Genomic DNA, 72089 nt, shown 5'->3' with positions numbered 1-72089 from the left:
AGAAACGATAACATCTAACTTCAAAATTTTCATTTTACTGTGTAGTAAAATTGTAGATTCCAAATTGTGTTGAGTCGTTGAATCCAAATATAATCTATTTCTATCTAAACTTGCAACTGTTAAAGTATCATTTCGAAAACTTGTGTATCTGCATCATCCGTAGTTAGATTATCGAAATCTAAAATTTTATTTAAGTAAAATGAATATTTCATAAAAATATTTCATCTTCTCCAATCTTCTTATTCCAATGCTTATACTATTTTATCTTGTTCATCTTGTTACGTGATACATTAATGTTCTTTTGATACGTTTAAATAATTTTCATCTAAATTAATATTCACAACTAAATTCTTCTGACAATCTTGTATCTTATTTTGAAAATGCACAAATGAAATGTTAAAAGCATGATAATGTACCATAGCGTACGAATCGCTTGTTGTAGAGTAACCAGCTAAAATTGAGCATAAAGATCAACGTTTCCCGCTTGTAAAGAACGAAGAGAACTATATTTGTCTCCTTTATCTTCAGAGATATAATCGTTTTAATAATACACTATTCATAAAATTTTAAAATTTTTCTTCTTTATATGATCGTAATGTATGAACTGTTTGTAGAGGAGTAGACAGTCAAAATTGGGTAAAGGATTCTCACGATAAGGAATGTCGAACGTTATGATCGTATAAAGATGAAGAAATTTTTGAATTTCTTTAGAATTCGGTAATCTCTTTCGTTATATATGTATTGTATCGTTTTTATATTTACTACATATTTATTCAATATATGTATGGTTCTTTCGTATATTTGTGCATTGCTATTATTATGCGTATGTACTATGTTTATATTGCGTTATGTTATATTTATTATGTTATTAGATATATATATATATATCTTTGAAATATATCGGAATATATGTATTTAAACTTGAATACTTAACGATGATTTAATGAAAGTGTTCTTCTTCTTATTTGTATGTATATACATCTTTTCTGTATGCTTTGTGTATAAATATGTATATATACGTATGTGATTATTGTTCGAATGTATATCGCTATTATTAAATATCCGCTATATTTATGTTACAATATATTTATTATATATATTTTATATTTTCGGAGTATGAAGGAAGATACATTTCTTTTTAGTTTAGGTATATATCGTTTCTGTGTGTGTTTGTACATATATATATGATTTTTACATGTGTGTGTAAATCGTTATTATTATATACCTACTATATTTATATCGTGTTATACTATGTTATGTTCCTATTATATTTGTACATATATATCGTTTTAATTGCGTGTGTTTATATATATACCATTTTATCTGTCCATATATGTGTGTTTCTTAACACCACCACTCTTGTACATAAGAACTTTTAAAACTTTTTTCAAGATATCGTTTTTATATGTCTATTATATATATATTATTCGAATAATGTATGTGTATGTATATCTTAAACGAACGTATGTGTGTATATATTATTTTTGTGCGTTTGTATAGCGCTGTATCGTTTACTTACTATATTTATATTACGTTGTATATGCGATATATTTTCGGAGATACAACGGTTTTAATTATGAAATTTTTTCTTTTTATCTAAATATAATACGTAAATCCAGAGATGTAAAGTAACGAATGAAAATACGTTTTCTTTTATCTTATATATGTAGTTTCTGTATATAATCTGTATATATATTATTTCTTGTGTGTATGAATTTATATATGTACTTATACGATTTATGTATGGATAGCTATATAGCTATAATGTAGCTCTAATATAATAAAATAGCTATAGTACATATATATGATTTATGTATTATATTATTATTATATCCAGAGATAAAGTGGTTTTAACATTACCTAATTCTAAAAATTTCAAAATTTCCTATTCGTTATACGATCATAATGTAGAATAACCAGCCAAAATTGAATGTAATGAGTTCTCTCGACAATGGGTTTCATGCTCGTATGAAGAAATTTTGGAATCCTTAGAATTCGGTAATCTTAAAATAGGTGAATTACTGAAGATAATAGACATATATATATTTTGTTATAATTGCAACCAGAAAACATTGTCATTTACACTAAATTTTCCCTAGTTATTCTATGACAATCGCTTCAAATCTATTATCGAATAAAGTTGGAATTAAACTATTTAGCTAAATAATAATTAAAATTTATTAAATTAATATTTTTAATAATTTTATTATTTTTATATTTACATTATACTATAATCTAAATTTTCTAAGATTTTTAATTTTAACAGAATTTTTGGTTATTATAGTTTTATTTTATATTATTGATAATGAATATAATACATGATTATTTTTAATTTTTTTAATATTTTCTGTTTGTGAATTAGTTTTGGGTATATCATTATTAGCAAGAATAAATTATGAATTATGTCATCGAAAATTAAGAATATTAGATTTAATTTATTAACTTAGGATTATTATAATTTTATTAATATTTGTATATTTATTTATATTATTTATTAAAAAATAATTTAAATTTAATTATAATATTATTAATAAATTTACTTAATAAATTTACTTACTTTTAATTGAATTGAATGAATTTTTATTTTTGTAATTTTAGTTTCAATAATATTTCTTACTATTTAATAATATTAACTTTATGAGTTTTTTGATTAATTTTTTTATAATTAAATAATAATAGAATAAATTGTTTGTTTATAAATTTATTATTAATAATTTCATTATTATTAGTTTTTATATCAATAAACTTATTGGTATTTTATTTATTTTATGAATTAGATTTATTTTATTGATTTTTTATTTAATTGCCAAATGACGATGATTAAGAAAATCCTTAATTATCAAATTTAATTAATATTTTATACAATAATTTTTCATTAATTATATTATATATTATTTATTATATTTATTGAATTGTAGATTAAATTAATTGTAGATTAAATTTAATATTAATTGAAAAATTAAATTTAAATTTAAATTTAATATTATTTATGTATTTATTAATATCATTTTCAGTTAAAATTCCAATTTATTTACTTCATGGTTGATTATTAAAGACTCATGTTGAAGCATGATGGTTATTATGAATCAATAATTTTAGCTTCAATTATATTGAAATTAGGAGGATATGGAATATTATGATTAATAAAAATTTTTAAGAATCAATTTATTTTTATACAAAAATTTTAATTGTAATTAATTCATTTGGAATTTTAATTTTAAGATTAATATGTTTATCTCAGTATGATATAAAATCTATTATTGCAATTTCATCAATTGTATATATAGGATTAATAATTATAAGAATATTAACTTTTTTAAAATAAGAATAAATGGTGGTTATTTAATAATAATTTCTCGTGGTCTTAAATTTTCAGGATTATATTTCTTAGTAAATATAATTTATAAACAAACTAGACGTTTAATATTTGTTAATAAAGATATAATTAACTTTATATCTACAATATTTTTATTTTGATTTGTAATATGTTCATCTATATTTATCTATATAATCTATATAATATAGGATCACCTGTTTCATTAAATTTAGTAAGTGAAATTATATTAATACTTATGGTTTAGTATCATGATTAAAATTTATAATTATTATTTTAAAAATATATCGTTTATTTAGATTTATTTATTTATATTAACTAATCATGGAAAAACTTATATAAGATTTAAAATTAATAATTTTATTTATTGGTTGAATATTTTATTTTAATAATACACTATTTTAATAATTGAATTCCATTAAATTTAATGTTTTCAAAATTATATTTTATTTAATATTTATTTAAATAGTTTAATAAAAATATTGATTTGTGAAATTATATAAATATAAATTTATTTTAAATTATCATAAAAATATAATTAATTGGAATTTTGTTATTTAAATTTAGATTATTTATTATATTATTAAGATTTTTATATTTAAGTAAAATTGTTATTTTAAATAAAATATTTATACATTTAATTCTATAAAATTTAATTTTTAATAATAATTGATTATAAATCATTAATACTCATTTTTTTAGTAAGGATTTTTCTATAATTATTTATTTATTGAATTAGATATATAAATTTAAGAGAATTAAAAATAAATCGGTTTTTATATTTAATAATTTTATTTTTAATTTCTATATATATATTAATTTCAAGACCAAATATATTATCAATTATTTTAGGTTGAGATAAGTTAGAATTAATTTTTTATTTTTAGTAATTTATCACATAAAAATAAAATCATTTACTTCAGGTAACTTTAACTATTACATATAGTTTATTTTAAAACGTGATATTGGATTATTATTACTTATTAATTATATGTTTAATAATTTATTATGGAAGATGAAATTTATCTTTTTATAAAATAAATAAATTTATAATGATTCTTTTATTGTTAATAGCTTTCACTAAAAGAGCTCAAATTCCTTTTTCAATTTGATTATCAATGGCAATGAAAGATCCAACATCTGTTTCATTTTTAATTCATTCTTCAATATTGATAACAGCTGGAATTTATTTATCAATTCGTTATGTAGATTTATTAGAGCGTAAATATAAAAATATTATTTTATTAATTTCAAAATTAACAATATTATTTGCTGAATTTCAGCAAATTTTGAATTAGATTTAAAAAAAAATTGTTGCTTATTCAACATTAAGACAATTAGGTTTTATAATAAGAATATTATCTAGGATTTACTGAATTAGTATTTTTATTTATTTTATTTATTTATTCATGCAAAATTTAAGTCATTAATATTTATTTATTAATGTGTTGGAAGATATATACATTTTATAAATTGAAATCAAGATATTCAATTATATTATGCTTCAAATATATTATGCTTATCCATTAAAAAGGATAATTATTATTTGTTCAATTTTAAGATTATATTTTTAGTTGGTTATTATTCTAAAGATTTAATTATTGAATGTTTTTTCTCTAGAAAAATATATTATTTTTCAACAGTAAATTTAATTATTGGAACAATTTTAACTGTTTCGTGTTCTTTTTGAATAATTTTAGTAATAACAAATAAATATTTAATAATTAATGTTGTATTTAAAAAAGAAGATGAAATTATGGAAATTTCTATAATAATAATAATTTTAAGATTAATTTATTATGAATTTATGAATTAATAATATTTAAAATAATAATTATAAGAATAACTATAGGACATAATTTTTATAAATTTGTTTTATTAAGTAATAATTGGTTTATTGCAAATATTATTTATATTTATAAATATAATTTATAAAAGAATTTATAAAAAAAATTAATTTTATCAATATTTAATTATAAAGTATTCATTGAAAAATCAATTATTAAAATATTATCAAGTAAATTTTTATTTTTAACATTAAATTTACATAGTTTTAAAATTACTAATATTATATTAAAATTAATGTATTTTTAACTAGTATAATTTATGTAATTTATTTTTTAATTAACATAATTAATTTTATTAATTAATTAATTAAATTATTTATTTAAATAGCTTATATATAGAGTGTAATATTAATGAAAATATTAATGAAAATTTTTAAATTTTTTAAATAGATAATAATATATAATTTAGTTAGAATAATATAATATCTAAATAATTTATTAACAATAAATTGCTAAATAATTAGCTTTAATTAATTTAAAATTTATTAAAATTTATTTATTATAACAATATATAAGAAGTAATAATTTACATTTAATTTCGACTTAAAGATTGATTCAATTAATTAAATCCTTATATTATTTTAGTTATTGTAATTATTATAATCTAATTAAAATATTCAATTTAAATAATTGTTTATTCCCTCAAATGATAAAATTAATAAAATTAAAAAATATGAAATTAATGTTCTATAAGATTTTAAAGAATAAATAACAGGTAAAAATAAAATAATTTCAACATCAAAAATTAAGAATATTATTGTTATTAAAAAAAAAAAAGGAAGTGAAAAGGATAAATTAGATTTTGTAATAGGGCTAAATCCACATTCAAAAGGAGATCTTTTTCAAAATCTTTTTTTTATTGAAATAAATTTATTAAAAGGATTAATGAAATTAAAGTGATTAATAAAAACATAAAAAGATATATATATATATAATTATATTAAATTTAATTAATTTTCTTAATTGAAAATTAAACGTATTTATTTATACAATATATATATATATATATATAAATAATTGAAATTTAATTTTTAAATTTAAATCAATAAATAAACAAAATATAAATAAATAAAAATAATCAAATTACATCAATAAAATGTCAATATCAAATGGCTAATTCAAAATTTATATTATGTTTATTTCAAAAATGAATTTTTAACAGTCGATATGGAGATACTAAAAGAAAAATGATCCAATTAGTACATGTAAACCATGAAATCTAATAGCTATAAAAAAAATTGAATAAAAAAAAGAAATAGAATCATAAATTTTATCATTAAAGCAAAAAAAAAAAAAAAAGAATTTAAATATTCAATTGTTTATAAAATAGTAAAATAAATCCCTAATAAAATTGTTTGTGTTATATAAAATTTTCTATATTTTAATTTATTAATAATTAAATAATAATGACTTAATGTTACTGTAAATCTTACCTGGAGAAATTAAAGTAAATGAATTTAATAATGGAATTTCTATTGAATTAAAAATTTAATATTTTTTGGTGGTCATAATATATCAATTCCAATTTCATATTTGGGAAGATTGATGTATGAAAAAAAGTCAAAAAAAAAAAAAAAGAAAAAAAATACAAAATATATTAATTCTAAAATAAGTAAAATTATTCTAAATTTTTAAAAATTAATAATAAAAATGTATGTAATCCTTTATAATAAAATATTCTATCTCGAATAATATCACAAAATCAAAATATTATAATTAAAGTGGTATTAATTATATTTAAAATTATAAGTAAAAAAATTGTTCTTGTTAATTCAAATAATCTAAAAGATAAAATAATTGGTCATGGGCAATTTATGATTACATTAAATGAAAAGTTTTTCTTCATTATTTATTAATTAAAATTCATTTGATTCTGAAAAATATAAAATTAAGAAAATTGAAAATACATATCATTGAATAATTGATATAAAAATTTCTAAAGTTAATAATGTATTTTGAATTAATAAATTAATTGGAATTATTGCAATAAAATTTCTAATAAAAATACCTAATAATGTTAAAATTAAATGTCCTGAAATTAAATTTGCTGATAATCAAATTGATAAAGTTCATTGATAAAGTCAAATAATTAATTTAACTAATTCAATAATAACTATAAAATTAATTAAAAATATTGGAGAGTCTTTATTGGAAAGCATTTTTTTTATCATATATTTCATATCAATCTTCTTACCAATACTTACTATTTTATCTCGTTCATCTTGTTACATGATACATTGATATTAATGTTCTTTTGATATACTTAAATCATTTTCATCTAAATTAATATTCACAACTAAATTCTTCTTCTTGTATCTTATTTGGAAAATGCACAAATGAAACATAAAAAGCATAAAAATGTACATAAATATAAATTCACAGAATATCTATTGGAAATAATTAATATGTTTGTAATTAAATATTAAATTATAAAGATTATAATCATAGAAGAATAACAAAAATAACAATGTTTGATTCTGTTTGTTTTAATTTTCTAATGAAAAAAGAAAATGAATATTTTAACCTGATGGACATTTAATCCAAGCTTAGTATTTTATTGCCATTATATTTTCAGATATATGTTTTACCGAAGGACCAAAAGTATTCCTATATCTAATCCAATCAAATTTCTTGTTCCGTTTCATTACTTACATTTAAAAATGATAGAATAGAATAGCTGTAAAGTCATGCTTCTGCATAACATTTTAAGGCTGCCTGTGTATTCTGACAGTGTGCAGTGTCAGACAGGCATATTGGATGAATTTTTTCCTTATAAAAAAACAAAAATATTTATATATTTATTACATAAAAGTCAGATGTTAACATTTGACTTATTCCAATAATATATATAGAGGTTAATTTTTAATTTTATGATTTTATGAAAACTTACACGACATTTAAGAACACTAGAGTCAAAACTTTCTTCACCACTTTTACAAGAAAATACAATGCATTCTATGGATTCTATGGATTCAATGCATGCAATGGATTCTAATGAAACACGAGATGACATTACATTACAAATTTTTGCATTTATTAATGACAATTGAACAAATCCACGGATCTTTCGACCTTTATCTCGATTTTATCTTCTACAGAAAAAATTAAGGCAATCGTGTCCGTAATAAGGTTACGTGTGCTTCGGAATTGATGAATTTTCTTTATCCACATGATTCTTTAAACACTGCGTCATAGAATTTGTTTTTACAAGACAAATCACGAGATTAGACCATTATAAATTCCACATTGTCGATTTCCACGTAATATAGTTAAATAACATTAATATAGACAATTAAATCTTATTTTAGAACAAGATATATTTAAAATGGATTATTATTATTATTATTATTACGAATGTTTATCAATATATTTAAACACCAAAATTATTATGAATTTAAATATTTCTGCATTATTATAATTCTTCGTATTCTAATTATATCGTATAATTTTAAAAAGTATAATCTTCAAAATAACAAAACTATGAAAATTAATATGGAGAGAAACTATATGTGAGATTTATATTTACGTATGTTCTAAAATTCTACTATATAAACAATTGTTAATTTTATAATACAAATTGGTAAAAATATTCCAGAATTGATAAAAATTTCCAGAAAAATAGTTGAATTATTTACATTTCCACACTTTCAAATTAAATAAATAAAGAAAACTAAAGAAAACTAAAACACTTCACTAAGCACTTATTTAATATTTATGTATTAAGCATTTATTAAAATATTATTATTTCATACCATTGATTTTCTTTTTTTATTTCTTTTTACTGTCAAATTTTCAACTTTCATAACTTTCATTTTATAATCGTTAAGGTTACGTGTTATTTCGCATTATTCGTAGCAATCTTTTAAAATTATGCATTAAATTTGTTTATATATTTATAATTTACATTTTACATCGTATTTTTAAATATATTATTAATATATGTTTATGTATATGTATATGATTTACAAAATATAAATTCACAGAATATCTATTGGAAAATAATTAAACGTGACGACAAAAACGATATTTAAATATCCTAAACGTATCTTAGCTCTTTTATAGCAGCATTCGATTTAAATTGTTATATATAAATATATATATATATATATTTACAATATAACAATTACATTGTTATAAATTAATAATGTACCACACCTGTTCACAATATTATTTTAATTATTTTAATTATCATAATTTTGATATATATTTAGTTATAAAAATTAATTAACAAATATATGATATCACAAATTTATTTATCGAATAAATAACACTAATATTATCAGACGATATATATGACGTTTTTCATAAAAATATAAACTATTTATATTATCAAAAATCTTTATCTTTCTTTAATTTTCACCTTTATAAAAGGATACAATATATGCGTATATATATGTACATTTGTATTGTATACATACACACACATTTATACATATATAAACACATAAAATACGATCAATCTTTAATTTTTTTTAAATTAATTTAGATAATATGTTTGAACGAAGTACTTTTTTTAATGTAAATATGTAAATCCACTTTGTGTAAAATTTATTTATTTTTTAATTATTAACTTGTTAATAAGAATTTTATATGTACAGTTAGTCGCAGAAGTTTTCATACACTTTACACATATTCAATTAAATTCGTGTTATCGAAATCAACGATAATTTTGTTTTATATGAAATATTGCGAGTATAATAATATGAAACCATTTTTTTTTATTATGGAACATCATTTCAAAGCAGTGAAATTAATTTTTCAAATTTCAACATTATTTTTCTTTATATATAATTTCATTACGTAATGTTTCAAGATAAAATAAAATTTTAAATTACAAGATATTTAATTCTAAATCTATCATCGGAGATAAAAAGAAGTATATTTTCAGCAAAAATTGTATCCAAAATATGAAAAATGAAAGTTGATTTCACATACTCAAAAAAATTTTTTGTCCAAAAATAAATTATTCTATACATAACACTTTAATATATTGCTATATATAAGTTTTCATCGAAATCAAATCTTTCATAATAATTCAATTTCTTTACAAGATACTATAAAAAAATTTGCATGCCTATATATTAAATTACAAATAAAACCTCGAATAATCAAACTAACGGTAGTAATATCAGTAGTCTAAGAGCGTAATATAATTTTTTAGATAATTCAATAATTTATATTATTCATGAAATATGATAGTTTTACTGTATATTACCTGTTTATATATATACGTATACATATATATATGCATGCTTGTATATATATATATATATATCAGTTTTTCCAGCTTTTTCATCTTTTTTCCTTCTTATCTATCAAATTATTTTCCAAATTACTATTATCGCATTTCCTTCTTTTTCTTTCTTTTTCAATGCTTCTGAATACGTAAGAATACCGTTAACGAAGATATTAAATTTATACTTATTTTTACTCATAAATTTATCTTCAATTTTTTTTTATGACTCATTCGTTCAATTACGTATCGCTTATTATATCATTTTCAAACTTCTAATTTCATCATGCCAATCATTATCATTGCCTACCATAGAATATATGTTAAATATATAAAAATATATTAGATAGATATCATATTATCCTCTAATAAGAAACGATAACATCTAACTTCAAAATTTTCATTTTACTGTGTAGTAAAATTGTAGATTCCAAATTGTGTTGAGTCGTTGAATCCAAATATAATCTATTTCTATCTAAACTTGCAACTGTTAAAGTATCATTTCGAAAACTTGTGTATCTGCATCATCCGTAGTTAGATTATCGAAATCTAAAATTTTATTTAAGTAAAATGAATATTTCATAAAAATATTTCATCTTCTCCAATCTTCTTATTCCAATGCTTATACTATTTTATCTTGTTCATCTTGTTACGTGATACATTAATGTTCTTTTGATACGTTTAAATAATTTTCATCTAAATTAATATTCACAACTAAATTCTTCTGACAATCTTGTATCTTATTTTGAAAATGCACAAATGAAATGTTAAAAGCATGATAATGTACCATAGCGTACGAATCGCTTGTTGTAGAGTAACCAGCTAAAATTGAGCATAAAGATCAACGTTTCCCGCTTGTAAAGAACGAAGAGAACTATATTTGTCTCCTTTATCTTCAGAGATATAATCGTTTTAATAATACACTATTCATAAAATTTTAAAATTTTTCTTCTTTATATGATCGTAATGTATGAACTGTTTGTAGAGGAGTAGACAGTCAAAATTGGGTAAAGGATTCTCACGATAAGGAATGTCGAACGTTATGATCGTATAAAGATGAAGAAATTTTTGAATTTCTTTAGAATTCGGTAATCTCTTTCGTTATATATGTATTGTATCGTTTTTATATTTACTACATATTTATTCAATATATGTATGGTTCTTTCGTATATTTGTGCATTGCTATTATTATGCGTATGTACTATGTTTATATTGCGTTATGTTATATTTATTATGTTATTAGATATATATATATATATCTTTGAAATATATCGGAATATATGTATTTAAACTTGAATACTTAACGATGATTTAATGAAAGTGTTCTTCTTCTTATTTGTATGTATATACATCTTTTCTGTATGCTTTGTGTATAAATATGTATATATACGTATGTGATTATTGTTCGAATGTATATCGCTATTATTAAATATCCGCTATATTTATGTTACAATATATTTATTATATATATTTTATATTTTCGGAGTATGAAGGAAGATACATTTCTTTTAGTTTAGGTATATATCGTTTCTGTGTGTGTTTGTACATATATATATGATTTTTACATGTGTGTGTAAATCGTTATTATTATATACCTACTATATTTATATCGTGTTATACTATGTTATGTTCCTATTATATTTGTACATATATATCGTTTTAATTGCGTGTGTTTATATATATACCATTTTATCTGTCCATATATGTGTGTTTCTTAACACCACCACTCTTGTACATAAGAACTTTTAAAACTTTTTTCAAGATATCGTTTTTATATGTCTATTATATATATATTATTCGAATAATGTATGTGTATGTATATCTTAAACGAACGTATGTGTGTATATATTATTTTTGTGCGTTTGTATAGCGCTGTATCGTTTACTTACTATATTTATATTACGTTGTATATGCGATATATTTTCGGAGATACAACGGTTTTAATTATGAAATTTTTTCTTTTTATCTAAATATAATACGTAAATCCAGAGATGTAAAGTAACGAATGAAAATACGTTTTCTTTTTATCTTATATATGTAGTTTCTGTATATAATCTGTATATATATTATTTCTTGTGTGTATGAATTTATATATGTACTTATACGATTTATGTATGGATAGCTATATAGCTATAATGTAGCTCTAATATAATAAAATAGCTATAGTACATATATATGATTTATGTATTATATTATTATTATATCCAGAGATAAAGTGGTTTTAACATTACCTAATTCTAAAAATTTCAAAATTTCCTATTCGTTATACGATCATAATGTAGAATAACCAGCCAAAATTGAATGTAATGAGTTCTCTCGACAATGGGTTTCATGCTCGTATGAAGAAATTTTGGAATCCTTAGAATTCGGTAATCTTAAAATAGGTGAATTACTGAAGATAATAGACATATATATATTTTGTTATAATTGCAACCAGAAAACATTGTCATTTACACTAAATTTTCCCTAGTTATTCTATGACAATCGCTTCAAATCTATTATCGAATTAAACTATTTAGCTAAATAATAATTAAAATTTATTAAATTAATATTTTTAATAATTTTATTATTTTTTATATTTACATTATACTATAATCTAAATTTTCTAAGATTTTTAATTTTAACAGAATTTTTGGTTATTATAGTTTTATTTTATATTATTGATAATGAATATAATACATGATTATTTTTAATTTTTTTAATATTTTCTGTTTGTGAATTAGTTTTGGGTATATCATTATTAGCAAGAATAAATTATGAATTATGTCATCGAAAATTAAGAATATTAGATTTAATTTATTAACTTAGGATTATTATAATTTTATTAATATTTGTATATTTATTTATATTATTTATTAAAAAAATAATTTAAATTTAATTATAATATTATTAATAAATTTACTTAATAAATTTACTTATTTTTAATTGAATTGAATGAATTTTTATTTTTTGTAATTTTAGTTTCAATAATATTTCTTACTATTTAATAATATTAACTTTATGAGTTTTTTGATTAATTTTTTTATAATTAAATAATAATAGAATAAATTGTTTGTTTATAAATTTATTATTAATAATTTCATTATTATTAGTTTTTATATCAATAAACTTATTGGTATTTTATTTATTTTATGAATTAGATTTATTTTATTGATTTTTTATTTAATTGCCAAATGACGATGATTAAGAAAATCCTTAATTATCAAATTTAATTAATATTTTATACAATAATTTTTTCATTAATTATATTATATATTATTTATTATATTTATTGAATTGTAGATTAAATTAATTGTAGATTAAATTTAATATTAATTGAAAAATTAAATTTAAATTTAAATTTAATATTATTTATGTATTTATTAATATCATTTTCAGTTAAAATTCCAATTTATTTACTTCATGGTTGATTATTAAAGACTCATGTTGAAGCATGATGGTTATTATGAATCAATAATTTTAGCTTCAATTATATTGAAATTAGAGGATATGGAATATTATGATTAATAAAAATTTTTAAGAATCAATTTATTTTTATACAAAAATTTTAATTGTAATTAATTCATTTGGAATTTTAATTTTAAGATTAATATGTTTATCTCAGTATGATATAAAATCTATTATTGCAATTTCATCAATTGTATATATAGGATTAATAATTATAAGAATATTAACTTTTTTTAAAATAAGAATAAATGGTGGTTATTTAATAATAATTTCTCGTGGTCTTAAATTTTCAGGATTATTTTTCTTAGTAAATATAATTTATAAACAAACTAGACGTTTAATATTTGTTAATAAAGATATAATTAACTTTATATCTACAATATTTTTATTTTGATTTGTAATATGTTCATCTATATTTATCTATATAATCTATATAATATAGGATCACCTGTTTCATTAAATTTAGTAAGTGAAATTATATTAATACTTATGGTTTAGTATCATGATTAAAATTTATAATTATTATTTTAAAAATATATCGTTTATTTAGATTTATTTATTTATATTAACTAATCATGGAAAAACTTATATAAGATTTAAAATTAATAATTTTATTTATTGGTTGAATATTTTATTTTAATAATACACTATTTTAATAATTGAATTCCATTAAATTTAATGTTTTCAAAATTATATTTTATTTAATATTTATTTAAATAGTTTAATAAAAATATTGATTTGTGAAATTATATAAATATAAATTTATTTTAAATTATCATAAAAATATAATTAATTGGAATTTTGTTATTTAAATTTAGATTATTTATTATATTATTAAGATTTTTATATTTAAGTAAAATTGTTATTTTAAATAAAATATTTATACATTTAATTCTATAAAATTTAATTTTTTAATAATAATTGATTATAAATCATTAATACTCATTTTTTTAGTAAGGATTTTTCTATAATTATTTATTTATTGAATTAGATATATAAATTTAAGAGAATTAAAAATAAATCGGTTTTTATATTTAATAATTTTATTTTTAATTTCTATATATATATTAATTTCAAGACCAAATATATTATCAATTATTTTAGGTTGAGATAAGTTAGAATTAATTTTTTATTTTTTAGTAATTTATCACATAAAAATAAAATCATTTACTTCAGGTAACTTTAACTATTACATATAGTTTATTTTAAAACGTGATATTGGATTATTATTAATTATTAATTATATGTTTAATAATTTAATTATGGAAGATGAAATTTATCTTTTTATAAAATAAATAAATTTATAATGATTTTTTTATTGTTAATAGCTTTCACTAAAAGAGCTCAAATTCCTTTTTCAATTTGATTATCAATGGCAATGAAAGATCCAACATCTGTTTCATTTTTAATTCATTCTTCAATATTGATAACAGCTGGAATTTATTTATCAATTCGTTATGTAGATTTATTAGAGCGTAAATATAAAAATATTATTTTATTAATTTCAAAATTAACAATATTATTTGCTGAATTTCAGCAAATTTTGAATTAGATTTAAAAAAAAATTGTTGCTTATTCAACATTAAGACAATTAGGTTATATAATGTATTTTTCAATAGGATAACAATAGAGTGAAAACTTTTATAGATAAAAAGATAACTAGCTTCTTGCATAGTAGATGATTTCTTGAAAAAACATTGATTTTCTCTTATATCAAGAAAAAGAAAAAAAAGATATTTAAAATAAAAAATAAAAATAAGAAACTATTAACATGTGCATTTATGTTAAGTAATTGATAAATAAGCATTGACTCTAATTTTGCATATAATTATCATAATTAAATTTATTTAGAACTAACTTATTATGCACTAAAAACAAAAATACTATTATGAGACAAACATTGACTCTACTGACCACATTGCTCATTGAATACAAACATCTTTTAAGAATAAAATGCAGGAGAAGCTGTCTCTTGAAAGCTGTTATAAAATGTAAAATAATTTTTTTCTTAAAAATAGTATTTATTGAAGTTTTGGAATAATAAAAATGAAATTATATTCAATAAGAAACTTAAACTTCAATAAGAAAATAAAGAATTGAATTTTTCTAATAATTCTAATAATAATAAACATTGAAATTCTATTCAAAAACATTGAATACAAAAGATTGAAATTTAGATTGATTTTTTTTATTGAAATTTTCTTTGCATCATCAATAATTATTTATTCTAATTATCTATTATCTTAAGAGAAAGACTGATTCTATTTTTCACACACCGAATATAATAAAATGTTATATTCTATATAATATATGTATGTATAAAATATAATGTTATATTCTGTAATAATATTTTATTTATGCCATATAATATGTCATATAATATAATATTTATGTCATATTATAGAAATATTTGAAAATGTTTACAAGTTTACAAGAAAATTTACAAGAAAAATAACAAATTATAGATCATTTCAAAATCTTTCCTATTATCTTCAAATTTTCAATTATTAATGTAAGTAATCAAATTATGAATTATATAAAAATGATATCTATATATTATGTAACTTAATAATTAATAATTTAATAAAAAAATGCAGAAGTGCTTACCATTTTTACAATAAAAATATTTATTTATTTATATTATTTATATTTTAAATATTTATTTATATTTTTTTTTTCTTTATGTAAAATATATCATGACATCCATATTGAAAATTTTTTCCAACCTAAAATAAAATAAAATAAAATAAAATAAAATAAAATCTCAACAATCAATTATTATGCATAAAAATTGAATCTTTAAAATAAATATATACACAAATATACAAATATATACATATATATATATATATAGATATATACATATATGTGTAATGAAAGAATAATATGTATGCAAAAAATTAAGCTAATTGTATTGAAATAATCTAGTTCTATTTTCATAAAAATTCATAATACAAATTAATATACTGATCAAATAAACTAATCAAATAAACAAATAACAGAAAATAAATTCATCAGAGAATTATCAATAATATTCCATAAATAATTGAATAAACATGTATTTATAAAACAATAGTATAAAAAGTAAAAGAAAATAAATATTAAATAAATATTACCAAATAGATAAAGCACACTTGAAGAAATTCTAATCGTCACGAATGTCAACAGTAGAATGAAATTTAGCGTAACTAATTCGATGTATCGAATTTCAAAACAGAAAGAGAATATGCTCAACAACAATTCGACAAATTGAACATACAGAATATAATACAATAACGAACCACCAATTTTCTGAAAGATTGAATTATAAGAAATGTTTTCAGTTTTGAAACTGATCATAAAATCAAAAGAAACAAATAATATTATATTAATTAATATAATAATATTATAAATAATATTATAGCAATAGTATCGGAAAAAATACATACATGAAAACATATATATATATTTAAAATATATATGTACACGTAAAATATATATATATATAAAATATATATATACGTAAAATTTATATATGTATACACAAAATATACATATACGTAAAATATATATATACGAAGATACGTGAAATATTATATTGATTGTAATCTAACAATTTTATGTCAATAAAAAGAAATTTATAATTATATTTCTTTAAAATAAATCTCATCATATTTGTGAAAAATGGATTACATCTTCACTTACATTTTTCAAGCCATCTTGTCTTCGAAGTTCCAATGAAATGATAATTGATCTTTATATCTTTATATTACCTTCGTCATCTTCATCAAAAATCTTCAATTCTGCTATAATAATGATTAAACAAATGCATATTATACAAAACTTATTAAAACTTATTGTTAAATATAAATAATAATTATAATATCATATCCTATCGGTAAGAATTTTAAGTATTTCGCACTTCAGAACAAAACGTGACCAGCCGTTACCACGATTTTCAACTATGAACTACTGCCATGCGCATTATGATGCGCACTATGATGCGCACTGACTCGTTTCGTTACTGGGCCTTTTTGATTAGTTGAAGCGATGTGGTTTACTTCAATTTATTTTTATTCATTTTAATTTTACGCGCGAAAATCGAATATATATATTATAAATATTCATTATTTAATTATAAATACATCATAATCTTACAAACATATGTCAATTGAAAATATAATAAAAATAAATTATTTAATTTAATTTATTATAAAATTATCCATTTGTAAAATTAAACATTTAAAGTAAAAATTGAAAATTTGAAAAAATATATTATGAAACAGAAGTTAATGTAAAGTATATCTAAATTACAAAGTATAACAGAAAAAGAATAAAGAGAATTCTTGTACATAATAGAAGATAAATGTTAAATTAAAAGATGCCGAAAAATAAATTAAAAATTTTATATAAATATTAATATAATTTAATATTAATATAAAAATTATATAAAATAAATAAAATATACAATAAAGTATATAAATTTTTATATTAATTTCAATTTTTTATTCTTATACCATACATAGATCATTTTAAAAAATCACCCATATCATTTACATTAAAAATAAAGTTAAGTTTCACATCATTCAACATTACTCAATCATAAAATTTTTAAATATTTTAGTCTAGATCTTAATACAAAAATCTAAAATCTAAAAAAATACGAAATTAAAATCTAAAATAAAGAAAAAAAAAATCTAAAAATACGAAAATAATTAAGGTTTTGAATTTCTAAAATATGAAAAAGGATTTTCATATATCACGTCTATTATGTACTTCGTGTAAATATAAAAACTATATAAAAATTAAAATCATAATTAAATTAAATTAAGAAAGAATGATCATAAGTTATATTTTATAATAGATTATATAAATATTGTATTATATATGCAAATGTGATTGTGAATGCATATCTGATACTCACGCTGAAGTCTGAAGAAAATTGAATTCTTATTCCCTTTATGATTGTTTGTCATCGTTGATTGTTTGCCTTGTCTCAAAGAAGACACACTGTATTCATGCATATAGCCAATATCTTTTCTTCTATATGTGGTCAGACTCTTCTTCGACTCATCCGTGCTCTAACATCCTCTTTCTATTCCTCATTCTTTTCCTTTTATATCATCTAAAATTGAATCGATAAGAACATCGATGTGTAAACTTTCTTTTATTTATCTTTCGAAGACATAAATTAATTCGTCGTAAGATTAATAAAATAAATTTTATTTTACCGAATGAAATAACATATATATACACAAATAAATATATACAAAAAATATGTATATATAGATACGTACAATATAAAGAAAATATGCAAAAATATGTAAAATATGCAAAATATGCAACATAAAAAATATTTTTGGAATTATTTAATCATGACAAATTTCTGTCTAAATGGTTTATCTATTTTTTATAAAAAATATGCACTTATATAAATATCAGCAGTTTAATAAGATAATAATATGACAATTATCTTATTATCTTAATAATAAGATAAAGTGATAATAAAAATAATAATAAAATCTTTAAATAAAAAAAAATTAAATTTGAAAATATTTAAAAGTTGGAATTTTATAATATATATAATGTATTTTTCAATAGGATAACAATAGAGTGAAAACTTTTATAGATAAAAAGATAACTAGCTTCTTGCATAGTAGATGATTTCTTGAAAAAACATTGATTTTCTCTTATATCAAGAAAAAGAAAAAAAGATATTTAAAATAAAAAAATAAAAATAAGAAACTATTAACATGTGCATTTATGTTAAGTAATTGATAAATAAGCATTGACTCTAATTTTGCATATAATTATCATAATTAAATTTATTTAGAACTAACTTATTATGCACTAAAAAACAAAAAATACTATTATGAGACAAACATTGACTCTACTGACCACATTGCTCATTGAATACAAACATCTTTTAAGAATAAAATGCAGGAGAAGCTGTCTCTTGAAAGCTGTTATAAAATGTAAAATAATTTTTTTCTTAAAAATAGTATTTATTGAAGTTTTGGAATAATAGAAAATGAAATTATATTCAATAAGAAACTTAAACTTCAATAAGAAAATAAAGAATTGAATTTTTCTAATAATTCTAATAATAATAAACATTGAAATTCTATTCAAAAACATTGAATACAAAAGATTGAAATTTAGATTGATTTTTTTTATTGAAATTTTCTTTGCATCATCAATAATTATTTATTCTAATTATCTATTATCTTAAGAGAAAGACTGATTCTATTTTTCACACACCGAATATAATAAAATGTTATATTCTATATAATATATGTATGTATAAAATATAATGTTATATTCTGTAATAATATTTTATTTATGCCATATAATATGTCATATAATATAATATTTATGTCATATTATAGAAATATTTGAAAATGTTTACAAGTTTACAAGAAAATTTACAAGAAAAATAACAAATTATAGATCATTTCAAAATCTTTCCTATTATCTTCAAATTTTCAATTATTAATGTAAGTAATCAAATTATGAATTATATAAAAATGATATCTATATATTATGTAACTTAATAATTAATAATTTAATAAAAAAATGCAGAAGTGCTTACCATTTTTACAATAAAAATATTTATTTATTTATATTATTTATATTTTAAATATTTATTTATATTTTTTTTTTCTTTATGTAAAATATATCATGACATCCATATTGAAAATTTTTTCCAACCTAAAATAAAATAAAATAAAATAAAATAAAATAAAATCTCAACAATCAATTATTATGCATAAAAATTGAATCTTTAAAATAAATATATACACAAATATACAAATATATACATATATATATATATATAGATATATACATATATGTGTAATGAAAGAATAATATGTATGCAAAAAATTAAGCTAATTGTATTGAAATAATCTAGTTCTATTTTCATAAAAATTCATAATACAAATTAATATACTGATCAAATAAACTAATCAAATAAACAAATAAAAAAAAATAAATTCATCAGAGAATTATCAATAATATTCCATAAATAATTGAATAAACATGTATTTATAAAACAATAGTATAAAAAGTAAAAGAAAATAAATATTAAATAAATATTACCAAATAGATAAAGCACACTTGAAGAAATTCTAATCGTCACGAATGTCAACAGTAGAATGAAATTTAGCGTAACTAATTCGATGTATCGAATTTCAAAACAGAAAGAGAATATGCTCAACAACAATTCGACAAATTGAACATACAGAATATAATACAATAACGAACCACCAATTTTCTGAAAGATTGAATTATAAGAAATGTTTTCAGTTTTGAAACTGATCATAAAATCAAAAGAAACAAATAATATTATATTAATTAATATAATAATATTATAAATAATATTATAGCAATAGTATCGGAAAAAATACATACATGAAAACATATATATATATTTAAAATATATATGTACACGTAAAATATATATATATATAAAATATATATATACGTAAAATTTATATATGTATACACAAAATATACATATACGTAAAATATATATATACGAAGATACGTGAAATATTATATTGATTGTAATCTAACAATTTTATGTCAATAAAAAGAAATTTATAATTATATTTCTTTAAAATAAATCTCATCATATTTGTGAAAAATGGATTACATCTTCACTTACATTTTTCAAGCCATCTTGTCTTCGAAGTTCCAATGAAATGATAATTGATCTTTATATCTTTATATTACCTTCGTCATCTTCATCAAAAATCTTCAATTCTGCTATAATAATGATTAAACAAATGCATATTATACAAAACTTATTAAAACTTATTGTTAAATATAAATAATAATTATAATATCATATCCTATCGGTAAGAATTTTAAGTATTTCGCACTTCAGAACAAAACGTGACCAGCCGTTACCACGATTTTCAACTATGAACTACTGCCATGCGCATTATGATGCGCACTATGATGCGCACTGACTCGTTTCGTTACTGGGCCTTTTTGATTAGTTGAAGCGATGTGGTTTACTTCAATTTATTTTTATTCATTTTAATTTTACGCGCGAAAATCGAATATATATATTATAAATATTCATTATTTAATTATAAATACATCATAATCTTACAAACATATGTCAATTGAAAATATAATAAAAATAAATTATTTAATTTAATTTATTATAAAAATTATCCATTTGTAAAATTAAACATTTAAAGTAAAAATTGAAAATTTGAAAAAAATATATTATGAAACAGAAGTTAATGTAAAGTATATCTAAATTACAAAGTATAACAGAAAAAGAATAAAGAGAATTCTTGTACATAATAGAAGATAAATGTTAAATTAAAAAAGATGCCGAAAAATAAATTAAAAAATTTTATATAAATATTAATATAATTTAATATTAATATAAAAATTATATAAAATAAATAAAATATACAATAAAGTATATAAATTTTTATATTAATTTCAATTTTTATTCTTATACCATACATAGATCATTTTAAAAAATCACCCATATCATTTACATTAAAAATAAAGTTAAGTTTCACATCATTCAACATTACTCAATCATAAAATTTTTAAATATTTTAGTCTAGATCTTAATACAAAAATCTAAAATCTAAAAAATACGAAATTAAAATCTAAAATAAAGAAAAAAAAAATCTAAAAATACGAAAATAATTAAGGTTTTGAATTTCTAAAATATGAAAAAGGATTTTCATATATCACGTCTATTATGTACTTCGTGTAAATATAAAAACTATATAAAAATTAAAATCATAATTAAATTAAATTAAGAAAGAATGATCATAAGTTATATTTTATAATAGATTATATAAATATTGTATTATATATGCAAATGTGATTGTGAATGCATATCTGATACTCACGCTGAAGTCTGAAGAAAATTGAATTCTTATTCCCTTTATGATTGTTTGTCATCGTTGATTGTTTGCCTTGTCTCAAAGAAGACACACTGTATTCATGCATATAGCCAATATCTTTTCTTCTATATGTGGTCAGACTCTTCTTCGACTCATCCGTGCTCTAACATCCTCTTTCTATTCCTCATTCTTTTCCTTTTATATCATCTAAAATTGAATCGATAAGAACATCGATGTGTAAACTTTCTTTTATTTATCTTTCGAAGACATAAATTAATTCGTCGTAAGATTAATAAAATAAATTTTATTTTACCGAATGAAATAACATATATATACACAAATAAATATATACAAAAAATATGTATATATAGATACGTACAATATAAAGAAAATATGCAAAAATATGTAAAATATGCAAAATATGCAACATAAAAAATATTTTGGAATTATTTAATCATGACAAATTTCTGTCTAAATGGTTTATCTATTTTTATAAAAATATGCACTTATATAAATATCAGCAGTTTAATAAGATAATAATATGACAATTATCTTATTATCTTAATAATAAGATAAAGTGATAATAAAAATAATAATAAAATCTTTAAATAAAAAAAAATTAAATTTGAAAATATTTAAAAGTTGGAATTTTATAATATATATAATGTATTTTTCAATAGGATAACAATAGAGTGAAAACTTTTATAGATAAAAAGATAACTAGCTTCTTGCATAGTAGATGATTTCTTGAAAAAAACATTGATTTTCTCTTATATCAAGAAAAAAGAAAAAAAGATATTTAAAATAAAAAAATAAAAATAAGAAACTATTAACATGTGCATTTATGTTAAGTAATTGATAAATAAGCATTGACTCTAATTTTGCATATAATTATCATAATTAAATTTATTTAGAACTAACTTATTATGCACTAAAAACAAAAATACTATTATGAGACAAACATTGACTCTACTGACCACATTGCTCATTGAATACAAACATCTTTTAAGAATAAAATGCAGGAGAAGCTGTCTCTTGAAAGCTGTTATAAAATGTAAAATAATTTTTTTCTTAAAAATAGTATTTATTGAAGTTTTGGAATAATAAAAATGAAATTATATTCAATAAGAAACTTAAACTTCAATAAGAAAATAAAGAATTGAATTTTTCTAATAATTCTAATAATAATAAACATTGAAATTCTATTCAAAAACATTGAATACAAAAGATTGAAATTTAGATTGATTTTTTTTATTGAAATTTTCTTTGCATCATCAATAATTATTTATTCTAATTATCTATTATCTTAAGAGAAAGACTGATTCTATTTTTCACACACCGAATATAATAAAATGTTATATTCTATATAATATATGTATGTATAAAATATAATGTTATATTCTGTAATAATATTTTATTTATGCCATATAATATGTCATATAATATAATATTTATGTCATATTATAGAAATATTTGAAAATGTTTACAAGTTTACAAGAAAATTTACAAGAAAAATAACAAATTATAGATCATTTCAAAATCTTTCCTATTATCTTCAAATTTTCAATTATTAATGTAAGTAATCAAATTATGAATTATATAAAAAATGATATCTATATATTATGTAACTTAATAATTAATAATTTAATAAAAAAAATGCAGAAGTGCTTACCATTTTTACAATAAAAATATTTATTTATTTATATTATTTATATTTTAAATATTTATTTATATTTTTTTTTTCTTTATGTAAAATATATCATGACATCCATATTGAAAATTTTTTCCAACCTAAAATAAAATAAAATAAAATAAAATAAAATAAAATAAAATAAAATCTCAACAATCAATTATTATGCATAAAAATTGAATCTTTAAAATAAATATATACACAAATATACAAATATATATATATATGTATATATATATATATATATAGATATATACATATATGTGTAATGAAAGAATAATATGTATGCAAAAAATTAAGCTAATTGTATTGAAATAATCTAGTTCTATTTTCATAAAAATTCATAATACAAATTAATATACTGATCAAATAAACTAATCAAATAAACAAATAAAAAAAAAATAAATTCATCAGAGAATTATCAATAATATTCCATAAATAATTGAATAAACATGTATTTATAAAACAATAGTATAAAAAGTAAAAGAAAATAAATATTAAATAAATATTACCAAATAGATAAAGCACACTTGAAGAAATTCTAATCGTCACGAATGTCAACAGTAGAATGAAATTTAGCGTAACTAATTCGATGTATCGAATTTCAAAACAGAAAGAGAATATGCTCAACAACAATTCGACAAATTGAACATACAGAATATAATACAATAACGAACCACCAATTTTCTGAAAGATTGAATTATAAGAAATGTTTTCAGTTTTGAAACTGATCATAAAATCAAAAGAAACAAATAATATTATATTAATTAATATAATAATATTATAAATAATATTATAGCAATAGTATCGGAAAAAATACATACATGAAAACATATATATATATTTAAAATATATATGTACACGTAAAATATATATATATATAAAATATATATATACGTAAAATTTATATATGTATACACAAAATATACATATACGTAAAATATATATATACGAAGATACGTGAAATATTATATTGATTGTAATCTAACAATTTTATGTCAATAAAAAGAAATTTATAATTATATTTCTTTAAAATAAATCTCATCATATTTGTGAAAAATGGATTACATCTTCACTTACATTTTTCAAGCCATCTTGTCTTCGAAGTTCCAATGAAATGATAATTGATCTTTATATCTTTATATTACCTTCGTCATCTTCATCAAAAATCTTCAATTCTGCTATAATAATGATTAAACAAATGCATATTATACAAAACTTATTAAAACTTATTGTTAAATATAAATAATAATTATAATATCATATCCTATCGGTAAGAATTTTAAGTATTTCGCACTTCAGAACAAAACGTGACCAGCCGTTACCACGATTTTCAACTATGAACTACTGCCATGCGCATTATGATGCGCACTATGATGCGCACTGACTCGTTTCGTTACTGGGCCTTTTTGATTAGTTGAAGCGATGTGGTTTACTTCAATTTATTTTTATTCATTTTAATTTTACGCGCGAAAATCGAATATATATATTATAAATATTCATTATTTAATTATAAATACATCATAATCTTACAAACATATGTCAATTGAAAATATAATAAAAATAAATTATTTAATTTAATTTATTATAAAAATTATCCATTTGTAAAATTAAACATTTAAAGTAAAAATTGAAAATTTGAAAAAAATATATTATGAAACAGAAGTTAATGTAAAGTATATCTAAATTACAAAGTATAACAGAAAAAGAATAAAGAGAATTCTTGTACATAATAGAAGATAAATGTTAAATTAAAAAGATGCCGAAAAATAAATTAAAAAATTTTATATAAATATTAATATAATTTAATATTAATATAAAAATTATATAAAATAAATAAAATATACAATAAAGTATATAAATTTTTATATTAATTTCAATTTTTTATTCTTATACCATACATAGATCATTTTAAAAAAATCACCCATATCATTTACATTAAAAAATAAAGTTAAGTTTCACATCATTCAACATTACTCAATCATAAAATTTTTAAATATTTTAGTCTAGATCTTAATACAAAAATCTAAAATCTAAAAAAATACGAAATTAAAATCTAAAATAAAGAAAAAAAAAATCTAAAAATACGAAAATAATTAAGGTTTTGAATTTCTAAAATATGAAAAAGGATTTTCATATATCACGTCTATTATGTACTTCGTGTAAATATAAAAACTATATAAAAATTAAAATCATAATTAAATTAAATTAAGAAAGAATGATCATAAGTTATATTTTATAATAGATTATATAAATATTGTATTATATATGCAAATGTGATTGTGAATGCATATCTGATACTCACGCTGAAGTCTGAAGAAAATTGAATTCTTATTCCCTTTATGATTGTTTGTCATCGTTGATTGTTTGCCTTGTCTCAAAGAAGACACACTGTATTCATGCATATAGCCAATATCTTTTCTTCTATATGTGGTCAGACTCTTCTTCGACTCATCCGTGCTCTAACATCCTCTTTCTATTCCTCATTCTTTTCCTTTTATATCATCTAAAATTGAATCGATAAGAACATCGATGTGTAAACTTTCTTTTATTTATCTTTCGAAGACATAAATTAATTCGTCGTAAGATTAATAAAATAAATTTTATTTTACCGAATGAAATAACATATATATACACAAATAAATATATACAAAAAATATGTATATATAGATACGTACAATATAAAGAAAATATGCAAAAATATGTAAAATATGCAAAATATGCAACATAAAAATATTTTTGGAATTATTTAATCATGACAAATTTCTGTCTAAATGGTTTATCTATTTTTATAAAAATATGCACTTATATAAATATCAGCAGTTTAATAAGATAATAATATGACAATTATCTTATTATCTTAATAATAAGATAAAGTGATAATAAAAATAATAATAAAATCTTTAAATAAAAAAAAATTAAATTTGAAAATATTTAAAAGTTGGAATTTTATAATATATATAATGTATTTTTCAATAGGATAACAATAGAGTGAAAACTTTTATAGATAAAAAGATAACTAGCTTCTTGCATAGTAGATGATTTCTTGAAAAAAACATTGATTTTCTCTTATATCAAGAAAAAAGAAAAAAAGATATTTAAAATAAAAAAATAAAAATAAGAAACTATTAACATGTGCATTTATGTTAAGTAATTGATAAATAAGCATTGACTCTAATTTTGCATATAATTATCATAATTAAATTTATTTAGAACTAACTTATTATGCACTAAAACAAAAAATACTATTATGAGACAAACATTGACTCTACTGACCACATTGCTCATTGAATACAAACATCTTTTAAGAATAAAATGCAGGAGAAGCTGTCTCTTGAAAGCTGTTATAAAATGTAAAATAATTTTTTTCTTAAAAATAGTATTTATTGAAGTTTTGGAATAATAAAAAATGAAATTATATTCAATAAGAAACTTAAACTTCAATAAGAAAATAAAGAATTGAATTTTTCTAATAATTCTAATAATAATAAACATTGAAATTCTATTCAAAAACATTGAATACAAAAGATTGAAATTTAGATTGATTTTTTTTATTGAAATTTTCTTTGCATCATCAATAATTATTTATTCTAATTATCTATTATCTTAAGAGAAAGACTGATTCTATTTTTCACACACCGAATATAATAAAATGTTATATTCTATATAATATATGTATGTATAAAATATAATGTTATATTCTGTAATAATATTTTATTTATGCCATATAATATGTCATATAATATAATATTTATGTCATATTATAGAAATATTTGAAAATGTTTACAAGTTTACAAGAAAATTTACAAGAAAAATAACAAATTATAGATCATTTCAAAATCTTTCCTATTATCTTCAAATTTTCAATTATTAATGTAAGTAATCAAATTATGAATTATATAAAAATGATATCTATATATTATGTAACTTAATAATTAATAATTTAATAAAAAAAATGCAGAAGTGCTTACCATTTTTACAATAAAAATATTTATTTATTTATATTATTTATATTTTAAATATTTATTTATATTTTTTTCTTTATGTAAAATATATCATGACATCCATATTGAAAATTTTTTCCAACCTAAAATAAAATAAAATAAAATAAAATAAAATAAAATAAAATAAAATAAAATCTCAACAATCAATTATTATGCATAAAAATTGAATCTTTAAAATAAATATATACACAAATATACAAATATATACATATATATATATATATAGATATATACATATGTATATATATAGATATATGTGTAATGAAAGAATAATATGTATGCAAAAAATTAAGCTAATTGTATTGAAATAATCTAGTTCTATTTTCATAAAAATTCATAATACAAATTAATATACTGATCAAATAAACTAATCAAATAAACAAATAAAAAAAAAATAAATTCATCAGAGAATTATCAATAATATTCCATAAATAATTGAATAAACATGTATTTATAAAACAATAGTATAAAAAGTAAAAGAAAATAAATATTAAATAAATATTACCAAATAGATAAAGCACACTTGAAGAAATTCTAATCGTCACGAATGTCAACAGTAGAATGAAATTTAGCGTAACTAATTCGATGTATCGAATTTCAAAACAGAAAGAGAATATGCTCAACAACAATTCGACAAATTGAACATACAGAATATAATACAATAACGAACCACCAATTTTCTGAAAGATTGAATTATAAGAAATGTTTTCAGTTTTGAAACTGATCATAAAATCAAAAGAAACAAATAATATTATATTAATTAATATAATAATATTATAAATAATATTATAGCAATAGTATCGGAAAAAATACATACATGAAAACATATATATATATTTAAAATATATATGTACACGTAAAATATATATATATATAAAATATATATATACGTAAAATTTATATATGTATACACAAAATATACATATACGTAAAATATATATATACGAAGATACGTGAAATATTATATTGATTGTAATCTAACAATTTTATGTCAATAAAAAGAAATTTATAATTATATTTCTTTAAAATAAATCTCATCATATTTGTGAAAAATGGATTACATCTTCACTTACATTTTTCAAGCCATCTTGTCTTCGAAGTTCCAATGAAATGATAATTGATCTTTATATCTTTATATTACCTTCGTCATCTTCATCAAAAATCTTCAATTCTGCTATAATAATGATTAAACAAATGCATATTATACAAAACTTATTAAAACTTATTGTTAAATATAAATAATAATTATAATATCATATCCTATCGGTAAGAATTTTAAGTATTTCGCACTTCAGAACAAAACGTGACCAGCCGTTACCACGATTTTCAACTATGAACTACTGCCATGCGCATTATGATGCGCACTATGATGCGCACTGACTCGTTTCGTTACTGGGCCTTTTTGATTAGTTGAAGCGATGTGGTTTACTTCAATTTATTTTTATTCATTTTAATTTTACGCGCGAAAATCGAATATATATATTATAAATATTCATTATTTAATTATAAATACATCATAATCTTACAAACATATGTCAATTGAAAATATAATAAAAATAAATTATTTAATTTAATTTATTATAAAAATTATCCATTTGTAAAATTAAACATTTAAAGTAAAAATTGAAAATTTGAAAAAAATATATTATGAAACAGAAGTTAATGTAAAGTATATCTAAATTACAAAGTATAACAGAAAAAGAATAAAGAGAATTCTTGTACATAATAGAAGATAAATGTTAAATTAAAAAAGATGCCGAAAAATAAATTAAAAAATTTTATATAAATATTAATATAATTTAATATTAATATAAAAATTATATAAAATAAATAAAATATACAATAAAGTATATAAATTTTTATATTAATTTCAATTTTTATTCTTATACCATACATAGATCATTTTAAAAAATCACCCATATCATTTACATTAAAAAATAAAGTTAAGTTTCACATCATTCAACATTACTCAATCATAAAATTTTTAAATATTTTAGTCTAGATCTTAATACAAAAATCTAAAATCTAAAAAAATACGAAATTAAAATCTAAAATAAAGAAAAAAAAAATCTAAAAATACGAAAATAATTAAGGTTTTGAATTTCTAAAATATGAAAAAGGATTTTCATATATCACGTCTATTATGTACTTCGTGTAAATATAAAAACTATATAAAAATTAAAATCATAATTAAATTAAATTAAGAAAGAATGATCATAAGTTATATTTTATAATAGATTATATAAATATTGTATTATATATGCAAATGTGATTGTGAATGCATATCTGATACTCACGCTGAAGTCTGAAGAAAATTGAATTCTTATTCCCTTTATGATTGTTTGTCATCGTTGATTGTTTGCCTTGTCTCAAAGAAGACACACTGTATTCATGCATATAGCCAATATCTTTTCTTCTATATGTGGTCAGACTCTTCTTCGACTCATCCGTGCTCTAACATCCTCTTTCTATTCCTCATTCTTTTCCTTTTATATCATCTAAAATTGAATCGATAAGAACATCGATGTGTAAACTTTCTTTTATTTATCTTTCGAAGACATAAATTAATTCGTCGTAAGATTAATAAAATAAATTTTATTTTACCGAATGAAATAACATATATATACACAAATAAATATATACAAAAAATATGTATATATAGATACGTACAATATAAAGAAAATATGCAAAATATGTAAAATATGCAAAATATGCAACATAAAAATATTTTTGGAATTATTTAATCATGACAAATTTCTGTCTAAATGGTTTATCTATTTTTATAAAAATATGCACTTATATAAATATCAGCAGTTTAATAAGATAATAATATGACAATTATCTTATTATCTTAATAATAAGATAAAGTGATAATAAAAATAATAATAAAATCTTTAAATAAAAAAAAATTAAATTTGAAAATATTTAAAAGTTGGAATTTTATAATATATATAATGTATTTTTCAATAGGATAACAATAGAGTGAAAACTTTTATAGATAAAAAGATAACTAGCTTCTTGCATAGTAGATGATTTCTTGAAAAAAACATTGATTTTCTCTTATATCAAGAAAAAAGAAAAAAAGATATTTAAAATAAAAAAATAAAAATAAGAAACTATTAACATGTGCATTTATGTTAAGTAATTGATAAATAAGCATTGACTCTAATTTTGCATATAATTATCATAATTAAATTTATTTAGAACTAACTTATTATGCACTAAAAAACAAAAATACTATTATGAGACAAACATTGACTCTACTGACCACATTGCTCATTGAATACAAACATCTTTTAAGAATAAAATGCAGGAGAAGCTGTCTCTTGAAAGCTGTTATAAAATGTAAAATAATTTTTTTCTTAAAAATAGTATTTATTGAAGTTTTGGAATAATAAAAAATGAAATTATATTCAATAAGAAACTTAAACTTCAATAAGAAAATAAAGAATTGAATTTTTCTAATAATTCTAATAATAATAAACATTGAAATTCTATTCAAAAACATTGAATACAAAAGATTGAAATTTAGATTGATTTTTTTTATTGAAATTTTCTTTGCATCATCAATAATTATTTATTCTAATTATCTATTATCTTAAGAGAAAGACTGATTCTATTTTTCACACACCGAATATAATAAAATGTTATATTCTATATAATATATGTATGTATAAAATATAATGTTATATTCTGTAATAATATTTTATTTATGCCATATAATATGTCATATAATATAATATTTATGTCATATTATAGAAATATTTGAAAATGTTTACAAGTTTACAAGAAAATTTACAAGAAAAATAACAAATTATAGATCATTTCAAAATCTTTCCTATTATCTTCAAATTTTCAATTATTAATGTAAGTAATCAAATTATGAATTATATAAAAAATGATATCTATATATTATGTAACTTAATAATTAATAATTTAATAAAAAAAATGCAGAAGTGCTTACCATTTTTACAATAAAAATATTTATTTATTTATATTATTTATATTTTAAATATTTATTTATATTTTTTTTTTCTTTATGTAAAATATATCATGACATCCATATTGAAAATTTTTTCCAACCTAAAATAAAATAAAATAAAATAAAATAAAATAAAATAAAATAAAATCTCAACAATCAATTATTATGCATAAAAATTGAATCTTTAAAATAAATATATACACAAATATACAAATATATACATATATATATATATAGATATATACATATGTATATATATAGATATATGTGTAATGAAAGAATAATATGTATGCAAAAAATTAAGCTAATTGTATTGAAATAATCTAGTTCTATTTTCATAAAAATTCATAATACAAATTAATATACTGATCAAATAAACTAATCAAATAAACAAATAAAAAAAAAATAAATTCATCAGAGAATTATCAATAATATTCCATAAATAATTGAATAAACATGTATTTATAAAACAATAGTATAAAAAGTAAAAGAAAATAAATATTAAATAAATATTACCAAATAGATAAAGCACACTTGAAGAAATTCTAATCGTCACGAATGTCAACAGTAGAATGAAATTTAGCGTAACTAATTCGATGTATCGAATTTCAAAACAGAAAGAGAATATGCTCAACAACAATTCGACAAATTGAACATACAGAATATAATACAATAACGAACCACCAATTTTCTGAAAGATTGAATTATAAGAAATGTTTTCAGTTTTGAAACTGATCATAAAATCAAAAGAAACAAATAATATTATATTAATTAATATAATAATATTATAAATAATATTATAGCAATAGTATCGGAAAAAATACATACATGAAAACATATATATATATTTAAAATATATATGTACACGTAAAATATATATATATATAAAATATATATATACGTAAAATTTATATATGTATACACAAAATATACATATACGTAAAATATATATATACGAAGATACGTGAAATATTATATTGATTGTAATCTAACAATTTTATGTCAATAAAAAGAAATTTATAATTATATTTCTTTAAAATAAATCTCATCATATTTGTGAAAAATGGATTACATCTTCACTTACATTTTTCAAGCCATCTTGTCTTCGAAGTTCCAATGAAATGATAATTGATCTTTATATCTTTATATTACCTTCGTCATCTTCATCAAAAATCTTCAATTCTGCTATAATAATGATTAAACAAATGCATATTATACAAAACTTATTAAAACTTATTGTTAAATATAAATAATAATTATAATATCATATCCTATCGGTAAGAATTTTAAGTATTTCGCACTTCAGAACAAAACGTGACCAGCCGTTACCACGATTTTCAACTATGAACTACTGCCATGCGCATTATGATGCGCACTATGATGCGCACTGACTCGTTTCGTTACTGGGCCTTTTTGATTAGTTGAAGCGATGTGGTTTACTTCAATTTATTTTTATTCATTTTAATTTTACGCGCGAAAATCGAATATATATATTATAAATATTCATTATTTAATTATAAATACATCATAATCTTACAAACATATGTCAATTGAAAATATAATAAAAATAAATTATTTAATTTAATTTATTATAAAAATTATCCATTTGTAAAATTAAACATTTAAAGTAAAAATTGAAAATTTGAAAAAAATATATTATGAAACAGAAGTTAATGTAAAGTATATCTAAATTACAAAGTATAACAGAAAAAGAATAAAGAGAATTCTTGTACATAATAGAAGATAAATGTTAAATTAAAAAAGATGCCGAAAAATAAATTAAAAAATTTTATATAAATATTAATATAATTTAATATTAATATAAAAATTATATAAAATAAATAAAATATACAATAAAGTATATAAATTTTTATATTAATTTCAATTTTTTATTCTTATACCATACATAGATCATTTTAAAAAATCACCCATATCATTTACATTAAAAATAAAGTTAAGTTTCACATCATTCAACATTACTCAATCATAAAATTTTTAAATATTTTAGTCTAGATCTTAATACAAAAATCTAAAATCTAAAAAAATACGAAATTAAAATCTAAAATAAAGAAAAAAAAAATCTAAAAATACGAAAATAATTAAGGTTTTGAATTTCTAAAATATGAAAAAGGATTTTCATATATCACGTCTATTATGTACTTCGTGTAAATATAAAAACTATATAAAAATTAAAATCATAATTAAATTAAATTAAGAAAGAATGATCATAAGTTATATTTTATAATAGATTATATAAATATTGTATTATATATGCAAATGTGATTGTGAATGCATATCTGATACTCACGCTGAAGTCTGAAGAAAATTGAATTCTTATTCCCTTTATGATTGTTTGTCATCGTTGATTGTTTGCCTTGTCTCAAAGAAGACACACTGTATTCATGCATATAGCCAATATCTTTTCTTCTATATGTGGTCAGACTCTTCTTCGACTCATCCGTGCTCTAACATCCTCTTTCTATTCCTCATTCTTTTCCTTTTATATCATCTAAAATTGAATCGATAAGAACATCGATGTGTAAACTTTCTTTTATTTATCTTTCGAAGACATAAATTAATTCGTCGTAAGATTAATAAAATAAATTTTATTTTACCGAATGAAATAACATATATATACACAAATAAATATATACAAAAAATATGTATATATAGATACGTACAATATAAAGAAAATATGCAAAAATATGTAAAATATGCAAAATATGCAACATAGAAATATTTTTGGAATTATTTAATCATGACAAATTTCTGTCTAAATGGTTTATCTATTTTTTATAAAAAATATGCACTTATATAAATATCAGCAGTTTAATAAGATAATAATATGACAATTATCTTATTATCTTAATAATAAGATAAAGTGATAATAAAAATAATAATAAAATCTTTAAATAAAAAAATTAAATTTGAAAATATTTAAAAGTTGGAATTTTATAATATATATAATGTATTTTTCAATAGGATAACAATAGAGTGAAAACTTTTATAGATAAAAAGATAACTAGCTTCTTGCATAGTAGATGATTTCTTGAAAAAAACATTGATTTTCTCTTATATCAAGAAAAAAGAAAAAAAGATATTTAAAATAAAAAAATAAAAATAAGAAACTATTAACATGTGCATTTATGTTAAGTAATTGATAAATAAGCATTGACTCTAATTTTGCATATAATTATCATAATTAAATTTATTTAGAACTAACTTATTATGCACTAAAAACAAAAATACTATTATGAGACAAACATTGACTCTACTGACCACATTGCTCATTGAATACAAACATCTTTTAAGAATAAAATGCAGGAGAAGCTGTCTCTTGAAAGCTGTTATAAAATGTAAAATAATTTTTTTCTTAAAAATAGTATTTATTGAAGTTTTGGAATAATAAAAATGAAATTATATTCAATAAGAAACTTAAACTTCAATAAGAAAATAAAGAATTGAATTTTTCTAATAATTCTAATAATAATAAACATTGAAATTCTATTCAAAAACATTGAATACAAAAGATTGAAATTTAGATTGATTTTTTTTATTGAAATTTTCTTTGCATCATCAATAATTATTTATTCTAATTATCTATTATCTTAAGAGAAAGACTGATTCTATTTTTCACACACCGAATATAATAAAATGTTATATTCTATATAATATATGTATGTATAAAATATAATGTTATATTCTGTAATAATATTTTATTTATGCCATATAATATGTCATATAATATAATATTTATGTCATATTATAGAAATATTTGAAAATGTTTACAAGTTTACAAGAAAATTTACAAGAAAAATAACAAATTATAGATCATTTCAAAATCTTTCCTATTATCTTCAAATTTTCAATTATTAATGTAAGTAATCAAATTATGAATTATATAAAAAATGATATCTATATATTATGTAACTTAATAATTAATAATTTAATAAAAAAAATGCAGAAGTGCTTACCATTTTTTACAATAAAAATATTTATTTATTTATATTATTTATATTTTAAATATTTATTTATATTTTTTTTTTCTTTATGTAAAATATATCATGACATCCATATTGAAAATTTTTTCCAACCTAAAATAAAATAAAATAAAATAAAATAAAATAAAATAAAATAAAATCTCAACAATCAATTATTATGCATAAAAATTGAATCTTTAAAATAAATATATACACAAATATACAAATATATACATATATATATATATATAGATATATACATATGTATATATATAGATATATGTGTAATGAAAGAATAATATGTATGCAAAAAATTAAGCTAATTGTATTGAAATAATCTAGTTCTATTTTCATAAAAATTCATAATACAAATTAATATACTGATCAAATAAACTAATCAAATAAACAAATAAAAAAAAAATAAATTCATCAGAGAATTATCAATAATATTCCATAAATAATTGAATAAACATGTATTTATAAAACAATAGTATAAAAAGTAAAAGAAAATAAATATTAAATAAATATTACCAAATAGATAAAGCACACTTGAAGAAATTCTAATCGTCACGAATGTCAACAGTAGAATGAAATTTAGCGTAACTAATTCGATGTATCGAATTTCAAAACAGAAAGAGAATATGCTCAACAACAATTCGACAAATTGAACATACAGAATATAATACAATAACGAACCACCAATTTTCTGAAAGATTGAATTATAAGAAATGTTTTCAGTTTTGAAACTGATCATAAAATCAAAAGAAACAAATAATATTATATTAATTAATATAATAATATTATAAATAATATTATAGCAATAGTATCGGAAAAATACATACATGAAAACATATATATATATTTAAAATATATATGTACACGTAAAATATATATATATATAAAATATATATATACGTAAAATTTATATATGTATACACAAAATATACATATACGTAAAATATATATATACGAAGATACGTGAAATATTATATTGATTGTAATCTAACAATTTTATGTCAATAAAAAGAAATTTATAATTATATTTCTTTAAAATAAATCTCATCATATTTGTGAAAAATGGATTACATCTTCACTTACATTTTTCAAGCCATCTTGTCTTCGAAGTTCCAATGAAATGATAATTGATCTTTATATCTTTATATTACCTTCGTCATCTTCATCAAAAATCTTCAATTCTGCTATAATAATGATTAAACAAATGCATATTATACAAAACTTATTAAAACTTATTGTTAAATATAAATAATAATTATAATATCATATCCTATCGGTAAGAATTTTAAGTATTTCGCACTTCAGAACAAAACGTGACCAGCCGTTACCACGATTTTCAACTATGAACTACTGCCATGCGCATTATGATGCGCACTATGATGCGCACTGACTCGTTTCGTTACTGGGCCTTTTTGATTAGTTGAAGCGATGTGGTTTACTTCAATTTATTTTTATTCATTTTAATTTTACGCGCGAAAATCGAATATATATATTATAAATATTCATTATTTAATTATAAATACATCATAATCTTACAAACATATGTCAATTGAAAATATAATAAAAATAAATTATTTAATTTAATTTATTATAAAAATTATCCATTTGTAAAATTAAACATTTAAAGTAAAAATTGAAAATTTGAAAAAAATATATTATGAAACAGAAGTTAATGTAAAGTATATCTAAATTACAAAGTATAACAGAAAAAGAATAAAGAGAATTCTTGTACATAATAGAAGATAAATGTTAAATTAAAAAAGATGCCGAAAAATAAATTAAAAAATTTTATATAAATATTAATATAATTTAATATTAATATAAAAATTATATAAAATAAATAAAATATACAATAAAGTATATAAATTTTTATATTAATTTCAATTTTTTATTCTTATACCATACATAGATCATTTTTAAAAAATCACCCATATCATTTACATTAAAAATAAAGTTAAGTTTCACATCATTCAACATTACTCAATCATAAAATTTTTAAATATTTTAGTCTAGATCTTAATACAAAAATCTAAAATCTAAAAAATACGAAATTAAAATCTAAAATAAAGAAAAAAAAAATCTAAAAATACGAAAATAATTAAGGTTTTGAATTTCTAAAATATGAAAAAGGATTTTCATATATCACGTCTATTATGTACTTCGTGTAAATATAAAAACTATATAAAAATTAAAATCATAATTAAATTAAATTAAGAAAGAATGATCATAAGTTATATTTTATAATAGATTATATAAATATTGTATTATATATGCAAATGTGATTGTGAATGCATATCTGATACTCACGCTGAAGTCTGAAGAAAATTGAATTCTTATTCCCTTTATGATTGTTTGTCATCGTTGATTGTTTGCCTTGTCTCAAAGAAGACACACTGTATTCATGCATATAGCCAATATCTTTTCTTCTATATGTGGTCAGACTCTTCTTCGACTCATCCGTGCTCTAACATCCTCTTTCTATTCCTCATTCTTTTCCTTTTATATCATCTAAAATTGAATCGATAAGAACATCGATGTGTAAACTTTCTTTATTTATCTTTCGAAGACATAAATTAATTCGTCGTAAGATTAATAAAATAAATTTTATTTTACCGAATGAAATAACATATATATACACAAATAAATATATACAAAAAATATGTATATATAGATACGTACAATATAAAGAAAATATGCAAAAATATGTAAAATATGCAAAATATGCAACATAAAAATATTTTTGGAATTATTTAATCATGACAAATTTCTGTCTAAATGGTTTATCTATTTTTTATAAAAAATATGCACTTATATAAATATCAGCAGTTTAATAAGATAATAATATGACAATTATCTTATTATCTTAATAATAAGATAAAGTGATAATAAAAATAATAATAAAATCTTTAAATAAAAAAAATTAAATTTGAAAATATTTAAAAGTTGGAATTTTATAATATATATAATGTATTTTTCAATAGGATAACAATAGAGTGAAAACTTTTATAGATAAAAAGATAACTAGCTTCTTGCATAGTAGATGATTTCTTGAAAAAAACATTGATTTTCTCTTATATCAAGAAAAAAGAAAAAAAGATATTTAAAATAAAAAAATAAAAATAAGAAACTATTAACATGTGCATTTATGTTAAGTAATTGATAAATAAGCATTGACTCTAATTTTGCATATAATTATCATAATTAAATTTATTTAGAACTAACTTATTATGCACTAAAAACAAAAATACTATTATGAGACAAACATTGACTCTACTGACCACATTGCTCATTGAATACAAACATCTTTTAAGAATAAAATGCAGGAGAAGCTGTCTCTTGAAAGCTGTTATAAAATGTAAAATAATTTTTTTCTTAAAAATAGTATTTATTGAAGTTTTGGAATAATAAAAAATGAAATTATATTCAATAAGAAACTTAAACTTCAATAAGAAAATAAAGAATTGAATTTTTCTAATAATTCTAATAATAATAAACATTGAAATTCTATTCAAAAACATTGAATACAAAAGATTGAAATTTAGATTGATTTTTTTTATTGAAATTTTCTTTGCATCATCAATAATTATTTATTCTAATTATCTATTATCTTAAGAGAAAGACTGATTCTATTTTTCACACACCGAATATAATAAAATGTTATATTCTATATAATATATGTATGTATAAAATATAATGTTATATTCTGTAATAATATTTTATTTATGCCATATAATATGTCATATAATATAATATTTATGTCATATTATAGAAATATTTGAAAATGTTTACAAGTTTACAAGAAAATTTACAAGAAAAATAACAAATTATAGATCATTTCAAAATCTTTCCTATTATCTTCAAATTTTCAATTATTAATGTAAGTAATCAAATTATGAATTATATAAAAATGATATCTATATATTATGTAACTTAATAATTAATAATTTAATAAAAAAATGCAGAAGTGCTTACCATTTTTACAATAAAAATATTTATTTATTTATATTATTTATATTTTAAATATTTATTTATATTTTTTTTTTCTTTATGTAAAATATATCATGACATCCATATTGAAAATTTTTTCCAACCTAAAATAAAATAAAATAAAATAAAATAAAATAAAATAAAATAAAATCTCAACAATCAATTATTATGCATAAAAATTGAATCTTTAAAATAAATATATACACAAATATACAAATATATACATATATATATATATATAGATATATACATATGTATATATATAGATATATGTGTAATGAAAGAATAATATGTATGCAAAAAATTAAGCTAATTGTATTGAAATAATCTAGTTCTATTTTCATAAAAATTCATAATACAAATTAATATACTGATCAAATAAACTAATCAAATAAACAAATAAAAAAAAAATAAATTCATCAGAGAATTATCAATAATATTCCATAAATAATTGAATAAACATGTATTTATAAAACAATAGTATAAAAAGTAAAAGAAAATAAATATTAAATAAATATTACCAAATAGATAAAGCACACTTGAAGAAATTCTAATCGTCACGAATGTCAACAGTAGAATGAAATTTAGCGTAACTAATTCGATGTATCGAATTTCAAAACAGAAAGAGAATATGCTCAACAACAATTCGACAAATTGAACATACAGAATATAATACAATAACGAACCACCAATTTTCTGAAAGATTGAATTATAAGAAATGTTTTCAGTTTTGAAACTGATCATAAAATCAAAAGAAACAAATAATATTATATTAATTAATATAATAATATTATAAATAATATTATAGCAATAGTATCGGAAAAAATACATACATGAAAACATATATATATATTTAAAATATATATGTACACGTAAAATATATATATATATAAAATATATATATACGTAAAATTTATATATGTATACACAAAATATACATATACGTAAAATATATATATACGAAGATACGTGAAATATTATATTGATTGTAATCTAACAATTTTATGTCAATAAAAAGAAATTTATAATTATATTTCTTTAAAATAAATCTCATCATATTTGTGAAAAATGGATTACATCTTCACTTACATTTTTCAAGCCATCTTGTCTTCGAAGTTCCAATGAAATGATAATTGATCTTTATATCTTTATATTACCTTCGTCATCTTCATCAAAAATCTTCAATTCTGCTATAATAATGATTAAACAAATGCATATTATACAAAACTTATTAAAACTTATTGTTAAATATAAATAATAATTATAATATCATATCCTATCGGTAAGAATTTTAAGTATTTCGCACTTCAGAACAAAACGTGACCAGCCGTTACCACGATTTTCAACTATGAACTACTGCCATGCGCATTATGATGCGCACTATGATGCGCACTGACTCGTTTCGTTACTGGGCCTTTTTGATTAGTTGAAGCGATGTGGTTTACTTCAATTTATTTTTATTCATTTTAATTTTACGCGCGAAAATCGAATATATATATTATAAATATTCATTATTTAATTATAAATACATCATAATCTTACAAACATATGTCAATTGAAAATATAATAAAAATAAATTATTTAATTTAATTTATTATAAAAATTATCCATTTGTAAAATTAAACATTTAAAGTAAAAATTGAAAATTTGAAAAAATATATTATGAAACAGAAGTTAATGTAAAGTATATCTAAATTACAAAGTATAACAGAAAAAGAATAAAGAGAATTCTTGTACATAATAGAAGATAAATGTTAAATTAAAAAAGATGCCGAAAAATAAATTAAAAAATTTTATATAAATATTAATATAATTTAATATTAATATAAAAATTATATAAAATAAATAAAATATACAATAAAGTATATAAATTTTTATATTAATTTCAATTTTTTATTCTTATACCATACATAGATCATTTTAAAAAAATCACCCATATCATTTACATTAAAAAATAAAGTTAAGTTTCACATCATTCAACATTACTCAATCATAAAATTTTTAAATATTTTAGTCTAGATCTTAATACAAAAATCTAAAATCTAAAAGAATACGAAATTAAAATCTAAAATAAAGAAAAAAAAAATCTAAAAATACGAAAATAATTAAGGTTTTGAATTTCTAAAATATGAAAAAGGATTTTCATATATCACGTCTATTATGTACTTCGTGTAAATATAAAAACTATATAAAAATTAAAATCATAATTAAATTAAATTAAGAAAGAATGATCATAAGTTATATTTTATAATAGATTATATAAATATTGTATTATATATGCAAATGTGATTGTGAATGCATATCTGATACTCACGCTGAAGTCTGAAGAAAATTGAATTCTTATTCCCTTTATGATTGTTTGTCATCGTTGATTGTTTGCCTTGTCTCAAAGAAGACACACTGTATTCATGCATATAGCCAATATCTTTTCTTCTATATGTGGTCAGACTCTTCTTCGACTCATCCGTGCTCTAACATCCTCTTTCTATTCCTCATTCTTTTCCTTTTATATCATCTAAAATTGAATCGATAAGAACATCGATGTGTAAACTTTCTTTTATTTATCTTTCGAAGACATAAATTAATTCGTCGTAAGATTAATAAAATAAATTTTATTTTACCGAATGAAATAACATATATATACACAAATAAATATATACAAAAAATATGTATATATAGATACGTACAATATAAAGAAAATATGCAAAAATATGTAAAATATGCAAAATATGCAACATAAAAAATATTTTTGGAATTATTTAATCATGACAAATTTCTGTCTAAATGGTTTATCTATTTTTTATAAAAAATATGCACTTATATAAATATCAGCAGTTTAATAAGATAATAATATGACAATTATCTTATTATCTTAATAATAAGATAAAGTGATAATAAAAATAATAATAAAATCTTTAAATAAAAAAATTAAATTTGAAAATATTTAAAAGTTGGAATTTTATAATATATATAATGTATTTTTCAATAGGATAACAATAGAGTGAAAACTTTTATAGATAAAAAGATAACTAGCTTCTTGCATAGTAGATGATTTCTTGAAAAAAACATTGATTTTCTCTTATATCAAGAAAAAAGAAAAAAAAGATATTTAAAATAAAAAAATAAAAATAAGAAACTATTAACATGTGCATTTATGTTAAGTAATTGATAAATAAGCATTGACTCTAATTTTGCATATAATTATCATAATTAAATTTATTTAGAACTAACTTATTATGCACTAAAAACAAAAATACTATTATGAGACAAACATTGACTCTACTGACCACATTGCTCATTGAATACAAACATCTTTTAAGAATAAAATGCAGGAGAAGCTGTCTCTTGAAAGCTGTTATAAAATGTAAAATAATTTTTTTCTTAAAAATAGTATTTATTGAAGTTTTGGAATAATAAAAATGAAATTATATTCAATAAGAAACTTAAACTTCAATAAGAAAATAAAGAATTGAATTTTTCTAATAATTCTAATAATAATAAACATTGAAATTCTATTCAAAAACATTGAATACAAAAGATTGAAATTTAGATTGATTTTTTTTATTGAAATTTTCTTTGCATCATCAATAATTATTTATTCTAATTATCTATTATCTTAAGAGAAAGACTGATTCTATTTTTCACACACCGAATATAATAAAATGTTATATTCTATATAATATATGTATGTATAAAATATAATGTTATATTCTGTAATAATATTTTATTTATGCCATATAATATGTCATATAATATAATATTTATGTCATATTATAGAAATATTTGAAAATGTTTACAAGTTTACAAGAAAATTTACAAGAAAAATAACAAATTATAGATCATTTCAAAATCTTTCCTATTATCTTCAAATTTTCAATTATTAATGTAAGTAATCAAATTATGAATTATATAAAAAATGATATCTATATATTATGTAACTTAATAATTAATAATTTAATAAAAAAAATGCAGAAGTGCTTACCATTTTTTACAATAAAAATATTTATTTATTTATATTATTTATATTTTAAATATTTATTTATATTTTTTTTTTCTTTATGTAAAATATATCATGACATCCATATTGAAAATTTTTTCCAACCTAAAATAAAATAAAATAAAATAAAATAAAATAAAATAAAATAAAATAAAATCTCAACAATCAATTATTATGCATAAAAATTGAATCTTTAAAATAAATATATACACAAATATACAAATATATACATATATATATATATATAGATATATACATATATGTGTAATGAAAGAATAATATGTATGCAAAAAATTAAGCTAATTGTATTGAAATAATCTAGTTCTATTTTCATAAAAATTCATAATACAAATTAATATACTGATCAAATAAACTAATCAAATAAACAAATAAAAAAAAAATAAATTCATCAGAGAATTATCAATAATATTCCATAAATAATTGAATAAACATGTATTTATAAAACAATAGTATAAAAAGTAAAAGAAAATAAATATTAAATAAATATTACCAAATAGATAAAGCACACTTGAAGAAATTCTAATCGTCACGAATGTCAACAGTAGAATGAAATTTAGCGTAACTAATTCGATGTATCGAATTTCAAAACAGAAAGAGAATATGCTCAACAACAATTCGACAAATTGAACATACAGAATATAATACAATAACGAACCACCAATTTTCTGAAAGATTGAATTATAAGAAATGTTTTCAGTTTTGAAACTGATCATAAAATCAAAAGAAACAAATAATATTATATTAATTAATATAATAATATTATAAATAATATTATAGCAATAGTATCGGAAAAATACATACATGAAAACATATATATATATTTAAAATATATATGTACACGTAAAATATATATATATATAAAATATATATATACGTAAAATTTATATATGTATACACAAAATATACATATACGTAAAATATATATATACGAAGATACGTGAAATATTATATTGATTGTAATCTAACAATTTTATGTCAATAAAAAGAAATTTATAATTATATTTCTTTAAAATAAATCTCATCATATTTGTGAAAAATGGATTACATCTTCACTTACATTTTTCAAGCCATCTTGTCTTCGAAGTTCCAATGAAATGATAATTGATCTTTATATCTTTATATTACCTTCGTCATCTTCATCAAAAATCTTCAATTCTGCTATAATAATGATTAAACAAATGCATATTATACAAAACTTATTAAAACTTATTGTTAAATATAAATAATAATTATAATATCATATCCTATCGGTAAGAATTTTAAGTATTTCGCACTTCAGAACAAAACGTGACCAGCCGTTACCACGATTTTCAACTATGAACTACTGCCATGCGCATTATGATGCGCACTATGATGCGCACTGACTCGTTTCGTTACTGGGCCTTTTTGATTAGTTGAAGCGATGTGGTTTACTTCAATTTATTTTTATTCATTTTAATTTTACGCGCGAAAATCGAATATATATATTATAAATATTCATTATTTAATTATAAATACATCATAATCTTACAAACATATGTCAATTGAAAATATAATAAAAATAAATTATTTAATTTAATTTATTATAAAAATTATCCATTTGTAAAATTAAACATTTAAAGTAAAAATTGAAAATTTGAAAAAAATATATTATGAAACAGAAGTTAATGTAAAGTATATCTAAATTACAAAGTATAACAGAAAAAGAATAAAGAGAATTCTTGTACATAATAGAAGATAAATGTTAAATTAGAAAGATGCCGAAAAATAAATTAAAAATTTTATATAAATATTAATATAATTTAATATTAATATAAAAATTATATAAAATAAATAAAATATACAATAAAGTATATAAATTTTTATATTAATTTCAATTTTTTATTCTTATACCATACATAGATCATTTTAAAAAATCACCCATATCATTTACATTAAAAATAAAGTTAAGTTTCACATCATTCAACATTACTCAATCATAAAATTTTTAAATATTTTAGTCTAGATCTTAATACAAAAATCTAAAATCTAAAAAATACGAAATTAAAATCTAAAATAAAGAAAAAAAAAATCTAAAAATACGAAAATAATTAAGGTTTTGAATTTCTAAAATATGAAAAAGGATTTTCATATATCACGTCTATTATGTACTTCGTGTAAATATAAAAACTATATAAAAATTAAAATCATAATTAAATTAAATTAAGAAAGAATGATCATAAGTTATATTTTATAATAGATTATATAAATATTGTATTATATATGCAAATGTGATTGTGAATGCATATCTGATACTCACGCTGAAGTCTGAAGAAAATTGAATTCTTATTCCCTTTATGATTGTTTGTCATCGTTGATTGTTTGCCTTGTCTCAAAGAAGACACACTGTATTCATGCATATAGCCAATATCTTTTCTTCTATATGTGGTCAGACTCTTCTTCGACTCATCCGTGCTCTAACATCCTCTTCTATTCCTCATTCTTTTCCTTTTATATCATCTAAAATTGAATCGATAAGAACATCGATGTGTAAACTTTCTTTTATTTATCTTTCGAAGACATAAATTAATTCGTCGTAAGATTAATAAAATAAATTTTATTTTACCGAATGAAATAACATATATATACACAAATAAATATATACAAAAAATATGTATATATAGATACGTACAATATAAAGAAAATATGCAAAAATATGTAAAATATGCAAAATATGCAACATAAAAATATTTTTGGAATTATTTAATCATGACAAATTTCTGTCTAAATGGTTTATCTATTTTTTATAAAAAATATGCACTTATATAAATATCAGCAGTTTAATAAGATAATAATATGACAATTATCTTATTATCTTAATAATAAGATAAAGTGATAATAAAAATAATAATAAAATCTTTAAATAAAAAAATATTAAATTTGAAAATATTTAAAAGTTGGAATTTTATAATATATATAATGTATTTTTCAATAGGATAACAATAGAGTGAAAACTTTTATAGATAAAAAGATAACTAGCTTCTTGCATAGTAGATGATTTCTTGAAAAAAACATTGATTTTCTCTTATATCAAGAAAAAAGAAAAAAAAGATATTTAAAATAAAAAAATAAAAATAAGAAACTATTAACATGTGCATTTATGTTAAGTAATTGATAAATAAGCATTGACTCTAATTTTGCATATAATTATCATAATTAAATTTATTTAGAACTAACTTATTATGCACTAAAAACAAAAATACTATTATGAGACAAACATTGACTCTACTGACCACATTGCTCATTGAATACAAACATCTTTTAAGAATAAAATGCAGGAGAAGCTGTCTCTTGAAAGCTGTTATAAAATGTAAAATAATTTTTTTCTTAAAAATAGTATTTATTGAAGTTTTGGAATAATAAAAATGAAATTATATTCAATAAGAAACTTAAACTTCAATAAGAAAATAAAGAATTGAATTTTTCTAATAATTCTAATAATAATAAACATTGAAATTCTATTCAAAAACATTGAATACAAAAGATTGAAATTTAGATTGATTTTTTTTATTGAAATTTTCTTTGCATCATCAATAATTATTTATTCTAATTATCTATTATCTTAAGAGAAAGACTGATTCTATTTTTCACACACCGAATATAATAAAATGTTATATTCTATATAATATATGTATGTATAAAATATAATGTTATATTCTGTAATAATATTTTATTTATGCCATATAATATGTCATATAATATAATATTTATGTCATATTATAGAAATATTTGAAAATGTTTACAAGTTTACAAGAAAATTTACAAGAAAAATAACAAATTATAGATCATTTCAAAATCTTTCCTATTATCTTCAAATTTTCAATTATTAATGTAAGTAATCAAATTATGAATTATATAAAAATGATATCTATATATTATGTAACTTAATAATTAATAATTTAATAAAAAAAATGCAGAAGTGCTTACCATTTTTTACAATAAAAATATTTATTTATTTATATTATTTATATTTTAAATATTTATTTATATTTTTTTTTTCTTTATGTAAAATATATCATGACATCCATATTGAAAATTTTTTCCAACCTAAAATAAAATAAAATAAAATAAAATAAAATAAAATAAAATAAAATAAAATCTCAACAATCAATTATTATGCATAAAAATTGAATCTTTAAAATAAATATATACACAAATATACAAATATATACATATATATATATATAGATATATACATATGTATATATATAGATATATGTGTAATGAAAGAATAATATGTATGCAAAAAATTAAGCTAATTGTATTGAAATAATCTAGTTCTATTTTCATAAAAATTCATAATACAAATTAATATACTGATCAAATAAACTAATCAAATAAACAAATAAAAAAATAAATTCATCAGAGAATTATCAATAATATTCCATAAATAATTGAATAAACATGTATTTATAAAACAATAGTATAAAAAGTAAAAGAAAATAAATATTAAATAAATATTACCAAATAGATAAAGCACACTTGAAGAAATTCTAATCGTCACGAATGTCAACAGTAGAATGAAATTTAGCGTAACTAATTCGATGTATCGAATTTCAAAACAGAAAGAGAATATGCTCAACAACAATTCGACAAATTGAACATACAGAATATAATACAATAACGAACCACCAATTTTCTGAAAGATTGAATTATAAGAAATGTTTTCAGTTTTGAAACTGATCATAAAATCAAAAGAAACAAATAATATTATATTAATTAATATAATAATATTATAAATAATATTATAGCAATAGTATCGGAAAAATACATACATGAAAACATATATATATATTTAAAATATATATGTACACGTAAAATATATATATATATAAAATATATATATACGTAAAATTTATATATGTATACACAAAATATACATATACGTAAAATATATATATACGAAGATACGTGAAATATTATATTGATTGTAATCTAACAATTTTATGTCAATAAAAAGAAATTTATAATTATATTTCTTTAAAATAAATCTCATCATATTTGTGAAAAATGGATTACATCTTCACTTACATTTTTCAAGCCATCTTGTCTTCGAAGTTCCAATGAAATGATAATTGATCTTTATATCTTTATATTACCTTCGTCATCTTCATCAAAAATCTTCAATTCTGCTATAATAATGATTAAACAAATGCATATTATACAAAACTTATTAAAACTTATTGTTAAATATAAATAATAATTATAATATCATATCCTATCGGTAAGAATTTTAAGTATTTCGCACTTCAGAACAAAACGTGACCAGCCGTTACCACGATTTTCAACTATGAACTACTGCCATGCGCATTATGATGCGCACTATGATGCGCACTGACTCGTTTCGTTACTGGGCCTTTTTGATTAGTTGAAGCGATGTGGTTTACTTCAATTTATTTTTATTCATTTTAATTTTACGCGCGAAAATCGAATATATATATTATAAATATTCATTATTTAATTATAAATACATCATAATCTTACAAACATATGTCAATTGAAATATAATAAAAATAAATTATTTAATTTAATTTATTATAAAATTATCCATTTGTAAAATTAAACATTTAAAGTAAAATTGAAAATTTGAAAAAATATATTATGAAACAGAAGTTAATGTAAAGTATATCTAAATTACAAAGTATAACAGAAAAAGAATAAAGAGAATTCTTGTACATAATAGAAGATAAATGTTAAATTAAAAAAGATGCCGAAAATAAATTAAAAATTTATATAAATATTAATATAATTTAATATTAATATAAAAATTATATAAAAATAAATAAAATATACAATAAAGTATATAAATTTTTATATTAATTTCAATTTTTATTCTTATACCATACATAGATCATTTTAAAAAAATCACCATATCATTTACATTAAAAATAAAGTTAAGTTTCACATCATTCAACATTACTCAATCATAAAATTTTTAAATATTTTAGTCTAGATCTTAATACAAAATCTAAAATCTAAAAATACGAAATTAAAATCTAAAATAAAGAAAAAAAATCTAAAAATACGAAAATAATTGCTATAGTTTTGAATTTCTAAAATATGAAAAAGGATTTTCATATATCACGTCTATTATGTACTTCGTGTAAATATAAAAACTATATAAAAATTAAAATCATAATTAAATTAAATTAAGAAAGAATGATCATAAGTTATATTTTATAATAGATTATATAAATATTGTATTATATATGCAAATGTGATTGTGAATGCATATCTGATACTCACGCTGAAGTCTGAAGAAAATTGAATTCTTATTCCCTTTATGATTGTTTGTCATCGTTGATTGTTTGCCTTGTCTCAAAGAAGACACACTGTATTCATGCATATAGCCAATATCTTTTCTTCTATATGTGGTCAGACTCTTCTTCGACTCATCCGTGCTCTAACATCCTCTTTCTATTCCTCATTCTTTTCCTTTTATATCATCTAAAATTGAATCGATAAGAACATCGATGTGTAAACTTTCTTTTATTTATCTTTCGAAGACATAAATTAATTGTCGTAAGATTAATAAAATAAATTTTATTTTACCGAATGAAATAACATATATATACACAAATAAATATATACAAAAAATATGTATATATAGATACGTACAATATAAAGAAAATATGCAAAAATATGTAAAATATGCAAAATATGCAACATAAAAATATTTTTGGAATTATTTAATCATGACAAATTTCTGTCTAAATGGTTTATCTATTTTTTATAAAAATATGCACTTATATAAATATCAGCAGTTTAATAAGATAATAATATGACAATTATCTTATTATCTTAATAATAAGATAAAGTGATAATAAAAATAATAATAAAATCTTTAAATAAAAAAATTAAATTTGAAAATATTTAAAAGTTGGAATTTTATAATATATATAATGTATTTTTCAATAGGATAACAATAGAGTGAAAACTTTTATAGATAAAAAGATAACTAGCTTCTTGCATAGTAGATGATTTCTTGAAAAAACATTGATTTTCTCTTATATCAAGAAAAAGAAAAAAAGATATTTAAAATAAAAAAATAAAAATAAGAAACTATTAACATGTGCATTTATGTTAAGTAATTGATAAATAAGCATTGACTCTAATTTTGCATATAATTATCATAATTAAATTTATTTAGAACTAACTTATTATGCACTAAAAACAAAAATACTATTATGAGACAAACATTGACTCTACTGACCACATTGCTCATTGAATACAAACATCTTTTAAGAATAAAATGCAGGAGAAGCTGTCTCTTGAAAGCTGTTATAAAATGTAAAATAATTTTTTTCTTAAAAATAGTATTTATTGAAGTTTTGGAATAATAAAAATGAAATTATATTCAATAAGAAACTTAAACTTCAATAAGAAAATAAAGAATTGAATTTTTCTAATAATTCTAATAATAATAAACATTGAAATTCTATTCAAAAACATTGAATACAAAAGATTGAAATTTAGATTGATTTTTTTTATTGAAATTTTCTTTGCATCATCAATAATTATTTATTCTAATTATCTATTATCTTAAGAGAAAGACTGATTCTATTTTTCACACACCGAATATAATAAAATGTTATATTCTATATAATATATGTATGTATAAAATATAATGTTATATTCTGTAATAATATTTTATTTATGCCATATAATATGTCATATAATATAATATTTATGTCATATTATAGAAATATTTGAAAATGTTTACAAGTTTACAAGAAAATTTACAAGAAAAATAACAAATTATAGATCATTTCAAAATCTTTCCTATTATCTTCAAATTTTCAATTATTAATGTAAGTAATCAAATTATGAATTATATAAAAATGATATCTATATATTATGTAACTTAATAATTAATAATTTAATAAAAAAAATGCAGAAGTGCTTACCATTTTTTACAATAAAATATTTATTTATTTATATTATTTATATTTTAAATATTTATTTATATTTTTTTTTTCTTTATGTAAAATATATCATGACATCCATATTGAAAATTTTTTCCAACCTAAAATAAAATAAAATAAAATAAAATAAAATAAAATAAAATAAAATCTCAACAATCAATTATTATGCATAAAAATTGAATCTTTAAAATAAATATATACACAAATATACAAATATATACATATATATATATATAGATATATATATATATATATATATATAGATATATGTGTAATGAAAGAATAATATGTATGCAAAAAATTAAGCTAATTGTATTGAAATAATCTAGTTCTATTTTCATAAAAATTCATAATACAAATTAATATACTGATCAAATAAACTAATCAAATAAACAAATAAAAAAAAATAAATTCATCAGAGAATTATCAATAATATTCCATAAATAATTGAATAAACATGTATTTATAAAACAATAGTATAAAAAGTAAAAGAAAATAAATATTAAATAAATATTACCAAATAGATAAAGCACACTTGAAGAAATTCTAATCGTCACGAATGTCAACAGTAGAATGAAATTTAGCGTAACTAATTCGATGTATCGAATTTCAAAACAGAAAGAGAATATGCTCAACAACAATTCGACAAATTGAACATACAGAATATAATACAATAACGAACCACCAATTTTCTGAAAGATTGAATTATAAGAAATGTTTTCAGTTTTGAAACTGATCATAAAATCAAAAGAAACAAATAATATTATATTAATTAATATAATAATATTATAAATAATATTATAGCAATAGTATCGGAAAAATACATACATGAAAACATATATATATATTTAAAATATATATGTACACGTAAAATATATATATATATAAAATATATATATACGTAAAATTTATATATGTATACACAAAATATACATATACGTAAAATATATATATACGAAGATACGTGAAATATTATATTGATTGTAATCTAACAATTTTATGTCAATAAAAAGAAATTTATAATTATATTTCTTTAAAATAAATCTCATCATATTTGTGAAAATGGATTACATCTTCACTTACATTTTTCAAGCCATCTTGTCTTCGAAGTTCCAATGAAATGATAATTGATCTTTATATCTTTATATTACCTTCGTCATCTTCATCAAAAATCTTCAATTCTGCTATAATAATGATTAAACAAATGCATATTATACAAAACTTATTAAAACTTATTGTTAAATATAAATAATAATTATAATATCATATCCTATCGGTAAGAATTTTAAGTATTTCGCACTTCAGAACAAAACGTGACCAGCCGTTACCACGATTTTCAACTATGAACTACTGCCATGCGCATTATGATGCGCACTATGATGCGCACTGACTCGTTTCGTTACTGGGCCTTTTTGATTAGTTGAAGCGATGTGGTTTACTTCAATTTATTTTTATTCATTTTAATTTTACGCGCGAAAATCGAATATATATATTATAAATATTCATTATTTAATTATAAATACATCATAATCTTACAAACATATGTCAATTGAAAATATAATAAAAATAAATTATTTAATTTAATTTATTATAAAAATTATCCATTTGTAAAATTAAACATTTAAAGTAAAAATTGAAAATTTGAAAAAATATATTATGAAACAGAAGTTAATGTAAAGTATATCTAAATTACAAAGTATAACAGAAAAAGAATAAAGAGAATTCTTGTACATAATAGAAGATAAATGTTAAATTAGAAAGATGCCGAAAAATAAATTAAAAATTTTATATAAATATTAATATAATTTAATATTAATATAAAAATTATATAAAATAAATAAAATATACAATAAAGTATATAAATTTTTATATTAATTTCAATTTTTATTCTTATACCATACATAGATCATTTTAAAAAATCACCCATATCATTTACATTAAAAATAAAGTTAAGTTTCACATCATTCAACATTACTCAATCATAAAATTTTTAAATATTTTAGTCTAGATCTTAATACAAAAATCTAAAATCTAAAAAATACGAAATTAAAATCTAAAATAAAGAAAAAAAAAATCTAAAAATACGAAAATAATTAAGGTTTTGAATTTCTAAAATATGAAAAAGGATTTTCATATATCACGTCTATTATGTACTTCGTGTAAATATAAAAACTATATAAAAATTAAAATCATAATTAAATTAAATTAAGAAAGAATGATCATAAGTTATATTTTATAATAGATTATATAAATATTGTATTATATATGCAAATGTGATTGTGAATGCATATCTGATACTCACGCTGAAGTCTGAAGAAAATTGAATTCTTATTCCCTTTATGATTGTTTGTCATCGTTGATTGTTTGCCTTGTCTCAAAGAAGACACACTGTATTCATGCATATAGCCAATATCTTCCTTCTATATGTGGTCAGACTCTTCTTCGACTCATCCGTGCTCTAACATCCTCTTTCTATTCCTCATTCTTTTCCTTTTATATCATCTAAAATTGAATCGATAAGAACATCGATGTGTAAACTTTCTTTTATTTATCTTTCGAAGACATAAATTAATTCGTCGTAAGATTAATAAAATAAATTTTATTTTACTGAATGAAATAACATATATATACACAAATAAATATATACAAAAAATATGTATATATAGATACGTACAATATAAAGAAAATATGCAAAAATATGTAAAATATGCAAAATATGCAACATAAAAATATTTTTGGAATTATTTAATCATGACAAATTTCTGTCTAAATGGTTTATCTATTTTTTATAAAAAATATGCACTTATATAAATATCAGCAGTTTAATAAGATAATAATATGACAATTATCTTATTATCTTAATAATAAGATAAAGTGATAATAAAAATAATAATAAAATCTTTAAATAAAAAAATTAAATTTGAAAATATTTAAAAGTTGGAATTTTATAATATATATAATGTATTTTTCAATAGGATAACAATAGAGTGAAAACTTTTATAGATAAAAAGATAACTAGCTTCTTGCATAGTAGATGATTTCTTGAAAAAACATTGATTTTCTCTTATATCAAGAAAAAAGAAAAAGATATTTAAAATAAAAATAAAAATAAGAAACTATTAACATGTGCATTTATGTTAAGTAATTGATAAATAAGCATTGACTCTAATTTTGCATATAATTATCATAATTAAATTTATTTAGAACTAACTTATTATGCACTAAAAACAAAAATACTATTATGAGACAAACATTGACTCTACTGACCACATTGCTCATTGAATACAAACATCTTTTAAGAATAAAATGCAGGAGAAGCTGTCTCTTGAAAGCTGTTATAAAATGTAAAATAATTTTTTTCTTAAAAATAGTATTTATTGAAGTTTTGGAATAATAGAAATGAAATTATATTCAATAAGAAACTTAAACTTCAATAAGAAAATAAAGAATTGAATTTTTCTAATAATTCTAATAATAATAAACATTGAAATTCTATTCAAAAACATTGAATACAAAAGATTGAAATTTAGATTGATTTTTTTTATTGAAATTTTCTTTGCATCATCAATAATTATTTATTCTAATTATCTATTATCTTAAGAGAAAGACTGATTCTATTTTTCACACACCGAATATAATAAAATGTTATATTCTATATAATATATGTATGTATAAAATATAATGTTATATTCTGTAATAATATTTTATTTATGCCATATAATATGTCATATAATATAATATTTATGTCATATTATAGAAATATTTGAAAATGTTTACAAGTTTACAAGAAAATTTACAAGAAAAATAACAAATTATAGATCATTTCAAAATCTTTCCTATTATCTTCAAATTTTCAATTATTAATGTAAGTAATCAAATTATGAATTATATAAAAATGATATCTATATATTATGTAACTTAATAATTAATAATTTAATAAAAAAAATGCAGAAGTGCTTACCATTTTTTACAATAAAAATATTTATTTATTTATATTATTTATATTTTAAATATTTATTTATATTTTTTTTTTCTTTATGTAAAATATATCATGACATCCATATTGAAAATTTTTTCCAACCTAAAATAAAATAAAATAAAATAAAATAAAATAAAATAAAATAAAATCTCAACAATCAATTATTATGCATAAAAATTGAATCTTTAAAATAAATATATACACAAATATACAAATATATACATATATATATATATATATATATATATAGATATATACATATATGTGTAATGAAAGAATAATATGTATGCAAAAAATTAAGCTAATTGTATTGAAATAATCTAGTTCTATTTTCATAAAAATTCATAATACAAATTAATATACTGATCAAATAAACTAATCAAATAAACAAATAAAAAAAAATAAATTCATCAGAGAATTATCAATAATATTCCATAAATAATTGAATAAACATGTATTTATAAAACAATAGTATAAAAAGTAAAAGAAAATAAATATTAAATAAATATTACCAAATAGATAAAGCACACTTGAAGAAATTCTAATCGTCACGAATGTCAACAGTAGAATGAAATTTAGCGTAACTAATTCGATGTATCGAATTTCAAAACAGAAAGAGAATATGCTCAACAACAATCTGACAAATTGAACATACAGAATATAATACAATAACGAACCACCAATTTTCTGAAAGATTGAATTATAAGAAATGTTTTCAGTTTTGAAACTGATCATAAAATCAAAAGAAACAAATAATATTATATTAATTAATATAATAATATTATAAATAATATTATAGCAATAGTATCGGAAAAATACATACATGAAAACATATATATATATTTAAAATATATATGTACACGTAAAATATATATATATATAAAATATATATATACGTAAAATTTATATATGTATACACAAAATATACATATACGTAAAATATATATATACGAAGATACGTGAAATATTATATTGATTGTAATCTAACAATTTTATGTCAATAAAAAGAAATTTATAATTATATTTCTTTAAAATAAATCTCATCATATTTGTGAAAAATGGATTACATCTTCACTTACATTTTTCAAGCCATCTTGTCTTCGAAGTTCCAATGAAATGATAATTGATCTTTATATCTTTATATTACCTTCGTCATCTTCATCAAAAATCTTCAATTCTGCTATAATAATGATTAAACAAATGCATATTATACAAAACTTATTAAAACTTATTGTTAAATATAAATAATAATTATAATATCATATCCTATCGGTAAGAATTTTAAGTATTTCGCACTTCAGAACAAAACGTGACCAGCCGTTACCACGATTTTCAACTATGAACTACTGCCATGCGCATTATGATGCGCACTATGATGCGCACTGACTCGTTTCGTTACTGGGCCTTTTTGATTAGTTGAAGCGATGTGGTTTACTTCAATTTATTTTTATTCATTTTAATTTTACGCGCGAAAATCGAATATATATATTATAAATATTCATTATTTAATTATAAATACATCATAATCTTACAAACATATGTCAATTGAAAATATAATAAAAATAAATTATTTAATTTAATTTATTATAAAATTATCCATTTGTAAAATTAAACATTTAAAGTAAAAATTGAAAATTTGAAAAAATATATTATGAAACAGAAGTTAATGTAAAGTATATCTAAATTACAAAGTATAACAGAAAAAGAATAAAGAGAATTCTTGTACATAATAGAAGATAAATGTTAAATTAGAAAAGATGCCGAAAAATAAATTAAAAAATTTTATATAAATATTAATATAATTTAATATTAATATAAAAATTATATAAAATAAATAAAATATACAATAAAGTATATAAATTTTTATATTAATTTCAATTTTTTATTCTTATACCATACATAGATCATTTTAAAAAATCACCCATATCATTTACATTAAAAATAAAGTTAAGTTTCACATCATTCAACATTACTCAATCATAAAATTTTTAAATATTTTAGTCTAGATCTTAATACAAAAATCTAAAATCTAAAAAAATACGAAATTAAAATCTAAAATAAAGAAAAAAATCTAAAAATACGAAAATAATTAAGGTTTTGAATTTCTAAAATATGAAAAAGGATTTTCATATATCACGTCTATTATGTACTTCGTGTAAATATAAAAACTATATAAAAATTAAAATCATAATTAAATTAAATTAAGAAAGAATGATCATAAGTTATATTTTATAATAGATTATATAAATATTGTATTATATATGCAAATGTGATTGTGAATGCATATCTGATACTCACGCTGAAGTCTGAAGAAAATTGAATTCTTATTCCCTTTATGATTGTTTGTCATCGTTGATTGTTTGCCTTGTCTCAAAGAAGACACACTGTATTCATGCATATAGCCAATATCTTTCTTCTATATGTGGTCAGACTCTTCTTCGACTCATCCGTGCTCTAACATCCTCTTCTATTCCTCATTCTTTTCCTTTTATATCATCTAAAATTGAATCGATAAGAACATCGATGTGTAAACTTTCTTTATTTATCTTTCGAAGACATAAATTAATTGTCGTAAGATTAATAAAATAAATTTTATTTTACTGAATGAAATAACAAATATATACACAAATAAATATATACAAAAATATGTATATATAGATACGTACAATATAAAGAAAATATGCAAAAATATGTAAAATATGCAAAATATGCAAATATAAAAATATTTTTGGAATTATTTAATCATGACAAATTTCTGTCTAAATGGTTTATCTATTTTTATAAAAATATGCACTTATATAAATATCAGCAGTTTAATAAGATAATAATATGACAATTATCTTATTATCTTAATAATACACATACACACACTAGTAATTAATATAATAAACATATATTTCAAGATGCATATCAATACTATATATCAAGGAACAAAAGTAAACAAAAAAAGATAATCATAATTTCAATCATACAAATAATACACACAATTATTCTATTCTTAATAATTGAATTTGTTTCTGGAAATTAATATTATCAATACTTTTTATTACAACGCTATTACTATGGATTTAAAGCGATACTTAGATTAATTTTAAATTAGTTTCTCGTGAATTGAAACAGAAAATGAAAACACAATTTCATCACACTATTACTATGAATTTAAAAGGGATACTTAGATTAGTTGTTAAATTAGTTTCTCGTGGATGCAGAAACATAGAAAATGAAAGACAAATTTCATCAATATATTAAATAATAATAAATTGCCATAAAGCAGGTTATAATCAATAACTTTCTGTAAGATAGATACTACTAATACAAAAAGGGACTCTTTTTCTTTTCACTCTAGTTTCACTTTCTCCATCTAAAAATCTATTTTGTGCATTATTTAAAAGTGATTGCAATTTTTATTTTTGGTGATCTTGATTTCACAAAAGATAGTGATATCGTTTATCTTTCTTGTACTGATATCAAAAATTTTGCAGGACACTTGTGTACAGATTTATCCAACTATTTCAATATATTTTTTTGAACGTTCTGGGGATTCAGATAAAGACCACGTTTGCAGAGTCATGTAGGTTTCTTCTTCCTAAAGAGATCAGGAAAAAAATGATAAATCAGACTGGCTTCGTAGTTTTGCGCTTCGTAAAAAGCTTTGTTGGAATACCTATTTTGAATCTACGTTAAAAATTGAATTTGCTCGAAAAAAAATTAATCAGATCTAATGAACATATTGAGCCACTGAATATTGGTACAAAAATTAATAATGTATAATTTATCTTTATATATATTTTTTAAATTTTTAATTATAGTAATAATTTTTTCCATTATAATTTAATTTTTGCTTTTGTTTGTTATTAATGTAAAAGCTATAAAATGCTATAAATATCAATAGTAATTTCATTTACTATTTACATCAGTAGATATTTTATGTAAAGAATTTTTTCGTGGTTATAAAATTCTAATTTAATTTTAATTTAATTTCTTGAATTTAAATGTTATTGTTGTAAAAATTAATAAAAACAGATGCCGATATTAATTTTACTTTTTAATTTATTTAATAAATTTTTCATTAAAAGAAAGAAATGAAAAGTTCTTTTAAGTTTATAAAATTTTAACCTAACTTTTCTAACTTAAATTTTTAAATTTATAAAAAATATTACTGATTTCAAATTTTTACAACTTTTAACAGAATATATTAGCTTCGATCCATTTCTGAACCTATGGTATGTAGTAATAAAATTCATTTATTACAAAGTTAATAAATGTTTATTGTAAAACGATCAAAAGCAAAATTCGTATGCTAATGAAGGTTCACATTTATCATTAAATTAACAATATTCGAGATTACAAGTTCAAAAGAATTCTAAAAATTAAAAGGTTCCTAAAATTTTGCCAGTTCAGACGTTCATAAAGTTCTGAAGAGTAAAAAAGTTCGAAAAATTCTGAAGTTCAAAAAATTCTCTCAAAACACTCATGCCTACTCTAAAGCTCTTTCCATGCTTATCTCGCGAGATCGCGAATCTTTAATGGGATATACAAATGATCAATAACATTGTGGATCAGCTTTCGATTGAGCGATATCTCTAATCTAAGAAAAATTCCTAAAATAAAACTAAGAAATTACGCTACCAACAGAATCCGTTGTTTCCCAGAAAACTAAAGTACTTGGAATAATTCAAGGATGATAACTTGGATAACTCAAGGATGATGCTGATTATCATTGAATTGGCAGGAAAATATCGTCTCAAATCTCAAGACCACGTTGGCATTCCAACCACTAAATTATTTCTAACAAATATGCAAAGCTAATTTTGGTTTCTCTAAATTCTTTTCTCAAAAATTGCATTATATTCGCAGTATCACCTTCGATCATCTATTGAATGTCTGAAAAAATATACTTATAAACAATATTTATAGCATTTATATATAGAATAAATATTTTGTTAAAATTTATATTTATTAAAGAAAAAAATAAAGATTTTAATATTTTTTAATCTTTTTTTTAAAGAAGAAGGGGGAGAACAAATTTTCAGGAATCTAAAGAAAATGAAATTTTCTGAGATCTTTCGATTCTCATTTATTCAATTTTTATATAAATTCATTATTTAATCTTTAAATAAATAATAATCATATATTAAATATCATCGAAATTAAAGATACGATTGATACTATTTTTTAGAAAATTTATTGGTTGGCTGGATTTTTACATGATTTGTGCGAATTTCAATACATAATTTTTATATGATTCTTTTGATATAATACTGATGATTAAGATTTTCCATTTTATATAAATTGAATTTGATTTCAGTTCACTTAATTTTATTCAATTCTTTTTGTTAAAATATATCACTATAGTACAATCTGAAATATTTTTTAATATATTTTTTGTTGAATGATAATAGTCGTAATGAATGGATTTTAAAAAAAGATATTTATAGAAAATTTATAGATGATTTAATAATTGCTGTCTTTAATAATTTTTTTATTCTTAAATGCGATACAAAAAACTAATATTTAATGAATTGCATGATTAATTTTTAAAAAAAGAGATATTACAATTTTTATAAAAAAAATTTTTTCTCCTTAATTAAAATGTTTAATCTAATATTTCTTTTTTTTCAAGATATTATTGCAAGAATCTAGAAAAATCTTTAAAAAAACATTATAAAAAAAATTGAAATATAAGTTTTTATATTTTTAAATGTTAGATATGATTTTTTAACTAACAAAGAAAGACACATGTCGAGTTAATTTTGATTTTTATAAATCATTTAATTCTAATGATGATATTTTCCCGTATACATATTTCCACGATCGGTTTCTCTTATTTTTTTCCAATATTATAGTTTTGCATTTGCTTTCGATCCGTCATGGATAAGTTGATACATACGCAATATATCCGATCCAACAACGTATCACATTGTATCATGTTCAACGTGAATATCGCCGATATCATTGTTTTCTCGTGGATATGAAATACTAATGATCGCAAAAATATTCATCATAAAAAGAAAGGAGAAAGAAAAATTGTAAACAACTCGGCATAATAATAAATCATTCTTAAACGATTCTAACAAAAAGATAGAAATATCATTAATTATTTTTAATTAATTAATTATTTTTAATATGAAGAAATCTAAACCTGATATACGATATTATATATTTCCTTTGGATTAATATATAATATGTAATATTACGATTATATGTATACTGCTTGTAGCCAAATACATTAAAAATAGTAATATTTTCAGAATTAAAGAGAATTAATATATTTCTCATTTTATTTATCCAATTTTTTTTATCAAATTAATGAGAAAATATTACGGAATTGATATAAACAATTTGATAGAAATAAAAATAAATTTAAAAAATGTATTTTAATAATGAAATTGTTTTAAATTATTTATGATATTTTAGTTATTAATAGAATCAAAATGACGCAAGAAAAATTAGAATTAAAAATTATTTTCATCATCCACAATCTATTTTATTTTCCATCAAGTTGATATATTTTAAGAAAATGTTATTAGATTTAAATTTTTTTAGATTATTTTTATGTGATCATGTTCCGATTGATATTAAATTAAAATAAAAGCATTGTTAAATTTATTGGCATAATTAATCATCCATTTTATAAATTACAAGTATTGTTAATATTATCAAAAAAGAATTTCGATGATTTGTTATCTTATAATTTTCAATAATATGACAAAAATCATATAATTGTATAATTATATAATAATATCGATATCTCTTATTTTATCTTATAATTATAATTTTGATATACCAAAAATTATTATTTCTTTGGATACAACTAAAAAAAGAGAAAAACATAATTTAATGATATAATTTAAAATTTCCTTGCTAAAAAAAGTAATTAAAAAGATTAAAAATAAAAAACTTTTCTTAATAATTTGTTATATTATTAATAAATAAATTTAAATTAAAAAAAAATAAACATCGAAATAATAAAATTTATATTAATATTAATATTATTATGAAAATTTATTTAAAAAACAGTCGTTTAAATTATGATATATAATATAATATAATATAATATAATATATCTAAAATATTAAAACATATTGCTATTTAAACAGAATTAAATTAGTTGTAAGTCATGATTTATTATATGTAAAATATAAATCTTTTGTAACAGTAAAATTTAATTTATCATAATGTCATTCCATATTAGAATTAATAAAATTTATTAAATATCTTATATAATTCTCTACATTAATACAACTATGATCATATTAAAACAATTTTCTAATGATATTGTGTATTTTGTTATATTTCAATGTGCTGAGTATGAATACGCAAACTTTTTTTTCAAAATCTACAGTTTTCAAAAGAATCAATTTTTAAAAATTGCAATTTTTTATTTTTGAAATTATTTTGCATTTTTATAATAATAATTATTCATTTTTTCCTAAGGGAAAAAATGATTTTATGAATTTTCTCGAACGAAACGATATAAGTAGATAGTTATCGCAATTATAAGATTAAATAATGATCAAAAGTTAAAGAATCTCGAAAATAGACTCATTTTTCTGATATTTTTCAGTTTGTTTTATATGTCTGTATATCACAAACAAATTGATCATATAATTGTTCAATTTTTTTTTTGTTTCTTTCGATGGAATTATTAATTCTTCGCCATTTATATCTAAATACGCTCATTCAATTATTTTATAATTCAACGTCAATCATTTGCACATTATTAAACATATTATTAAACATTATTCAAGATTCATTGGAATATATCCTTGATTGGAAATTTTCCTTTTTATATTTTTATGACAATTATCGTTATCATCCTTTTTTTTTATATTCATTTTATTTGATCAATCAATTCGTTATTTTTTTCAAACTTATTAAGGAAACGTATCACAAAACAGAAAATAAATTGTATTAGATATAAATATTAGATATAATATTTGTTATTATATTAGATATAATTTGAATTTTCAATCTAAAGAAAATTACAATTGAATTTGATAGAAATAAAAAATATAAATTTAATTTGATATAGTAAGATAGGAATTCGATTTAACATGAACTAATAAATAAAAATAGGAAACAATAGGAAACAGATTAAAAGAAACATTAAAAATAAATAAAATGCAACAATTTTTAAATTTTCTTCGAAATTTTTTACTTTACATTTTTATAATGTCAAAATCAATATAAATTTAATATTATATAATATAAAAATTTGTAAATTTTATATTTTTATATTTTAATGGAAAAAGTATGATTTTATTTTTATATACAATTAAATACACATTAAAGAAAGAATAATAATCTCATAATTTATAAATGAAATTCATTAATTTATGTATAATAAATGTAATAGTAAATAGTAAATAGTAAATGTAAAATTTTCTATTAATCTATTATCGAAAAAATGATTTCAAAAAGTTCTTCGGGAAATAAAATATATGTATATTAAAATTTTACTTTATTCCAACAACAATGAATTTATTCGTTATTTTGGAAAAAATCACAGACAATCATGGAATAATTTTGAGTCATTTCAAGAAACCTTTGTGATATAAAAGAAATGATTTGCTTTCATATCATGATGCATCGGTCAAAATTATTGTTTTTAATCGGCACTGCTGTTCTATAAGAAGTTGTTTCGAAAAAAATATTCGTTTTATCTAGCATTAAGAAACTTTGAGGTGATTCGTGATATCCTATATTAAAAACATAGATATATCACTAGATACTTTCAAAATCTGTTGATGCAATTGCTATTTACAATATTTATGTGGTAACGAACGATATATCTAATATATAAGATCATTTAGATTTATGCACCGAAAGCGCTATATATTCCACGAAACATTACTATAAGACAAATTTTTGTGTGTATTTATAGAATTATATTTCTCCGAAATGAAAAGTTTTAATTTTGAAGATATTTTTACATCTAATTTATCATGATTTTAGACTAAATATGTCCTATATTTTGGAAGATATTGATTATTATTATTATTATTATTATTATTATAATATCTCAAATCAACAGTAAAGTATTGTAATGGTGAATTAAAGAAATATACCTTGTGCTTGTGATCTTGTGATAACTAAGTTACTTTTGCATTAAAGACTTATTTAAAATCGAAATGTTATGTTTTTTGAATTCAGAATTTCAATTTTATTATAATTGATTTATTCAATAAATCACTTTTTATCTAAATTCTCTGATAGAAATTTCATTGTATATAAATATTATAGTTAAAATTAATCCATTTAATAATCAATAATCTATAAATAAAAAATTTCAAAATTTTGAAAGAAAATTGGTGACATCGTTCAATAATAAATCTCAATTTTAATTAATTAATTAATTTCTAATTTTAAATTAATAATTAAAAATAATAATTTATTTTTATAAATTTTATAAATAATATATATTGTATTGAGAAATAAATATTCTTCTTTTATCTATAATTTATTTATAACATAATATATAGGTGTTTACAGGCGTTGTTTCGTTTCAATTTTGGACTTGTTCGTATTTCTTACGTTGCTATATATGTTTCATTTGTAATAACCTAGATAAATAAAATCAAGAAATAAAATCAAATTGCAAATTAATTGTTATTTTTAATTTCTTAAAAATTCAACAAATAAAATACAATTATATCAAAAATACTTTATTTAAAACGTATATTTGTAATGTAATTCTAATATAATTCTAATTTTCAAGAATATTATTTATGAATTATTTCAATTTTTTTTAATATCGTATTACTTATAAATTATTTTTCAAAATTTGTTTTGAAATATTCCAAAGTTCAATACGAGTTCTAGAATAAATATATTTCAAGTATTGAAAAATTATTACTTTTGATTGAAAGTTAAGAATCTATAGAACAAAACATGATATTAAAATTGGTTTGTAAGTATATATTGAACTATGAAATATATATTTGAAGATCTTACTTTTAACCATTTCTACAATAATTTTTCAGAAAATCCTTAATTTTGTATTATCTATGAAACCACTTATATTTGTATTTTCTTTATTTTATCGAATATTTCTAGAAACAATCACATTTGGTATATCTTTCGCAAATATATGCATACATGCATACATATTCTATGTAATTATTGAATGATTACAAATGTCAAAGTAAGTAAGTAACATCAAGAATCTAACACCAAGCAGCGTAATTGAAATATTATTAAATATTAATTGTTCCAATTAATTGTTCACGATAACGTAACCATATATTCCGATCTAAAAATATATAATAATAAAATTAATTTTATTACAAAGTTCTATTTTAAAACGATCAAGAGCGAAGTTTGTATAATAAGGTTTAAGTTTATCGCTGAATTCACAAGATTCTATTCGTTCGAGAATTACGAAGTTCAAAAATTCGAGAAATTGAGATGTATGTAAACAATTTTTTTCTATTTTTTTCTTCTATTAAATAAAGGTTGCTATAGAAAGGTTTGGATCTATCATTTAAATATCATAGATAAGATATCGCATTTGAAATAACATTTGAAAATATTTTAAAATTTAATATAAAACAAACATATCATATTTGTTTTATAATTAATATTTTAATGATAAATCTGTTATCTGTTCCTCTATTATTATATATGTGTAATATAATATTATATTAATATTATACATATACAATGATATATATATATATATTATATAATATTATATAATACATAATTATGCATATGTATATTATATTTTTATTATATACTATTTATGTTTACAAAAAGAACTTCGACTATTCGAATTGATTATTATGAGTTATCCATTACTAATTCAAACAACAAGATGAGTAATTTAAATTAGCGTATTTTATAATGTTTAAGCTCCAAGATACATATCATATCATATTTAAAATTTTTCTTTATTAAATAAATATTTTTTTATGTAATATTTAAATTATTAGTTATTTGATTTCTAGTTATTTTATAATATGTTCACAAATTTGGTAAATACTTCCTAACCGATTATTTGAAAATCTATATATTTGAATGGATTTCTTTCCTAGTTAATTCGCATAATCGATATTTTATTGTAATCTTCAAGGCGGAAATGAATCATTATTTGATATTTGATGCTATCATCAAATAAATATTGAGTAAATATTAGACTGAATATTTATGCAAATTTTATATATCAAAATATATATAAAATATAAACAAAATTTATTGAAAATAATATATTATTAGAATATAATATGATATAACATACAATAGTATATAATATTTATTACTATTACTTATAATTTACATTATAATATGTAATAATAATATTTTTCGTTTCAATTATTAATTAATATCTTTTATATAATTTTAAATAGATTAATTTATATGTTGAAAATTTTCTCTCAACATCACAAGCTTTTATTTTGAATGAATATTCAATATTTGAATCAATTAATTAAAGTATTATTAAATATTATTTAAATAAATATATTTAAATTTATTTAATATAGAAAAATATAATACATATATTTATAGATATAATACAGATTTATAATAAAATACATTTAGATAATATTTCGAATTTTAAATTATATATTATATTATAATTTATATTATAATTTTATGTATTATAATATCTATAAATTAATATATATATATATATATATATATATATATATATATATATATTTATTACACATTTTTATTGCAAATATATACAAGTATCATTTTCAAATATTTTCAATTTCAGATTTTATAATTTTTATAATCGCATCTTCTCATTTAATTTCGCTATTAATGAAACTAACTTTTAAATTCACTTAAATTTCATTTTACTATCAACAATCTTATGCAACTGAATATTGTATGATAATATTTTATTAAAAATAATATAATTTTGTATGATATCAACTTCGTATGTGTAAATAATTTTTATAAATGAATGTGCGTACATACATGTGTGTTATCATTCACAATAATATCATGCGAAAATATGATAATCCAGTAAAATTTTCTAACTTATAATAATAATTAAATAAGTATTAAAAATTATTATTTAATTGTATTAAAAATACGTATTATACGTAAAAATACGCAAAATAAAAATATATTTTTAGAATTCTAATCATAATGTAAATTCATATCTTGATCTCATTGATTTATAAAATATGATTGATTTCATATTTTATCTATTAAAATTCATATTTGTATAAACATCCGCAGTCTAGTAATATACTTTACAAACAAAATTTAATAAAATAATTTATTCAGTAATATAAATAATAGTGATTTATAGATCATTATTATTTATATTATATATTAGATCAAATAACGGATGTTACGTTGATCTTGTGGTGCGACTGTCACAGAGTTTTTGAAATTTATCAATTCGAAGATTTATTTTCAAATACTTAGAAAATTGTCAATTTTAAATTGGAAAATTTTCTAATTCATAAATCAGCAATATGTCACTATAAGATCAAACGAAGTGAGTCCTGAATTTTGGTAATTATTCTTTGGTAATTCCTTGGTAATTTCCAGATGCCCGGACTTGACTCGGCGGAAAACCTATTGCTAAACAATTATATATCGTTGGCTAACCTTGTATATTCCTTTTTCAAAATATATTCCACAGTAATATTTCGTTGAATAAACTTGTTCAATGAATTTGATTCGTTTTTTTATTTCTTTAATTTTGAGTAGTCCTTTCAGTTATTAGAAAAATCTTAGTCACTCCACGTGTTAAATCAAATCTTTATAAGCCAATTTCAAAAGATCTATGGGAATAAGGAATTAACATTATATATATAAATTAATTGTTTAATTATTTATGATTTTCAAAATTATTTATATCGATATCATACTTTAATATTGAAAAATATTTTAAAGTTTCAAAAAATTTATTCACGATTGATAATTATATATGATATTCTTTGAATTTATTTAAATTAAAGAACAAATTCAATAGCAATATTCTTAAAGCCATTTCTCTCATCATAAATTTAATAATCTAAAACTAAATAATAATAAAAAAAATTCATTTATAAATATGCAAAGTTAAGTGAAGATAAAACATAATATACATCACATCCGAAAAATTGATTTAGAAATTAGATAATACAGACATGAAACTAAATGGATTTGCAGAATATATTTAAAATTCTCATAAAAATAAATAATGAATATAATAGAATAATTAATAATTTCGTAAAATTGAATGAGAATTGTTTTACTTATAATAAGTTTTCTATCTATTAAATATTAAAATATTTAAAAACGATAATAACATATAATTCTAAACATTTTGCAATATATAATTTACAATATATTTTTAAATATTTTTTATCTAATTTTCAAAACAATTAATATACAATAATATACAACCGTATATAATTATTGTTTATGTTGTTGCAATGTTTTCCTATCAATGTCATGATAATGTATTAAAATATCTTAAATATTTGATATTTATATTTATTTACATTAAAGCTTATTTCATTGATTTTGATGATCTTGAATCTTGAATCTTGTTATCATGATCAACATTATAAATAACTTTTCTTTATATATGAATAAATTTAAAATCTCAATTTTATAATGATTCGATATTTTTAAGATAATAAAGATTCAAATTGTTTGAAACATGTAAGCAGTAAAAAAAATTAAAAAAGATAGTAATAGAGTGGTAACTGATAAATGAAGAACATTTTGTTACTATTTATCGGTATACATTCCAAATCCATAAAATCCAAATTTTATACATATAAAATGTATAAAACGTAAGTATTATATGTACATAAAAAATATTTCTTTCTTTATATAATAAAACAATTTAGTTAATATTTTTGTTAATTATTTAGAATAAAAGATTCTCGTTTATACAATAATTCTAATTTCAATAATTCTTGGATATGTCATAAAGACGAAAATTTTGAATTTTCTTATAGCATATAATTATGGCTCGACATAGTTTTCGGTTTTTAGAATACGTTTGCTAAAAAACATTATGCTACTATTTACATGTTCATATATTCATAACTATTTATAATTAGTAAATTGGATGTTGCAAATATTTTTATAGAAAATAGATTTACGAAAGAAATTTATTTCGTGATTCAAAAATATATTTTTTATTTTGCATATTTAACATATTGTAAATTATATTGTACATTTTTTCATATTGTGCGTATTTTTGCATTTATTTCATGTATTAATAATATAATAATTTTTATTTATCTATTTAACTATTATTAAATAACTGTTTCGCTTAAAAATTTAATCATATTATAAATCATAACATACATATATATAAATATTGATATATATAAGAAATTTTAAATATATGTTAAATATCAGTATATTTACTTTCGTCGAGAAGCTTTACTACGCAAGTGACATTGCAATACGATACTGCCGTGCACCCAGCTGAGTATCTCGCTCTTTCACCGTCTCGTTCTATCTAATAAAAAACTTAAAATGCTTAACTCGTTAATTGAGATGAATAATTAATAATTTGGTAAAATTGAATGAGAATTGTTTCATTTTACTTATGATAAGTTTTCTATTTATTAAATATTAAAATATTTAAAAACGATATATAACATATAATTCTAAACATTTTACAATATATAATTCTAAACATTTTGGTAATTTTTCGATTTCTTTTGATTTACCTAATTTTCAAAACAATTAATATTCAATAATATACAACCGTATGTAGTTGTTGTTTATGTTATTGCATATATATATATTGATATTTATAAAAAATATAAATATATGTTAAATATCAGTATATTTACTTTCATCGAGAAGCTTTGCTACGCAAGTGACATTGTAATGCGATACTGCAGGGCACCCAGCTGAGTATTCTCGCTCTTTCATCGTTTTAATATCTCTAAAATCCATTTTTCACAGGTGTCATTTTTATTAACACCTTATATTTTATATATATCTAATATAAAATATATATAATATATTTGAATCAATAATTAGAAATTATTAATAAACAAGTTATTAACAAAAATTCATATGTTCATATATTCATAACTATTTATAATTATTGAATTGGATCGTGCAAATATTTTTATATGTGTATATTTACATGTATATTATACATAAAGATTTCCATATTTTCTTTTTTGAAATTTCAAATTAAAATTATCTAATATTTAAAAAAATATCTGGATTATAATAAAATATTTATTCGTTGATAATTTGTTACATTTAAAATAATGTTTATTATATTTAAAAAATTGTTAATTAATTATTAGTATTCTAAGATGTTTAAGAACTTCACAAAACTTTTTTTAGGTATTATTAATTTTTTTGTTCTCAGAATATAAAACTTTGAAAAAGATAAAATATTAGAGAATAAAATATTAAAATATTTTATTAGATTCTTTTCCATGCAATAAATTCTAAAAAGAAATGATTTTTCAATAAATAAGTTTTGAATAAATTTGAGTAATTCGAGCTAAAAATTTGAACTAAAGTTAAAATCATGGTTTGATTTATAATTATGTAGATTATAAATTGCTAAACCCATATATTTCCGAACGTATAAGCGTGAAAATAAATAAAGAGAAAGCAAATATCGACTATTTCACAATTTCATACATTTTACCGTTACATTTATAATCTTAGATTTATTTCATTGCTTCTTATAATTACAATAAGTTATAATAAGTTATAATAGGTTATAATTTTCCCTATTTTCTTTTTCTATCTGTTATTTAAGGAAATCAAAAAGAATATTTTTTGATGAGATTGTGTGAACTGATCGTGAATAAAA

The 72089-nt window shown here is 19.0% G+C and overlaps 2 long non-coding RNA genes across 39 annotated transcripts; both read right to left on the bottom strand.

Moving 5' to 3' along the window:
• Positions 1-7011: 7011 nt before the first annotated feature.
• On the bottom strand, positions 7012-7944 carry LOC133667540 (uncharacterized). Its single transcript, XR_009833231.1, has 2 exons — positions 7834-7944; positions 7012-7497 (listed from the first exon to the last, which is right to left on the bottom strand). It is a non-coding gene; the product is annotated as an uncharacterized LOC133667540 (long non-coding RNA).
• Positions 7945-16470: 8526 nt separating this feature from the next.
• Positions 16471-58746, bottom strand: LOC133667547 (uncharacterized). Of its 38 annotated transcripts, none has more exons than XR_009833240.1 (33): positions 58622-58746; positions 57403-57503; positions 56836-57010; positions 56306-56425; positions 54647-54846; positions 53428-53528; positions 52862-53036; positions 52327-52445; positions 50666-50866; positions 49451-49551; positions 48884-49058; positions 48347-48466; positions 45459-46879; positions 44892-45066; positions 44366-44485; positions 42698-42898; positions 41473-41573; positions 38704-38904; positions 37480-37580; positions 36913-37087; positions 36376-36495; positions 34710-34910; positions 33486-33586; positions 30717-30917; positions 29493-29593; positions 26721-26921; positions 25496-25596; positions 22732-22932; positions 21510-21610; positions 18765-18965; positions 17546-17646; positions 16978-17152; positions 16471-16587 (listed from the first exon to the last, which is right to left on the bottom strand). It is a non-coding gene; the product is annotated as an uncharacterized LOC133667547 (long non-coding RNA). The 38 variants fall into 38 exon arrangements; XR_009833243.1 differs by having other exon boundaries at positions 57403-57500; positions 58622-58735; XR_009833249.1 differs by lacking the exon at positions 58622-58746 and having other exon boundaries at positions 17546-17643; positions 57403-57847.
• Between the last annotated feature and the right edge of the window lie 13343 nt (positions 58747-72089).

Source organism: Apis cerana, unplaced genomic scaffold (genome assembly GCF_029169275.1).
Source record: "Apis cerana isolate GH-2021 unplaced genomic scaffold, AcerK_1.0 Chr0_AcerK, whole genome shotgun sequence".
In the NCBI taxonomy this organism is placed as follows: domain Eukaryota; kingdom Metazoa; phylum Arthropoda; class Insecta; order Hymenoptera; family Apidae; genus Apis; species Apis cerana.
Note: the sequence above shows the minus strand (reverse complement) of the source record. Positions and strands in the feature narration are given on the sequence as shown.